Source organism: Lotus japonicus, chromosome 2 (assembly GCF_012489685.1).
Source record: "Lotus japonicus ecotype B-129 chromosome 2, LjGifu_v1.2".
NCBI classification, from domain to species: domain Eukaryota; kingdom Viridiplantae; phylum Streptophyta; class Magnoliopsida; order Fabales; family Fabaceae; genus Lotus; species Lotus japonicus.
The window spans coordinates 63007327-63078575 of record NC_080042.1 but is presented as its reverse complement, the minus strand read 5'-3'; the positions used below and the strand labels follow the sequence as shown (position 1 = coordinate 63078575).

General features: G+C 37.3%; 5 protein-coding genes across 6 annotated transcripts; 3 read left to right on the top strand and 2 right to left on the bottom strand.

Annotated features, from left to right (window-relative positions):
• Positions 1-5479: 5479 nt before the first annotated feature.
• On the top strand, positions 5480-7954 carry LOC130738783 (uncharacterized). Its single transcript, XM_057590936.1, has 5 exons — positions 5480-5639; positions 5747-5796; positions 6361-6487; positions 6961-7065; positions 7174-7954. The coding sequence occupies exons 1-5, from the start codon at positions 5525-5527 to the stop codon at positions 7794-7796; spliced, it is 1020 nt and encodes a 339-aa protein (XP_057446919.1). The 5' UTR covers positions 5480-5524; the 3' UTR covers positions 7797-7954.
• Positions 7955-10305: 2351 nt separating this feature from the next.
• On the top strand, positions 10306-12621 carry LOC130738782 (uncharacterized). Its single transcript, XM_057590934.1, has 5 exons — positions 10306-10491; positions 10599-10648; positions 11065-11191; positions 11688-11792; positions 11875-12621. The coding sequence occupies exons 1-5, from the start codon at positions 10377-10379 to the stop codon at positions 12495-12497; spliced, it is 1020 nt and encodes a 339-aa protein (XP_057446917.1). The 5' UTR covers positions 10306-10376; the 3' UTR covers positions 12498-12621.
• Positions 12622-22996: 10375 nt separating this feature from the next.
• LOC130738781 (uncharacterized) lies at positions 22997-27172 on the bottom strand. Of its 2 annotated transcripts, none has more exons than XM_057590933.1 (11): positions 27015-27172; positions 26837-26929; positions 26578-26642; positions 25912-25966; positions 24740-24826; positions 24543-24627; positions 24364-24459; positions 23909-24097; positions 23751-23835; positions 23360-23469; positions 22997-23236 (listed from the first exon to the last, which is right to left on the bottom strand). In XM_057590933.1, the coding sequence occupies exons 1-11, from the start codon at positions 27063-27065 to the stop codon at positions 23211-23213; spliced, it is 942 nt and encodes a 313-aa protein (XP_057446916.1). In that variant the 5' UTR covers positions 27066-27172; the 3' UTR covers positions 22997-23210. The 2 variants fall into 2 exon arrangements, with proteins under 2 accessions (XP_057446916.1, XP_057446915.1); XM_057590932.1 differs by having other exon boundaries at positions 23370-23469.
• A 2836-nt stretch (positions 27173-30008) lies between these two features.
• LOC130738779 (uncharacterized) lies at positions 30009-51831 on the bottom strand. Its single transcript, XM_057590931.1, has 43 exons — positions 51681-51831; positions 51448-51586; positions 50018-50093; positions 48897-48977; positions 48733-48813; positions 47474-47550; positions 47287-47341; positions 47143-47191; positions 46744-46881; positions 46371-46449; positions 44508-44586; positions 44365-44414; positions 44062-44256; positions 43273-43348; positions 42212-42292; positions 42054-42134; positions 40594-40670; positions 40456-40510; positions 40296-40344; positions 39953-40090; positions 39502-39583; positions 39314-39392; positions 38382-38428; positions 37834-38045; positions 37396-37483; positions 36826-36945; positions 36613-36731; positions 36456-36528; positions 36235-36354; positions 36030-36098; positions 35758-35928; positions 35628-35675; positions 35235-35376; positions 34939-35036; positions 34249-34393; positions 34051-34139; positions 33872-33982; positions 32674-32748; positions 31983-32048; positions 31641-31829; positions 31441-31551; positions 30545-30625; positions 30009-30323 (listed from the first exon to the last, which is right to left on the bottom strand). Exons 2-43 carry the CDS (start codon positions 51547-51549, stop codon positions 30144-30146), a joined length of 4134 nt encoding a protein of 1377 aa, XP_057446914.1. The 5' UTR covers positions 51550-51586; positions 51681-51831; the 3' UTR covers positions 30009-30143.
• An 11836-nt stretch (positions 51832-63667) lies between these two features.
• On the top strand, positions 63668-68671 carry LOC130738778 (DExH-box ATP-dependent RNA helicase DExH7, chloroplastic-like). The gene has a single exon (XM_057590930.1). The coding sequence runs from the start codon at positions 63758-63760 to the stop codon at positions 68324-68326; it is 4569 nt and encodes a 1522-aa protein (XP_057446913.1). The 5' UTR covers positions 63668-63757; the 3' UTR covers positions 68327-68671.
• Positions 68672-71249: the final 2578 nt, after the last annotated feature.

The window sequence follows — 71249 nt, the reverse complement described above, 5'->3', positions numbered from 1 at the left end:
TGCATCAAATAGATTTAACAAGTATCAATCACACTCAGCGACTAAGTTAGTATGCGTGTTGCATGAAATGCAATGCTGGTTGACAAGATGCATTCCGGAAAGATGGGCATCAACGAGTCAGCCCTAACACCAGCCACGGTGGGACCATTTCTGCTCGCGTGTCTCTTACACCACACAAAGCGTAGTCAGATCAGCAGTGAACCCGAAGGTCTGCCATTTCCGTCTGCTACTAAGAATCACCGTAGTGTTCTTATATGGAAATCCGGGTCTTATGACCATTTTGGAATCCATCGAGGTCCGGTATCCCGCCGTGTATTAACCTCAAAATGAGTGCATGAATGCAAAGTGATTAGCCAAACAACGTCTCCGACCTCACTCGACACGTCGCCACGTGTTCTAGCTAACTTATTGTCTCTAAAAGAATACCCTAAGGTGAATGTCGATTCTGCGACAAAATACAATTAATCATAAAAAGAGTGCAAACACTCATGATAACTCTTCGAATCATCGATGCTTTCACGAAGTCTCACGCTTCAGTGAAGTCTTATACAATCACGAAGTCTCACGCTTCAGTGAAGTTTTATGCTTTCACGAGGTTTCACGCCTTAGTGAATTTACACACTTGCACGAAGTCTCACGCTTCAGTGAAGTTCCATGCTATTCACGAGGTCTCACGCCTCAGTGAAGATCCATGCTTTTCACGAGGTCTCACGCCTCAGTGAAGATTCACGCTTTCACAAGGTCTCACGCCTTAGTGAAGCTTCTCGGCTCATCCCTTGGATGGCTAAACAAACTGCTTCAAGAGCAAAGGAGTATCAACATACTCAGAACTTACAATTTCCCTAAAACTTGGATTCGACGACACTTCTCATTTTTCAAAACTAAAATTCAATCCTAAGCTTGCATCCGAGATTGTTATCATTATTTAAAGGTTTAGAGGTTGTTTAATGTCTTATGAATTTTCCTTGTAAAAATAGTTTCCATTTAGTCTTATCGTATTTTCCTATGAGTTTCAAAGATCCCATAATCCCAAGTAATTCCCAGAGAATGTCTCGATCCACTAAAACATAACGAGGCCCGAACTCCGTTCGTCCCGTCAAACTTTCTCAAAATCTCATAAAAATTTGGCATGACCTGCCCGTTATCCTCACTCTCCAGTACCACAGATTTACGTGCAATAACATAGTTAAATCAGCACAGTCCAACAATCATAGCTCATATATAAACACATCCTAGATTAACCACGTAGCACTTAGCATATAGAGAAGATATCACACATCCTAGATTAACCATTTAGCACATAGCATGTGATTCAAACTCAAAAACAGTCAATGGATGAATAATCTACATTGTCAGCCGAAGCCTCAGAAAACATTTTCCCAATCAAACACAAACAAGTGCATAAACAGTAAATCAAGTCGAATGCGTCGACACCTAAAGCATTAGCTAATAGTTCAGTGAGTAGCCCTCACCTGTAGCTCCTCCAGGGTTCTCTTCACACGCTCCTTCACAATCAACTCCTTGTTCTTCGGGAAATTCCTCAAAAGAACCTTTAGAGCAAAACCACAGAAATCAATCACAATGAGTCAGAAACTCAGCAAACAATAGATACTAGGGTTACACGAAGTAGCTTATACTCCGAGGTACGATAATCTAACGAAATCGGACAAGTTTTCGAAAAAGAGATTTTCCCCCTCCCCTAAGGTAGCTCACGGCCACTAGGCACAATTAGGTGGGCCGATTTTTCTTCGATCAATCTTGGTTCCTAGGTTATCATTAGCCGTAACTAAGACGAATCTAAGCTTAGAAAAATTATCGGATCGAAAACTGTCGCAGGGGTATTTTGGTCAATATTTTTAGCTCAGAATTTCAAAATTGAAATTTCGAAAAACAAATTTGATGGGGACGTCAACAACGACATTTATGACGACTAATCCTACTAGCACTAAGCTAAGTCGATAGTTTTCAGCTTAAAGGTTGCAACTTTGCTTAAAAATGGGTATTTCTCATAGAAATTGATTCCGGCGACATTCGGCAAAATGTAATCCGCTAGAAGTACTCTTGGGCACGTAGGGAAGATGTCTAGACACTAAAATCAAGCTATTTGGACAGTTTTACAAAAAGCTCCAAACTTTGAGCACAGAAAGACATAGAAGAAGTCGACAGAAACGACGATCAGAAGTGAGGGATAGTAACTATACCTCGTAATCTTCAAGTAGCAACGAACTGTGAAGCAATCGGGCAAGAAACGGGGAAAAATCAATTCCTCCTCCTCCTCCTCTTGAGAGCTCGCGGGTTTGGAAAGAAAATGGGGTGGGTTTTTGCCAAAATTTTCATTTCTTGGCTATTTATAGGTTTTGGAAAATGCGGAAAAATGAAAATTTCGCGATTCCGATTTTTCCTGCGCATTCCTCGTAGAATTCTAAGATAGGTTTTGGTGACAGAATTCCAAAACTCAAAAGAGGTTTCTTGGAATTAAGGTAAACGATTCAAATTCGGTGTAAATCTATTTTACCCGAAAAACTACTTTTTGCAGTGAATGTCGGAAGAGAACACTTCATTCTGAAGAAAGATTGGAAACATCAAGAGAAATGGGTGTACGCGTGTGGAATCTTCATTTGAAGTTCTGAATAGAAAAAGTCTTCATCGTCGGTTGATTTTAGGTTTCTTGAACTATCAGGGTTTTGGTTTCGGCAAACTTCCGAGTATTGGAATTTGACGTTCGTACATTCCAGGGTTTCGTATCGAAACGCTTGTCTATAGACGATCAAGAGAAGTTCTAACATTTCTCTGAAGATTTTTGGAATTAGTTTCCCTCGTGTCTTAAAGTGTAAATTAGCTATTTACTAGTGCCTTTGCCCTAGGTTTAGGCGAATATTAGTCGTGCTATAACTTTTATCGATTTTGATACAATCCTTAGACTTTTCCTGAACCTTCTCCTTCATAAATTTATTTCATCCAATAAACTCTTGTTCAGGTTTCCCTTCACGATACATCAAACCTAATCGTGAATAGGAATTTATTCACTTATTCTAAACTTAAAAACTTGGGTCTTACAAACGACTTATTAAATAATGACAAGTCTTTAATGCCAAGTCCGCCCACCTCCTTTGGTTTACAAACGGACTTCCAACTCACCCAAGCAATCTTTCTTGATTCTTGGTCTCCCCCCACAAGAAATCTCTCATGATGCTAGTGCAAGTCTTTTCCACACTACTCGGTAATCTGAGAAAAGATAAATAAAACAATGCCAACGCCGACAGGACACTTTGGACAAGGCAAATACGACCACCAAAAGAAATCGTTTTCAGTTTCCAAGAAGACAGCTTTGACTTAAACTTTTGAAAACTTTTGAACAACTGGCTCCCAAGTTTTCTGCAAATCTGGCCTCCCTCCAATCGGTAGGCCCAAATAGATAAATGGGATACTCATCCTCTTACAATGCAGAAGCGAAGAAAAACTTTGAGACTCCCTCACACAAGTTGCAATTGTCCCCAGTTTACTTTTATTGAAATTAACTTTCAACCCAGAAATCAGCTCAAAACATCGGAGTACACATTTGATTGTTACCATATTCTGCATGCTTGCCTCTCCCAAGAAGATGGTATCATCTGCAAATTGAAGGAGTGAAACCTCCAAAGAACTGTCCCCTCCAACCTTGAATCCACTAAACTTGTTCAGCTTCACTGCATTCATGAATAGCCCAAAAAGACCCTCAGCTACAATAAGAAAGAGGAAAGGGGCGAGTGGGTCGCCTTGCCGGAGCCCCTTCTCCATATGGAACTCCTCACACGGGCTACAATTAACTAGGACCGAAACAGTTGCTGATTCTAGACACCTTTTTATCCACCCAATCCACCTCTCCCCAAAATTCATCCTCCTCATCATATAAATCAGAAACTCCCACTGAACAGAGTCATAAGCCTTCTCATAATCCACTTTAAACAAGATAGTCGGTTTCTTTCTCCACTTAGCTTCATGCACAATTTCATTGACCACCACCACACTATCCAACATATTTCTCCCCCCAAGAAAAGCAAACTGATGAGCATTAATAACCTTTCCAAGAACTGTTTTTAAACGCCCAGCCAACAGTTTGGAAATCACCTTATAAATACAGCCAATCAAAGAAATAGGTCGGAACTCATTGAGGCTTTGAGGAGAATTTACCTTAGGGATAAGGACAATGAACGAAGCATTACTTCCTCTTGGCCACACACCCCTTGCCCATAATTCTTTAACTGTTCTGATAAAATTATTCTTCATAACTCCCCAAAACCTCTGGATAAATTTGAAGTTGAACCCATCAGGTCTTGGACTTTTGTCACCTCCACAAGCCCACACTGCTTCTTTTACCTCATCTTCTGAAAAAGGAGCAACCAGATCAGAATTATCCCTCTCTGAAATGGACTTAAACTGTACCCCATCCAGATTTGGCCTTGACCACCGATCAGACTTGAATTTATTCTCATAGAAATTCTTCACCTCCTCCTTAACACTAGCTGGATTTTCCTCCTAAGAGTCGTCAATTAATAGCCCCACAAGAGAGTTTGCACGCCTCTTCCAATTGATTGTTGCATGAAAGAAGCTCGTATTTTGGTCTCCTTCCGCAATCCACTTTGCTCTAGCTTTCTGACACAATAAAGAGTCCTGGAGTCAGGCCAGTAACATAAAAGTTAGATAAAGTAAGACATACTCAATCACACAAGTGTTTATTTATTTGATAAGTTTATTAAAACAAACTTCAAATGTTTTTTAGCACATGCATACAATTGATTTCTCTCACACATTAAAAATTTATTTTGATTTTAATTAAAATTAAAAAAAAATATAACTACTTGGTCATCTAAAGTATAATCTCCCCAAATGATAGCTTAAGTGGTAAGAGCAAGAGATCATATGAGTTTGGTAGCGGAGGTTCAAGGTTCAATCTTTGACGAGTGTAATTTATCTTTATGAAGTAAAAATAATAATAATGCGATTGGATTTCAGTTAAAACTTTTTTTATATTGGGTGCATATCCACTAACTTCCCAATAGCTCATAAATGTAAAATAGAAAAAACTCAAATAAATTTTAGGGTTAATCCTCAAATCGGTTCATGTGTAGGTTTCGCCGTCACAACTAAGTCCCTCGCCGGAATTTTTTTGCAAAAAAGTCATCTATTATGTAAAACATATGGAACAGGTCCTCACCGGAGCCCGGAGCTCCGGCGAGGGATGATTTGACACTATTTTTTTCTCCTTTGGCCACCAGTCTCCACGGGGAAATGGGCCCCACGTGACTAATCTGGCTCGGGATACGGTAGTGATGTCCACACTCTAACTGTGTTAATGAAGCTTATGTGAAATAAAATAAAAATTACACATCACAAAATTAAAAAAACTTTAAATAATTTAATAAGAAAAGAACAAAATGACTTTAAATAGTTTTCGAAAAAAACAAATTATAAGCTTGTCTACTTTAGATAAATCCTATGAAATAAACAATCACAGTCACAAATTCACATTCCTCTTCTCTCTTCAATGACGGATCAGAACCAGAAAGCAGAGCTCTTTGAGCTCAACAATGGCGCCATGCAGGTCCTCATCACCAATCTCGGTTGCACAATCACCTCATTGTCCGTACCCGCCAAAGATGGTGGGTTCGTTTTCATTTTCAAATTCTCAATTTTCATTCTCATTGTTTTTCACGAATTATTAATCTAATCATGTGATGTTGTCTTTGTCTCCTTCTTCTTCTTCAAGGGGTGTTGTCCGACGTTGTTCTCGGTCTCGACTCTGTTGAATCATACCAGGTGAGAATTTAGTAAGAGAAAAAACCCCATTCCAAATTTCGATGTAAATCGCAATGGGTATTTTAGTTATTACTTGGATTATCTTATGTGACTAATGGGCATTATGTTTCCATTGTCAAAATTCTATCTTTCTAGATTGAACAATTGCAGCCATTTTGAGCTCTGAGAAATTAGACTTACACAATGTCTCTATTGAGATTTGAGAGGACTTGTCTATGTGATGTGTATGTATGTGTCTCAAATGAGTGTGTACATGTGTGTGTGTGTGAATGTATTGCATGAGGGTGATAGGAGTTAATCTCAATTTACATGAAAAGTCAAGATTAGTTATAACTTATAAGTAAAATCAATCTTTGACCTTTTATGTAAGACTAAATTATAACTTATAAGTAAAATCAATCTTTGACCTTTTATGTAAGACTAAATGGTGAAGATGTATTCCTTTTGCATCTTTCATGGTCTTCTCTGATGCACTGCTTATGAATGTATATGTGTGCAGTTTTTGCTTTTTAATTTTATTTGGATGATTGATATTCTAAATTATGAGTTTCTTGTTGCAAGCAGAAAGGTCTTTCTCCTTATTTCGGCTGCATTGTGGGTCGGGTTGCGAACAGAATTAAGGATGGCAAGTTTACACTTGATGGGGTTGAGTATTCTCTGCCTATCAACAACCCACCAAACAGTCTCCATGGTATCAATTCTATGTTATCATAGTCTTTGTTGTGTTTTGTCCTGGTTTTCCTGGGAGGTTGAAATTGCAAATTCTGTGTTGTGGAGATAAATACATCCTTTTAGATCTTGTGGTCCATTTATACTGACAAAAGAAAAAGGTTTTCCATTTAAAGTGATAGATAATGAAATGTTTACATTCAAATATATGTGTTTGATTAGGTTTATATAGTGAAGATTATGAGCTGTGATTCTAATATTTATTTCTTCCATTCCATCAAAAGCTGGTTTTGAAACAAAAGGCAAAGCTATTACCAATTTGTGATGGACTTAGCCAATACAAGTCAGTCTGTTATTCTCAAGAATGACATACCATGTAACAACTAGGGATACTTTCGATGGCAATTGTTTTCTGAAGAAAGCGAATCACACTTTTACAACGATATATGATTTTCATATGCTGTTTTCCTGATCCTCTGCCCCTCCCAAATTTAGGTGGAAACGTTGGGTTTGATAAGAAGATATGGGAGGTGATTGAATATAGAAAAGGTGAAACCCCATCAATCACTTTCAAGTATCAAAGTCACGATGGAGAGGAAGGTACCGTGTTTATTCTCTCTTCCTCCCTCAGTTTTTAAATTTTAAGCATTGCAGTCATTATGCTCGTCATATTTCCCTTGATCTGATTTTTCTTTTCTATCATACAAGGTTATCCTGGGGAAATCACTGTAACCGCAACATACACGCTCACCTCAAACACAACTCTGAGGCTTGACATGGAAGGAGTGCCAAAGGACAAGCCCACCATAATTAACTTAGCTCAGCACACCTACTGGAACTTAGCCGGCCACAGCTCAGGGAATATACTTGACCATTCGATCCAAATTTGGGCCAATCACATCACTCCGGTGGATCAGAATACCGTGCCGACCGGTGAAATCATGCCGGTGAAGGGTACCCCTTTTGATTTCACATCTCAGAAGAGAATCGGTGACACAATTAGTCAGGTCGGAATGGGATATGACCACAACTATGTGCTTGATTCTGGGGAAGAGAAAGAAGGTTTGAGGCATGCTGCAAAAGTGAAGGAGCCATCGAGCTCGAGGGTGCTGAACTTGTGGACAAATGTCCCTGGTATGCAATTTTACACCGCAAACTATGTTGATGGTGTTGCTGGAAAAGCAGGTGCTGTGTATGGAAAGCATGCAGGGTTATGTCTTGAGACACAGGGATTCCCCAATGCCATAAACCAGCCAGATTTCCCATCTATTGTGGTTCGACCTGGTGAGAAGTATCAGCATTCCATGTTGTATGAGTTTTCAGTTGAGTGAAGCAATGCTGTTAAAGCAGCATTGGAGTAAGGTAGACTTGCATGTGAATATGTTATGATTTAGAACCTGGACTTTGGCGTCTCCTAGAATAAATTTTGTTCGAATAAATGCCAGAGCTATTCCCTGTTTCAGTTTAAAGAGCACATTATTAGCTGTTTTATCCCTCTTTCTAACCCATGGTTTTAACTATAAATTTGACTTATTTTAGTTTTACAATCGATTCTTGCTAAATGCGAAATTGTTTCATACAACTGCATCTATACCGTATCAAATATAATCCTAAAAGGTATAGTAAATCCTTAAACATTATTGAATATAGAGACAAACTTTTTAAATATAATCCTAGACTTCGATTCTTACCGCCCATTTTGTAATAAAATGTGGAATTTTAGCACATTGCAGGTCGACCTGTGCATTATTCACGTTGATCTTTATCAAATAGCTTAAACTTTTGGGATAGTTGGTTGTTTCACATGGTTTCAGACCCTCTATGACCAAGTGGACCAGAATTGAATCATTGCCGCCCACAATTTTTTTCTAATAAAGTTAAAGCTAATGGTAGGTGGACTTATGCATTCTCCACGCTTCAAGCTCAAACAAGCTCTTGCGTGAGGGGCGTGTTAGAAATAATAATATAAAATCTTTCATATAGTCTTACACAATAGCTTATGTTTTTGGAGTAATTGTTTATTTGATACCTTTTACCCCTATCTCTCATGGCGATCCACCTCTTCATCTCGTCATGGTCGAGCCAGAGCGTTCATAGTATTTGTTTCTTTCAAGTGGGCCACCCTTTTTTATGGTTTCAAGAGTGTTTCCCCCTCACCCTTTTTGTGGAGCGCCATGCCTTTGCCAACCTCGCGCTCAAACTCCTTGACGCGATGATGTTTAGAGCCATAGTGCTTTGAGGTAGATTGGAAGTGGGGGTGGAGTTGCGAGCATAAAGGTTGTTGCTAGGACGGTGTTCGATAAATCCCTAATAGAGACATGAGTATTTTGAGAATGAGAAGTTTTGGGGAGAAAAGATTCTAAGTTTGTTCATCTCCTTTCTCGATTTCATGGGTATCTCTCTTGTAATTTAGGGTTTCTTAGTTTTCGGTTTATGAAGCTTTATGGCTTATTTCAATCTCCCTTGTCGCAAAGAAGGCAAGGAGAGATTGATTTGTTGGGGGTTTATTGTTGATGAGGTCTATTGTGTTGTTATTGATGCCAATGACGAATCTTCCTTATAGGGTATGGGGCAATTGTCCCCATAAACTTTTTTTAATATTTCCTTAATAGTATGTGTTGTTTGTATTATTTTCCTTATAATTTTTTTTTTATTTTCTTACTACTATATCTATTATTTTCCCCAACTACTTATTTATATGTATGTGTGACTGTGTGTATATATTGCCCCACAATTTTTGAATATGTCCCTTGGTTGGGTTGAATTTGTGTTTTGGCTATTCTTCTTGTTTTTGAGGTTTGATTACATGAGGTTTTTAGAAGATTAAGAGGTTTATATTGTGGGTAAGATGATAAAGATGATTTTTTTTTGGTAGATAGATGATAAAGATGATGAAGAAGAAGATTGTTGGGTTTCTACTTTTTTATAATTCTTTAATTAATTTTTTAAGCTAAAACCGTTAAAAATTGGACGTAAAATCAAATGTGTTAATGAAGGTAGATGTGTGGGATGAAAAATGCAATTTTTAAATGTTAGAGACCAAAAATACGCATATGGTACAAGTGGAGTGCAATTAAGTCAAAAGATAAACCAATTGTTTCTCAAAAGTGGTCTGATAGAACCAAGTCGGTTGATTGTTGGTTTGGATCATCGACAGAGAAATGCTCTCTATTATTTGAAATGTTACATGAGTATAGATATAGATAAATAGTTAATTGAATTATGAAATTACCCTCCTGACCGGTAAGACTTCTTAATTATAGACATTATTTCATACATCCGAAATAGAAAGTATACCCTATAGGAGATGATCCATGAATCTTTCCCTTACCTATAGATATAGATAAATAGTTAGTCTATACATTATTTTATTTTTTATATGTTAAAATTGAGCATATAAATTTTTGTATAACATACATTTTTTGTAAACAATAATATAAAACTTACACGGATTTGTCTCTCACCGCTTAGTACGTTGACCGTGAGGATAAAAGAGTAGTCTTACGACTATCGGCTATCAATCGTGAAAATACCTTTGTTAACATTGAAAAATGTATTCATATTGAAATTGGAATAGTTTAGCTTACCTACGTAGCTTATAAACTAGCTAGCTGCAAAATTATAAAGAACCTAACACATGAGAAACTAATAAAAATCTTACTTGGATGATTGTTTTTATATTTAGTATTACTTTATTTACAAATTAATATTTATATAATATTAATTTTAAATAATCATGACTTTAGATTTTTTATTTATTTCAAATTGTTCATCATCTTAAAAAATATAATAATTTATTTTAATTTTCCATTGCAGCAATATTAATATTATGGTCCATCATCTCATGGCTCAAAACAAGAAGCTCTGATTCACAATCACAGTCACAAATTCACATTCCTCTTCACTCTTCAATGGCGGATCAGAACCAGAAAGCAGAGATCTTCGAGCTCAACAATGGCGCCATGCAGGTCCTCATCACCAATCTCGGTTGCACAATCACCTCATTGTCCGTACCCGCCAAAGATGGTGGGTTCGTTTTCATTTTCAAATTCTCAATTTTCATTCTCATTCTCATTGTTTTTCACGAATTATTAATCTAATCATGTGCTGTTGTCTTTGTCTCCTTCGTCAAGGGGTGTTGTCTGACGTTGTTCTTGGCCTCGACTCTGTTGAATCCTACCAGGTGAGAATTTAGTAAGAGAAAAAACCCCATTCCAAATTTCGATGTAAATCGTAATGGGTTTTTTAGTTATTACTTGGATTATCTTATGTGACTAATGGGCATTATGTTTCCATTGTCAAAATTCTACCTTTCAAGTTTTAGCCATTGCAACCATTTGGAGCTATGTGCAATCAGAATTATTCATGCTCTGTGTATGCAATGCATGCATCTAAATGAGTGTCATAGGAGTTAGTTAATATCAATTTACATGAATTTTTAAATAAAATCAATCTTGGCTTTTTTGTGTTGATGAATTCCTTTTGCATCTTTCATAGTCTTATTATATTATATGATGCACTCTTTATGTATGGGTATGTAGTTTTTAATTTTATTTGGATGATTGATACTTTAAATTGTGTGTCTCTTGTTGCAAGCAGAAAGGTCTTGCTCCTTATTTTGGCTGCATTGTGGGTCGGGTGGCGAACAGAATTAAGGATGGCAAGTTTACACTTGATGGGGTTGAGTACTCTCTGCCTGTCAATAGACCACCAAACAGTCTCCATGGTATCAATTCTATGTCTTAATAGTCTTTGTTCGTCCTGTGTTTTGTTCTGGTATTCTGGGAGGTTGAAATTGGAAATTCTATGTTTAGATCTTCTGATCCATTTATGCTGACAAGAGAAAATGTTTTGCCATCTAATCTGCTAGATAATGAAATTTTATTATTCAAATGTATGCATTTGATTAGGGACTTAGGGTCATCTTGTGAAGATTATGAACTGTGATTTTAAAAGTCCATTAAAAATTGTTTTTGAAACGGAAGGCAAAGCTAACAGCGATCTGTCATGGACTTAGCCAGTACAATTTTATCTGTTATTCTCAAGAATGACAAACCATGTAACAATTAGGGATAGACATTGTGCTCTTTTGACTAATTTTATGATTCTGAAATGGAATTTAAATCACAATTGTTTTCTGAAGAAAGCAAAAATCACACTGTTACAATGATATATGATTTTCATTTGCTGTTTTCCTGATCCTCTGTCTCTTCCAAATTTAGGTGGCAATGTTGGGTTTGATAAGAGGATATGGGAGGTAACTGAATATAGGAAAGGTGAAACCCCATCAATCACTTTTAAGTATCACAGTCATGATGGAGAGGAAGGTAGTGCTTATTCTCTCTTCCTCCAGTTTTTAACTCACTCTTCATAGTTCCCTTTAACTGATTTTTCTTTCTATCATACGAGGCTATCCGGGGGAAATCACTGTAACCGCAACATATACGCTCACCTCAAACACAACTCTGAGGCTTGACATGGAAGGAGTGCCGAAGGACAAGCCCACCATAATTAACTTAGCTCAGCACACCTACTGGAACTTAGCCGGCCACAGCTCAGGGAATATACTTGACCATTCAATTCAAATTTTGGCTAATCATGTCACTCCAGTGGATCAGAATACGGTACCAACTGGTGAAATTATGCCGGTGAAGGGCACCCCTTTTGATTTCACATCTCAAAAGAGAATCGGCGACACAATTAGTCAGGTTGGAATGGGATATGACCACAACTATGTACTTGATTGCGGGGAAGAGAAAGAAGGTTTGAGGCATGTTGCAAAAGTGAGGGAGCCATCGAGCTCGAGGGTGCTGAACTTGTGGACAAATGTCCCTGGTATGCAATTTTACACAGCAAACTATGTTGATGGCGTTGCTGGAAAAGAAGGTGCTGTGTATGGAAAGCATGCTGGGTTATGTCTGGAGACACAGGGATTCCCCAATGCCATAAACCAGCCAAATTTTCCATCTATTGTGATTCGACCTGGTGAGAAGTATCAGCATACCATGTTGTATGAGTTTTCAGTTGAGTGAAGCAATGCTGTTAAAGAAGTATTGGAATAAGGTAGACTTGCATATTATGATCTAGAACCTGGACATTGGTTTCTCCTGGATCAACTTTTGTTCGAATAAATGCAAGAGTTATTCCCTGTCTCAATTTTAAGAGCAATTTATGAGCTGTTTTATCACACTTCTAAATTAGTCGTATTATATTGCACACTAAATCCTGTTTCTAAGTTTCAGTTAAAAACATCCATATTTAATTACACTCCTACATCCATTTTTTGAGCAGTTAGATTGTCCAATTTTGCTCTATTTTAAACTCTAATTCTCATTTGTGTAAGTAAAATATTTACAAATTGAATCAATTATGACTTTCTTCCCCTTAAAATTCACCATCTAAAATATTAAACTTCACTTAGAATGAAAACAACAATTTTTTTATTTCACTGAGTTCGGTCGGCTAAATAAATCACTAATCCATATTAAAAAATATGGATTTGGAAGTCCTAACACAATTTTACTCATTTACCCAGACTTAGGACTGGCTATGCAAGTACAGGTGGAGTTTCACTCAAAATAAATATAAAAAAAAAAACCTCTTTCCGTATGTTATCAAATCCTTCTAATTTTTTTCATTTTTAAAATTTTAAGATTATTAAATCCATAAAAAAATTAAAAATACAACGAAAAATTAATTAGCTAAAAAAATGTAAGAGACCAAAGTTTATAATATTAATTATAATCCTAAACATATACTAACATTGTATACATTAATACTATAAATAGAGTTAAAAATTTACGATAATATTTGGTAGACAGGTTAGCATATCATTAAAATATGAGATTTCTCCGATATTTGATGAATATTAAAAGTGAAAGAAAAAAATAAGAACTACAAAGTGATATTTCTTTAAGTGGAATTAAAAAGAATGAAACAAAAATATAGAATAGAATATTTCATTTTGGTAAGCAATGCTGAAGAACTAAAATGTTTCAATGCCTGTTGTTTCATTGTTTAGCTCAAAGTGTTTGACAAATATAAATCAAGTGTCAAACTAAACAAAACAAAACATTCTAAGAATCCATCTGTTACACCTATTTTTAGAGAACCAAAGTGTACTGTTCAAGGTGTCTTTTGTTTTGTTCCGTTCCTTATTAAAAACATGACAAACACAGAACAGAGTGTACCAAACGCCACCTTAGTATAATCATATTTTAAGTTTTTGCCCTTTTTCTATACTTTGTTTCAACATTTTTAAATATGACCATTACTATAAGACCGGGTACAATGGTTTGTTTAATTTACCCTCTCTTGTAACACCCCATTTTCTGTTATTAGGTTATTTATTATTTTATTTTAATTAGTATTATGGTATATGGTAATTAAGTGATTTTGTTAGATAATTAAGTGATTATGTGATATAGATAAATAAGGTTTTAGGGTTTAGTGTGAGTAATTGAGAGTGGGGCCCATTGTATGGCTATTTAAGGGTTAGGAGTGAAATAGAAAGAAAGAAAAGAAAAAAAATAAGGATTAGAAGAGAAGCAGAACAAGAAACACGTGAAAGCAGAGAAGGAGAGGAGAAAAGAGGAGAAAACTTAGAACTGATCTACAAGAGGTAAGGGTTTGAATTTATGTTTTATGGATTGGTATGATAGTGGATAATGATAGAAAGCATGATTTAGGAACCCTAGGTTGCAAAAATTCCCAAATTGAAATAGTTAGGGTTTGGTTTTTAGATGATTTTGGGGGTAGATGATAGGCTTGCATGATGCGCAGAAATTTACGTTCTCTTGTACCCTTTTTCGTGCTATGTTAATGGCCGAATTTGAAGAAGTAGTCTTCATAAAAGTTGTAGGTTTTTCTGTTACGAAACTTTTTCCACTGGTTTCACGTCATTTCGACGTCTGTAGCTCGAGTTATGTGTATTTTAGTGAGTATAGGTTAAGCTGTCCAGTTTCTTACGAACTGCGGTTAGTGTACGATTTTTCCTGATTTTTGTACTTTGAATTGTGACTTGAAAATTTATAGAGGTTTACAAAACGTGTATACGGAACCATGATAAAAATATTAGATTTTTCTTAGTATATTTGATAATTTACATCTGTTTAATAGTTCATTAGATGTGTGGTGCGCGCACATGGCGAGTTGCGCAGGAAGATGTCGCAAGATGTCGCGACATGGCGAGTTGCGTAGGGAGATGTCGTGAGATGTCGCGACATGGCGAGTTATTCAGCGACATGGCGAGTGGCGTAGGGAGATGTCGTGAGATGTCGCGACATGGCGAGTTGTGCAGTGAGATGTCGCGAGATGACGAGCATGAGCATGTCGCGAGTTTTTGGGAAAATTTAGAGAGAAATCCAGTCTTTAGGAAATAGTTGCAGAACCTGTTATATATGAATTATATTTAATTTACATCTATTTTTAATAATCATTATATGATGTTGTTTCTGAATTGATGTTATGTTTGAGATGCTAAGTTGTTGTGATTGCAAGTTGTATAATTGATAACATGTAATATGTGTTTTGTGCAACTGGTGATGAATATGCTAAAATAATTAGGACTTGGAGATGGTCTGAATATGCATATGTTAGTTGAGTTTTGCACAATACACTACATAGTTGTCAAGAGGCAATGTTTGCTAGTTCTCGTGGAGGCTAGTGACTTGTCCCAAAACTGGAGTGGTTTTGAAGCCTAGAGCGAGGGCTTTATTGGTGGTTATCTGTCTGGAGTGGACGCGGTGATACCGCTAAGGATAACAACTTTGGTACCAAAGGCATTTGCACGGGTCTCACTTGAGTCATATGTGTTATGGTGATATTTTTTGGAGAGATTTGATGTGGTGGTAATTAGAGACTATTATATATGTTCTAATTGAGCTATAATTTATGGAGTATTTGCCATAACTGTGAACTTGATTAATTATGTTAAAATTACATAATTTATTATTTGTTAGTGAATGTGAGTAATTTATGTGGAGCATAGATAAGCTTTTACATTATTTATTATTATGCTTATCCATATGATATGAGTTCTCACCCTTCTGTTGGAATGATGTTCTATGCGACATCGCTCAGGTACCGAAGATAGTGGAGCTTCTCGCGAGGGTTAGTTGGAGGAGCTAGTCTTTCATTTACGGTTTAGTTAGGGGAGTCATGCTCTGTTATGTAACACCGGGAAACGTTTAGTTTTGTACCTTGATGTTAAGAGTTACCTATGAACTCTCTTTATGTTAAATTTTGGAGTTGAAATAAATCCGCTGTGCTATGCATATGATGTTGCGACATTAAAGTTGGAAAATTTATATATTTATTATGAGCATGACAGGTGTTTTGATTTATGTTTCTGGAGAATAAGTGTGACACCCTCTGTGTTATGCATTTTACTCTGATTTATGATATATTATTATGCGGGGTTTAGAGGGTGTTACATCTCTCAACACCACTTTTTCTCTTCCCAACCCTCCACATCATCTTCTCTCTCCAATTCAACATTCATTCAACTTTTACCCACTCCAATGATTTTCCATTCAATACCCTACCCCACCACTTTTTTATTTCATATTTTTATTTAATTTTATATTCTTGTTTTTATTATTTACATAAAATTACAATTATTGTTTTAAATTAAATTAAAACAATAAACACTTAACAATTTATTTATTTTTTAAAATATAGACAATAATTTATTTTATTTTCTTAACTTAAAATGGAAGACAACAAACTAAGCACACAATAATTTATTTTATTTTCTTAACTTAAAATGCAAGACAACAAACTAAGCACACAACACACAAATAATGTAATTAGTACGATGGTGAGAAAGATAATAAGAAGGTGAAAAACTTAGTTTTTTTTTCTGTGTCCAAATCAAACGAACCAAGTCTCTATTTATAGAGGAAAAAAAGTTATGAATTTTGGTTAAAAAAAATTTTCCAATTTTTTTTTTCAACGAGATAATTCAGTTTAAAAGATTTAAAAACAAAAAATTCGTCCAACCAATAAGGTGCTGCCACGCGTCCCAACCCAATCTCCAGCCGTTTCTCTCTCTCCCTCCACTGCAACTGACGCGCCATGTCGACGCGTGTGGTGCACGCGTCTGGGCGTGACCACTCGCGTGCTGCCACGTGGCTCCGAGCAGCTCTCTCAACAATGTTTAACCCTCTCAACACTTCTCTCCTCCACCTCATCTTCAACAAAACCTCAACAACCACTACAAACCCTCAACAAACTTCAACATCCATCTAAACATACCATTGCAAATGGTTTAAACAAAGGTCCATCACATTTGCTAGATAGCTGGATGCACTCCTAGGATTTTAACTTTACATTTGATTCTTGTTAGACCATTTACACTGGTTTGTTTAAATTACACACTCTCAACACCATTTTTTCTCTTCCCAACACTCCACATTATCTTCTCTCTCCAATTCAACACTCTCTCAACAATTACTCACTCCAATGGTTTTCATTCAACACCCTACCCCACCACTCACCCTACCACACCACTTTTTTATTTCATATTTTTATTTAATTTTATATTTTTGTTTTTATTATTTACATAAAATTACAATTATTGTTTTAAATTAAATTAAAACAATAAACACTTAACAATTTAATTTTTTTTAAATATAGACAATAATTTATTTTATTTCTTTAACTTAAAAATGGAAGACAACAAACTAAGCACACAATAATTTATAGAGAAAAGATAATAAGATGGTGAGAGAGATAATAAGATGGTGAAAAAATTGGTTTTTTTTTTTCTGTGTCCAAATCATACGAACCAAGTCTCTATTTATAGAAGGAAAAAAGTTATGAATTTTGGTTAAAAAAAATTTCAAATTTTTTTTTTTTCAACAAGATAATTCAGTTTAAAATTTTTAAAAACAAAAAATCCCCACTCAAATTCTCTCTCCTCTCCACCATTCAGAAGCCGCCACGTGGCACCAAACACCCTTCTCAACTTTGTTGAACACTCTCAACATCTCACTCCTCAACAAACCCTCAACAACCACTATAAACCCTCAACAACTCTCAACATCTCTCTCAACTCACCATTGAATATGGTGTTAATAAACGAAAATTATTTGGTACAAGTGCAAGAAAGGGTCCCAAGATATGGCAGGTGTATTCTAGAAGGGGGAAGAGAATGGTGACTAATAGTTAGTTAGGGAGAAGGTGACGTGTCATGAGAGAGAGAGAGCTATTGACATCAGGTTAGCTATAAGGAGTGAGGAAAGGATTGAGAGGAATCATTCTGTTAGAATCAAGTTAGTGAGAGGAGCAGATTGCATTGTGCATTTCTGTTAAGGAGCCTAGCTCTGGGCAGTTGAAGAGGATTCCATTCTCTTTTTCTGTAAATCATTCTCCATTTCCATTGATAATATAAAGCTCTATTTGTTCTAAATTCCTATATACTGTTACTTCATTTTCTGGTATCTAACAATTTGGTCCGACCTGCCGGATACCAAATCGAGAGAGAACCAGTGGATGCCACCGAAAAAGAATCAGCCAGGAACAGTCAAGGTCATGGAAGCAAAGATCGCAACCTTGGAGGAAGAACTTACCGGGATGAAATCGACTCTGATGGCCATGGAGCAAGGACAAGCGGCGCTCCTTGCGTTGTTGGAACGCAACCTGGGGAAAACAACCATCGCCGACGATGGGAACACCGGCGATGGAAGCAGTTCAGGAGCAAGAGCTGGCGACGGATCGGAGAAGGAGATACCAAAGGATGGATCATCGCGTTTGCAGGGAGATGCTCTGGCGGAGTTCCGGCACTCGATGAAAAAGGTGGAACTTCCGATGTTCGACGGCGACGATCCGGCGGGATGGATCTCGCGTGCAGAGGTCTATTTCCGGGTACAAAACACCGCCCCGGAAGTGAAGACCAGTCTTGCACAGCTTAGTATGGATGGTCCCACCATCCATTTCTTCAACTCACTGAGCAACGAAGAAGAAGGCCTCACCTGGGATCGGTTGAAGGAGGCACTCCTTGAACGCTACGGCGAATATGGCGACGACGACATTTACGAACAGCTCACGGAGCTCCGGCAGCGAGGATCGGTGGAGGAATACATATCCTCTTTCGAGTATCTCACGGCCCAAATACCCAGATTGCCTGACAAGCAATTCCTTGGGTACTTTCTACATGGTTTGAAGAGAGAAATCAGAGGACGAGTGAGGAGTTTAGTAACGATTGGAGATCCAAATCGCTTGAAGGTTCTGCAGATAGCTCGAGCTGTGGAGAGGGAGACGATGGGTGATTCTGGATCGGGTTATGTTCGACAACCCCAGATCCGGGTATGGGTCGACCCGAACCAACAATCAGGGGTCCAGTAAAGGATCCGACTGGGTTTTTGTTAAGCAGGGGAAGGAAGGGACCACAGGCCCAAGCAACAACAACAAAGGAACCAATAATGGGCCCAGAGTGGATAAACCGGCCCAGATGGATAGAAAAAGAGGAAATCCACGCGACAGAGGCTTTACTCATTTATCCTACAATGAGCTGATGGATCGGAGGCAAAAGGGGCTTGTTTCAAGTGTGGAGGGGCCTACCACCCAATGCATCAATGCCCTGATAGACAATTAAGAGTTCTGCTGATGGAGGAAGATGACGACAAAGATGCTGAGGGAAAATTGATAGCTATTGAGGTAGAAGATGAAGAGGATGAGAATGAGGGAGAGATGAGCATGATAAGTCTGTGTCAGATGGGCCAGGAAGAAGGACACAAACTGCAAACCATCAAATTGCGAGGAACAATTCAAGGGGTTCCCATTTTGATCTTGGTGGATAGTGGAGCGACTCATAATTTCATTTCCCGGACGCTGGTGCACAAGCTAAGTTGGCAAGTGGTGGACACACCTCCCATGCGCATTACATTGGGGGATGGTTTTTGCTCAAGAACCCGTGGTAAATGCACCAAGCTGCAGGTAAAAGTAGAGGACATTCCCTTTGTGACTGATGCACAATTGTTTGAGATGGGAGTTGTGGATCTTGTATTAGGAATTGAATGGTTGAGAACTCTGGGAGACATGATTGTGAACTGGGCAAGGAAAACGATGAGTTTCTGGCATAACCATGAGTGGGTCACTTTAAGGGGTTTGGATGAGGGGTTAGAGTCCATGGAAACTCTACAAAGTGTCATTGGCAAATCCCACCCTCATTTGAGGAAGTGGGGGAAGGAAAGTCAGAACCAAGGAATGTATTCTGCACTTGAGGCTGAGAAGCTGCAGGAACTTGAAGGGTTGCTGGAAGAATATGGAGACATTTTCCAGAAACCAATGGGACTTCCGCCAAGGAGAGACAAGGAGCATGTAATTACTCTGAGGGAAGGAGAAGGAGCAGTTAATGTCAGACCCTATAGGTATCCCCACCATCACAAGAATGAAATAGAAAAGCAAGTCCAAGAGATGCTGGAAACAGGAATAATTAGACACAGTACGAGTTCATTTTCAAGTCCTGTGATCTTGGTAAAGAAGAATGATGATTCTTGGAGGATGTGTGTTGATTATAGAGCCCTCAACAAGGCTACTGTCCCAGACAAATTCCCAATTCTAGTGATAGAGGAATTGTTGGATGAGTTGCATGGAGGAAAATATTTCTCAAAGCTGGACTTGAAGTCAGGCTACCACCAAGTAAGGGTGAGAGAGGAAGATATCCATAAAACAGCCTTCAGGACTCATGAGGGTCACTATGAATTTTTAGTGATGCCTTTTGGACTCATGAATGCACCATCAACATTCCAAAGTTTAATGAATGAGGTATTTCGTCCATTTATGCGAAAATTTGTTCTAGTGTTTTTTGATGACACCTTGGTATATAGTAGGGATTGGCAAACCCATCAAGAGCATCTCAGAACTGTCCTTTCCACTTTGAGAACTCAAGGTTTGGTGGCTAATAAGAAGAAATGTCTGTTTGGGAAGCAATCTGTAGAATACTTGGGACACTTGATTTCTGGAGATGGAGTAGCAGTAGATCCCAACAAGGTAAGCAGTGTTATGGCTTGGCCTGTCCCAAAGAATGTAAAAGGGGTTAGGGGGTTTTTGGGCCTCACCGGGTATTACAGAAAATTTATTAGAGATTATGGCAAGATAGCCAGACCTCTCACTGACCTCACAAAAAAAGAAGCTTTCAAGTGGAATGAACAAGCTCAAGTTGCCTTTGATGCTCTTAAGGAGAAATTGACTACTTCACCAGTCTTGGCTTTACCAAATTTTGCTAAAGAATTTGTAATTGAATGTGATGCATCTGGAGGAGGGTTGGGAGCAATTTTGATGCAAGATAAAAGGCCTATAGCTTACTTCAGCAAGGCACTGGGAGTTAGGAATCTCACAAAGTCAGCTTATGAAAAAGAATTGATGGCAGTGGTTCTAGTAATACAACACTGGAGACCTTATTTGTTGGGAAGGAGATTCAAGGTAACCACTGATCAGAAAAGTCTCAAAGATTTGTTGCAACAAAAAATAATTACAGTAGAACAACAAAACTGGGCAGCAAAGCTTTTGGGATTTGATTTTGACATTTGTTATAAGCCTGGGAAGTTGAATAGGGGAGCTGATGCCCTTTCTCGAATCAATGAGTCAGGGGAATTCAAACAAATTGTCACCAGTGTGAGATGGGACAGTAAACAAGATTTGTTATCAGAAATTGCACAAGATCCTGAGATACAGCAAATTATCAAGGATATTCAGGAGGGAAAAGAAGTGAAGTCAGGGTACACCTTGGAGCAAGGAATTTTATTGTATGGTGGGAGATTGGTCATTCCTCGAGGGTCTTCTTTGATCCCTGAGTTATTGGCTGAATTCCATGAAACACCCCAAGGAGGCCATTCAGGATTTTATAGAACTTACAGAAGAATTGCAGCCAATGTGTATTGGGTAGGCATGAAGGGTTCAGTTCAGGACTTTGTCAAGAAATGTGATATTTGCCAAAGGCAAAAATACATGGCTAGCTCCCCAGCTGGACTTTTGCAACCCTTGCCAATTCTTAATCAAATTTGGGAAGATATTTCCATGGATTTCATAACAGGATTACCCAAATCCAAAGGTTATGAAGCTGTGTTGGTGGTAGTCGACAGGTTGTCCAAGTTCTCTAATTTTGTACCTCTCAAGCACCCCTATACAACAAAGGTGATAGCTGACATATTTGTGAGAGAGGTGGTGAGGCTTCATGGTGTGCCCTTATCCATTGTGAGTGACAGGGATCCTTTGTTCATGAGTAACTTTTGGAAGGAGCTCTTTAAAATGCAAGGAACCAAGTTAAAGATGAGCACTGCCTACCATCCAGAGTCTGATGGACAAACTGAGGTAGTAAATAGGTGTCTTGAAACCTATTTGAGGTGCTTCATTGCTGATCAGCCAAAATCTTGGGCACATTGGGTTCCTTGGGCTGAGTATTGGTATAATACGAGTTATCATGTATCCACAGGGCAAACACCATTCGAAATAGTGTATGGGAGACCACCACCAGTTATTACTCGCTGGGTACAAGGAGAAGTCAAGGTTGAAGCAGTGCAAAGGGAGCTTGTGGAGCGTGATGAAGCAATAAGACAACTCAGGCAACACCTTTTGAGGGCTCAAGACCGAATGAAGCACTTTGCGGACAAAAAGAGATGTGACCGCAGCTTTGAAATAGGTGAATGGGTCTTTGTTAAGCTCAGGGCCCACCGTCAGAACTCTGTGGTAGCAAGAATTAATGCCAAACTTGCTGCACGATACTATGGTCCTTACCCGGTGGTCGCAAGAGTTGGAGCTGTAGCATATCAGTTGCAATTGCCTACTGGTTCTCGAGTACACCCAGTTTTTCATGTGTCCTTACTAAAGAAGGCAGTAGGCAACTACCACAAGGCGGAAGATTTGCCAGACTTAGAAGGCGAAAAGGGGGTTGTGATTGAACCTGAAGCCATTTTGGCCAAGCGTACAGTGACAGTACAAGGGGAACAGATACAACAGCTTTTAGTTCAGTGGAAGGGACAAGGCTTGGATGAAGCTACATGGGAAGACCTGATTACCATTAAGAGTCAGTTTCCATCTTTTAACCTTGAGGACAAGGCTCAGGCAAATGGACGGGGTATTGTTAGGCCCAATGGTATGCAAGAAAGCCATATTGAACCTTTAGCCCATCAGAACCCAAAGGGTCCCAAGATATGGCAGGTGTATTCTAGAAGGGGGAAGAGAATGGTGACTAATAGTTAGTTAGGGAGAAGGTGACGTGTCATGAGAGAGAGAGAGCTATTGACATCAGGTTAGCTATAAGGAGTGAGGAAAGGATTGAGAGGAATCATTCTGTTAGAATCAAGTTAGTGAGAGGAGCAGATTGCATTGTGCATTTCTGTTAAGGAGCCTAGCTCTGGGCAGTTGAAGAGGATTCCATTCTCTTTTTCTGTAAATCATTCTCCATTTCCATTGATAATATAAAGCTCTATTTGTTCTAAATTCCTATATACTGTTACTTCATTTTCTGGTATCTAACACTTGAGCTGATACAAACATGTCATCAGTGGTTAAATGTTGTTCTGGATCATGAACGGGAAAATGCTCTATAATATTAATATCTGAAATGTTGCATGAATATAGACACAGAATGTTTCCAATGTTGATGGAAATGAAAAACCAAATAGCCAATATACTCAAAACCTATCCTAAATGTTGCATGGGTAAAGCCATAGTTATCCTCCTCTTGAAGTCAAGTCATATTTTGACAAAACCATACATCATCTTACTTTGACCGAACTAACTCAAGCGGTAATGTTTCCATTGCCAGCTGAAATTTCAGGAAAAAATTGTTAGACCAGAAATCAACCTTTGCTTGCTAAAAACCAAAACATCCTTCCAAGTGAAGATTAATAAAAGATGTTAAATCTAAATTCCATTTAGAGAAATGGACCTGCACCTACCCAGAGTCTGGGAGTTCTGGAGTCAGACTTTCTGGGCAATTTTGCTAGCTCTGACTGAAAGCTTATAACAATGGCAACTTTGAACTCAATTGAGAAGGGACTGCATGAAAATAATAATACAAATATATAATATACAACAAACTGAGTCATATCCATGAGTTTTTACAAGCATAAAGTATTTCATGGGAAGATATATATGAAATGGAAAATGCCAAACTCAAAAAGCAGCATATATAAAAGATCACACATCATAGAGTGGTCGTAGTATTTTTTTTTATGAAGCTCTGCACATCTTGTCTTGTGTGCATGCGGTATTTATTGGATACCCCATTACTCTTGTGAAATACACTGGATGAGAATGATCATGAGCTGGAAACATACCCGGCATAGATTGTTGGACAGGTCAAAAGGCGGGGAAGTATTACATAGATAGGCAGAGTCAAATTACGGCAAACATCTCCATCTGCTATCTGTTAAAAAAAGAAAATAATTAAAAGCTTGATTTAAATTAACATGTTCTTATACAAATCTAGCATCACTTGCCTGGGTTGTTTGAATCAGAGAGGTCTCATTAACAATTTTCTCCCCAAAAAGAACGGACTCAACACGAAACAACTGAAGTTCAATTGACTGAATTGGAACTGCAGATGCTTCTACCGTTAGCTCACCATTAATAGGACTAGACAAAGAACACTGAGTACATATTTTTCCTGTCACCCGGAATCCACCTATCCAACATTGCCTTTGCATTAGCCACATGACCTTTTTCCTTTGATGTTTACAATAAACTAGAGGGCAGAGGCCCGCACTTAATAGAATTCAAATATTCAAGTGCACAACTGATGAAATTTTACCATGATGGTTATTAACATGTGACACGACAAAGTTAGTATTGCCACAGAAGATGCGTGTGACAACTTGTGAGATTTTAAGGCATGAAACAATTTCACAAATTCTCTTTTCATTTGTACTCTTCGAAGGTAAATCCACTCACCAGATTTTATTTCAGGAAGTAGAGGATGTCTCTGAGTGTCCTGGGTAATGTAAAAGATGACTGTCTCTGGAGAAACTGGTCTTTGTAGAAGATCAGCTGAAAGCACAAACAAGAGATACTGGTAATTTGATCAATGACAAATCTATAAACATCAAGAATAAGAAAGAGACAATTTATACCTTTATCACTTTCCATAATGAACTCCGTCGTTGCTGATAATGATTTATGCAAGTATCCACGAGATATATCTGCAGTCAACAAATACTATAGAGGCTATCCATCACCAACAGTATAAATTTTGTGAAAACTTAACAAGAAAAAAATGAAGAAAAATAGGTTTATAAAATGATTTATGCATTTTCTAAGAACATTTTACCTGGATATTAATGTCTGACCCATGGAAAGTCTCATAAAATCTTTCTAAATTCTCATCCCGCTGTTTAAGATTCATTGAAAATGGTATCTGCCATAAAGATTTCAGAACATACAATGAACACAAGAAAATATGTTGTTGAACCAGAAATTAAAAATGGTATCTTTGCTTTGCCCACAAGCATAGTTATTTCAAAAATAAAAATATCATTCAGTAAAGCCTGAGTCTAGAAAGGAACTTAGATATAGCATACAGAAACAATTTTTCATATGCTATTTAAAACTCTGAGACAGAGATCCCGATTAGTTTAGTGCATGGTTGCATATTTATAGCAAAACTATGAAATCATATCCAAAGTGTCCCAGAGTTTAGACCACATGATTGATGATAGCCAACCAATATGTACACATGTAAAACTATGCAAATATGCAATACATAAAATGTACAGACTAAAGGTAAGAAGAATGAACCGGCCAGTTTCTAAAGAACGAAACAAGTCCAAAAAGTATCAAAATCGGTATCATACTTTGCATGCTTAGTCACAGACTAGTTATATATTATGGCTTAACCTCTGTCCTTCAAATGCAAATTTCATTGCTTTCACCATGACGGGTATAGACTAGAAAAGACATAGATTATGGATAAAATCGCATAACATAAAAGTTACATAATACAACATATGAAACAATTATTGAGAATCAATTAAAAGCTTATGTTTCAGTTGGATGCTTGGCATTGAAGGTAATTTCACCATAGCTAACTGGATCCTCTATAATAATCATACACCAGTTAAGGCTATCTGTTTATTTGCTTAACTTGAGTTCTATCCAATGACTAAAGCTATCTCACTTCAACTCCTCTGGTAAAAAGAAATATTTTATCTTTCTGGTCATAAATTATTCTATAATCTTTTTCATTATTTCAACAACCAAGTTCCTTCTTTCAAAAAAAAAAACAACCAAGTTCCTTGTTTTTAAATCAACAGTATTTATTTGTTTTAAATCAAAAGTTCATGAAAGTTATGAAGTAACCAGTCTTTAAAACCTCGATCATGGCTTAAAGCAGACAGCATAGAATATAATTGGTATTAGTATTACAAGCATGCACCAAAGTGATTTGATCTCAATAAATACCAAATAATTCTACATGTCATTCATGCACTTTTGGGAGACTACCTCTGTTGTACCTGAACCAATTTTTCCGGAAGATTTAACCTCAACGGTCCTATTCCTGTTTACAAGCCAATAACAAGAATCATGTGAACTTTCTCAAATGTAAAAGAGAGAGCATTTACAAACAACAAGAAGGGGCAAGTTTCAGATTTCTTTTCTATAACACAAGTAATCCCCTTATGAGCCGAAGTTAGCAAATAGAACATCATGAATGAAGATGAGGGTGAAAAGCACAATTACCACTTTCACCATGAAAAGTATTTTAAATTATGCAGTGTACAATCATGAAAGTTCGCCCGCTGGCAGGTAAAAAGACATGCACAGCAAGTGGACGGTAGGCAGGGGGAACAGTTTAAGTCCAAGTGGAAATTAAGATTGATATGACAAAATGCAGAATCATCTACAAAACATGAAGTCATAACAATAACTACTATGCTTCACTCATGGAAAAAGACTACATAGTAGGCCAGCTGAATATGGTTGAAATCATTGTTATTTACTTAGAGACATCTATAGGTAAAATTTGACAAAATTGAATATTGTAACACTAGCAGAAGAAATTGGATCTCCAAAATTGCATAATCTTTGGTTGACCAAACATGGATGATTGATTAGTAATTTCCCATGAATGTACAGCAATCATTTTGAGAAGTTAATTTGTTCACTTACACAATTGGGATGGGCTTAATAACACCATAGAATGACTCAACAACTCCAGCTGATCCTCCACGAACCTTCCATAAACAAAACAAAAAAAGGCAGCAAAATCAGCAAAAAAAAAAAAAATCAAAATCCAAACTCACAAAACCTAACATGATTAAACTCAATCTGAATACCCTTTGGTTCAAATTAAACTGGGTCGAACAGATTTTTGCAAAAAGGTATCATTTTTAGCATAAAGTAGACGTCTTTACATGATTTTAAGCACCTGCAAGTTGACGGAACCTTTGAGAGTGAGGCGAATTCCATAGTGGGAAATTGAAGACTGAGTTTTGATGATGATTTTGCCTTCCAGAGCTTCCTGGAAATTCAAAGCACCAGAGAATGGTTTGAGGGGTGTCACTCCAGTATGCACAAAGAGAGAGAGAGAGAGATTAGGGTTTTACCGAAGGGCGATAGATACGATTGGAGCGAGAGAGTTTGAGCTCAACAGACATGGCAGCAACCACCGATAAGTAACTACCTGAGTTTTCAAGTTGCAATGTCTTATTCTTCCATTTCTGTTGTCTTCAACTTTGGAAACAAAAAAAGGGATTAAAAATAAAACTTTAGTTAAGGAGTAATATGCCATTTTGTAATACCTATTTTACATTTAGATTGAATGTGTTAATGCTAAAATTTCAAAATAAATTGGTTTAGGGAACAAACACATGTGTTAAGAGGAGATAAAAAAGGGTTTGAGAAGTTATTTTGAAGTTCAAGTCATGAAGTGGTATCAACGACTAAATTTGAAAAGTGTTTGTATAGAGAAGTTTCAAACTCGAATCCGAAAAATGTCAAACTTAAGTTTCAAGCCAACTCGAGTTCATACCCATGAAACTCACAGGCCAAGGGCTAGGGTTTGAGGAACTCTTAAGGCTTATCCAAGCACAAAGATGACCTTAATGTCAAAGTCCAAGTTTTTCAAATCAAGTCAAGGTAATAAGGCTCAAGATTTTGAGGGTCACTATTGCTGGATTCAAGTTGTTGCCAAATTATTTTGTTAATTAGGGGTGGGTATCTTGTAATTTTCCTTGGAATTTATCTTTGACTTTAGGTAAGGGTACTCTTTTTCCTTCACTAGGTTTTTCCAAGGGGGTTTTTCCTAGTAAGGTTTTAATGAGGCATTTTCCCTAAAGTCTTTTTCCTTGGAGAGGGTGGGTTTCTTAGGCCGAAGGTAACTTGTCACTGAAATTACTATGTATTTTGCTGTTTTTTCTCTCTTCTTTCTCTCTTATATTGGGTTGAAGTACCCATTATCCTTCACTTCAATATAATTCTTATTGCTTACCGAAAAAAAATAGGGCTCAAGATTGTTTGAGGTCACATCCTATTCAAAGGACATGCTCCCACATTCAGAGCATTAACCCACGATCAAAAGTACTCAAAAAGGCTAAGTGTGACACCCGGGGCTGACGAGGGCGGGGAGTGATCGCCGGTGCAGTGAGGCACGGACAAGGAGCGGCTCCTAGCAGGCTTCTAGGCGGAGGGTCACAGGAATGAGCCGATCTCACACCCGAACAAGAGGTATTCCGAGACTGTGTAGGGATGGACTATACAGTTGAGGAGAGCATAAAAGATTTGATTGGTACTACTCATGACAACAAGTTGCAACTTCTTTTCGGGAGCCCAACTGATAAGAACTTCATGGTTAAGTGTGCTTGCCTTGGAGCAATATCGTGATGGGTGACCTCCTGGGAAGTTTTCCCGGGAAGTGCGCGAGTGAGGACAAAGCGCACTGAAAAGACTCGTGTTGTTACCGTGAGGCCAGTCGTCAGATCAGGATGTTACAAGTGGTATCAGAGCTTCCGAGACTGTGTAGGGATGGACTATACAGTTGAGGAGGGCATAAAAGATTTGATTGGTACTACTCATGACAACAAGTTGCAACTTCTTTTCGGGAGCCCAACTGATAAGAACTTCATGGTTAAGTGTGCTTGCCTTGGAGCAATATCGTGATGGGTGACCTCCTGGGAAGTTTTCCCGGAAAGTGCGCGAGTGAGGACAAAGCGCACTGAAAAGACTATTTAAGAGTTTGAATGAGCCTAATATAAAACCAACAATTAGCTAGAGTACTATACAGTCCCTTACTCCCTTTTGCTAAATTAGTGGACAAAAGAAATCTTTTCTGATTTGTAGCAATAAGGTCCCAACGTGCATAATATTTTTATATATTATTACTTTAGGTAACCGTAATAAATTGCAAGGTTTTATTATGTAAATTATTTTTAGTTTATATAATTCTTATATGATGGTAATAATTTTAAATTTAGAATGTGAATGGCTAATTAGTGTTAATTTTTTATATTTTTTAATAAAGACCGAGTCAAACGGTTCAACCAGTGACCCAGTGGTTGAATCAGTGACCCATTGACCCAGTGCCCTGACCGAGTCAATGACCGGTCCGAGTCTGATAACACTGGTTGTAGGGAAGGATTACGTTGTTTTGATTTGGGTGGGGTATCATTTTAGATACTGTCTTAGTTTCCTTTCTTCTGCTGGGTGGGGTTTTGCTTTTTAGATTCTGTCTTAGCTGTTTTTATTTACTTTGGTTTGTCTTATTTCTTTTTTGTATTAAGGGTTGGAGTACCCCTTGTACTCCCTTTTAATGCATTATTTGGCTTATAAAAAAAAAAACTCAGATGAAGTTAGTTTGTTGCATCTCTGTTAAATGCAGTATTGGAACGCATCTTTGACTAAGTGTGTAACTCAAATTGGTTAATTTCGATTGCAGTTTGTTATTTATGTGGTTGGATATCTTGCATTTGCAGCTGACAACTACCTCAAAGTCATTTTGGATGCTGATCATCAATTGCTGACTCTATTACTGATTTAACTGTCATCATGGATACTGATCAATTGCCTTGGTCAAAGAGGGCATTGTTCCTCAATTTATCCTTACTTTGAAGGAACCCTCATTGTCATTAAGTTGCTTCTTGTATGCTATCAACATCAATTATTGGCCTAAATGAACAATGACTATGTTGAACACTAATAAGTCGGCCTTCATAATGGTAGAATGATGTTGTTACCACAAAAAAACAAAACAAACTATGAGCTTGTCATAGTTTCATAGTGGTTAAATTGATGATTGTTCAGAGCACTTATATTTGAACCATTGTGAAAGCAACGGCATTGAGTCTTGTATCATGAATGGATTCTGAGGTCAAGGAATTTGTAGCAGAAAATTCAATGTAGATGAGAGGAATGTGAATTTAGAAGCCAAGGTATGGAAGCATGATAACGGCTAAAGGTTAATGGTGGAGGAGGGGTGAAGTCCGTTTCACTCAGATGAAGTTAATTTGTTGCTTCTCTGTTAAATGTTATTGGAAGTTTGGAACGCATGATAACAGTTTTGCAAGCATAAGCATGCTCATTATCTATGTTATTGAAACTTCGAGTGATAACGTTTCTTTATTGCACATGAAGTAAGTTTCGGTTATTTTGATTTTAAGATGTGAACATTATTTACAGATAGACAACCAATGAAAGTCATCAATGATTCAATCCTAGAGAGTAATTAAACTTGTAGAAAATCATGCCCTTCCGGATGAACCAAAGAGACGCATCTTTTCTGCAGCCACAGCTTGCATGGCTTCCTTTGCAGAAGCCATAACTTGAACTAGATCTTTCTTGGGAGTAATGAGGGAGTCCATGTATGCCTTCCTTACTTCAGTGTTGACATTGAACTTTCTAACACCAAGATTTATGCATTCCTGTCAGAAATGAATCAAGAAGCTCAAAATAGGTTATATAGCACTATAAACTGGAAAAACTACCAGAGTTCATTTCATTGTCATTCACAAATAAATGTTATTAAGTGTAACCTCCAAAATCTGTGATGTATTGCAACTGCATCCTGAGCTTGATGCTCATAACATGTAAAATTACTTTGACAAACATAAAATTAACTTCCAAAACCTGTGTAAAACTGTACCTTAACAAGTTCTTCGCCCAAACCTGATGCGCCATGTAGCACTAGAAAAACTCCTTTCTTCTGGCTCAAATCATGCAGCTCCTAAACATTGTAGAATGTCAAAATCACACTAAGGATATGGATAAGGCTCCTATAAAGTTAGCTTGTCTCTGAAATGAGCAAGTGAGATTATATCTATCTCTTGATTTAATGTAAAAACACCCTTTACTTTGTCATTTTACAAATGTGTTTACATTAGATGAGCTTCTTCCCCAGAAATGGGTAAAATGACTATCCATTTGGAAACATTAGGTACCCGCCCTTCCCCAACTTATTTTAAGAAAAAAATAAGGAAGACTTGACCTAGATAATAAAGCTGCTTCAACAAAAACCAATTATATTGAAAGGCAATTCAGTATCACGAAACCTGTAAGGATGTTATTCCACAAATACAGATTCAAATGCACATTGGACTACCCATATTGAAGAGAAGATCAATTTATAGAACATATGAGTAATCAAGTTCATCTCATACACACTTCAGAAATGGGAAACACAATTTGTTATATCTGTCATTTTCTTTGTTTAACTAGGGGCACTTCTGCTTAAGGGTTAAATAAGGAACTATAGGCATTTTCTTCTTTTAGCAAGGAAGGAATTTTATTACATAAAAAAGAGAAACACATCTAGGGAGGAACAGGAAAGATTCCTCCCAAATGTAAGAACTAAAATAAAGAAGAGCCGAAGAGGCTGAAAAATGCAAATAAGGTGTCCAAAATTTCATCATGCTAGCATGGTTTTTGCGATTTCCCAACAATTTTAGCATAAAATTTCAGCTAGATCTTCAGATCTTGAACTTTTTTTATATAACTATATGAATAAATGATTAAAGAATATAAGTAGTGATTTAATATCACCTTAAGCAAATCAAGTCTGAGTTTTGGACCACTTGCTGGGTACTTTCCATGCACATTACCGATACACACTGCCAAAGCATCTATGCCAGTTTCATCAATGAATTTTTGTGCCTGGAAATTAATGAGACCAACATTAATAAAATTAGCAATGACAAGTATAGCAGGCATGTTTGAGTTTTTATTATAGATGGGATAGCAACCATATTAACATCTGTTAGCTTGGCTTCATATTCTTCGACTGTCAAATCATCTTCTGTCCCTGACAATCTTCCTAGCTCGGCTTCTACCAACATATCTTTTGAGTGAGCCAATAATGATATAAACTTTGTATATGCAGCATTTTCATTGAAAGAAAGATTTGAACCATCGACCATCACCGAACTGAATCCCTGAAATCGTAGCATTTACATATACAGTTTTAATTTAAAGTATGGAGATAATAAATAAAAAACTAACCACAAATGCAAATTGCATCATCTTTGGAACGGAGATAGAAATTTTTCTAAAGTATAATTACTATGCAAGTAGATACAAAAAATTACCAGCTCAAGAGCTTCCACAAGATCTTGCTTTGAAGTTCCATGATCAAAGTGAACAGTAATGGGAACCTGCTACATATTTGCATGTATAAGCAGTAAAATTTAACGATACTCAAACTAGTGTTTACCTAAGCCTAAATAAAGACATGTGTTTCTACTTTCAAACACATGTACTATTTACCAGATACTTAGAAATATACCTGCTGTATTAGCCTAAAAATAAACACAGGAATTTGAATATGTTCTGCATTAGAGATGTTTTTATCATGCTTGTTTATACCTTCTCCAAAAAAATTAAATAGACGTGGATGAAAACTTTCAGCTCTAGGGATCCATAAAGGAACTCTTCTTAAAATCTCAAAAGGTGCTGAGTTGGAATCCCATTCTAACTAAAGATTCTAGTGGTTTTCAGAAATGACTCTTCCCTTTAATTTAAACACGGAATTAATTTAATGATAAAAGGTATGGTTTTCTGAAACTAGTTTTTTTGACCCATCATCAAAATCCAAATAAAAATTATATAAAAAATACAAAGTCAATTTTGATATTTTCAAGATAAAAAGTTCAATATTGAATTTCAGAGATAAACTTTTTTTTCTGTTCTATCAAGCATACCCTTTCCCGATCATGACAATACTTTGCATTCATACTTTTATTCTGATTTCCGTTTACTTCAAAAAGAAATTCCACTTACACTGGCTTGCTCTGCAGCAGAAATGCAACAAGCAACCAAGGGAACTCCTCCTTGCTTCAAGGCGGCGGGATGGATCTGAAAGAATGCAGGTAATTCAGAAGTAGTTTAGAGGAACCGAGTTTTAATAATCGAAAATGAATTTTGACTCATCTAAATAAGCCATATTTAACATGATGAACATGTTAGAAATTCAAGTGCAAGTTTTAAGTCTCAGCTTAAAACTGGGCAAAACAAAAAAATAAAATAAAGAGAACAGACGCATATGCTTAATATCTTAAGGTTCTAAGTGAATATATTATGTCATGTTCGCTCTTATGATCTTTTTAACCCCTCGCATTTGGGCTCCCCCAAACCATACATATGGAGCCATGTTGTGGGACACTGGGACCTTTTGGCTTTTTATAGAGATCCCCCCATGTTCCATTGCACTGTAAGTTTGAAGTCCTTGGTTGGTTAGAAATGGGCTAAATGAAGATCATACAAAGAGATAAAAACCCCATATATCTATGGGTGTTGCTTTTTGCACACCCCTAAAATATTATATACACAACCCGTTTCTTTTTTTTAAACAACTCCAAAAATACCCTTGAAATAGAAATTCCCTGTGGGTATCAAGGATTAAACTGTAGCCCATTTATAGATGCTCTGACACCATTTTATATTGTCCAGTATCTCGACTGTTTAAGCTGTTAGCTAAAACTAGTTTTATACCTAATAGAGTTTGTGCTTAATGTTATATGTTTCTCAGGAAAGTATTATCATGTTAATAAGAAACATATAACATTAAGCACAAACTTCAGGAAATTAATATTTGATTAGGATTTTGTGATTTCCATATGATTTTATTATCCTTAGGTTATAAATACGCTATAGCTCATTATGAGCCTTACATTATTCAGCCTTTTTTTAGATAATTATACAACATTGATATATTCTTTTCCTCAAAAGAGTAAGTGAAACACTGAAACCCTAGTCAGAAGAGTACTCAAGGTTAACTGTTCTGGTAAAAGAAGCTCTGTAGTTATTATGTTCTACATTATCCTTATTAACAGGCTTAGAACTCTTGATTTACAATTAGTTTTCTCTGCCTTTTCTCACTTTCCCCCAACTTTTTAGTGCTATCACGTTATTTTACTTGTGTTCTTAATAATGAAAAGGAATACATACATATCAGTAGATTCAACTGATTGCTTCTCACCTGTAGTATGGCAGGACTCTGCTCTTCCTCTGCAGCAGAAACAACAGCCTCAACCCCTTCCAAATTATAGACATTAAATGCTCCAACAGCATATCCACCCTTTTCTGCATTCTTTATGCAAAACAAAAAATGTATTCAAGGAAATTCAGCTGCAAAACATTGAACTTGACTAAACTTACTTTAAGAATATCTTTTGTTGATGAAAGTCTGATAGGACAAGTCCAAGACTTCACCACTTCTGCCAATGCTTTGCTGTCGCCAACATTACCTACCAAAGGCAGATTATCTTTTATAGGTAAAGATGAAATATATTGAAGAATGAAGAAAGATACAGACTTCAAGGCAGAAGACACTCAGATTTAGTCAGAAACTTTTACCAGGGAAGACAATGTAAGGAACTCCAGGATGTCTACTTTCAGGGCCTAATTGCCACAAGGGAATACCAGCAAGTGCTTGTCCGACAATCTTGGCGCATCTTGCACCAAGGGCTTTAGTAGCAAGGTCTGATGATGTAATACCACCCTAGAAAAGGTACTATTTGTCAGTGTTTGACTAAATCTTGGGACATAGCCAAAAAGGAATTGTATGTAGTCGGGTTTTATGGCCCCAAACTATGAATCTGATTAAGATAAACATGCATGAAATTATTTTATATACGTTTAAACTTATTAAAAGGAGGCAAGATGGATGAGAAAGTGTTTTATACATGAGGAGTAACAAATTAAACTGTAAAGTGTTTTGAATAAGTTTCTTGCATTCTTATGCACGAACAGTGAACACTCAGGTCAACTTGTTCTTGTGTCCCCATAAAAAACTTCATGAATTTATTGATCAACAACATATTTCTCACTTGATGGTGCATAGCTAACAACACGATCTTGATTTGAAGAGCGCCTTGGTGATCGACCCAAAAAGGTGTAAATATTGTGACTATGCTGGTATTTGTAAATAAAATAGTGCCCATATAAACTAGTGGCAATTTTTCAAAAAAATGTAAGGTCAATAGGACAAAGGAGGTATCATATTTTCCATATCATAATGCAAGTTCACTGAGTCATTTAGAGTACCTTTGCAATTATATAGCGAGGTTTTGTTGTTATTCTTTTCATTATTTCCACCAGCGCAGAACTCACTTTAAAGTTAATATCCAAACTCTCAGAGGCAGCTGCAAAGTTGAAAATAAACCAGAAGATAAGAATGAAGAACATAAAATTATCTCCCCATTTAAATGCACTACTGTATTTTGAATGGTCATAAGAAGGACATTGGTTAGAGCTGACCTTGAAAGCTAAAACAATTCTAATATCAAAGTCTAACCAAGCAAGATGTAGAGAGAGAATGAACAAAAGAGAGAAAAACAAACTTTTTCCAGTTATGAGATTTCGACTAGTCACTATAAGAGTGTCTTTATGAGCTTTAAGATATACATCTGCCAATTCAGCTGTTCTACTGATTTCCTCCTCCTGCTCCTCAATAGATCTCATTGCAACTTTTTCAACAGATACCTATAACAATGAAATCCTAATCAGACCAGCAGATGAAATTTGAAAGAAAAATTACTATATTGCATTAGGCATATGTTTAGTTAAAGATAGCTAGAGTGATTATTTTGGTAAACAGTTGTTAGTTAGTTGATGTAAGACAGTTATAATCTGTAACGGATTCTGAATTCTGATAGAAGCTTCACAACCTACATAAGGCTAGGATAAAAAATTAACAAAGAAAATGATGAAGAGAAATTTTGGATGGTGATCACCTCAATGCTTCTTAAGAACTGACCACATTGTAGTTTAAGCTCTTCAACCTGGGTTTATAAGCATGAGACAAGATGAGAAAATGAGTATGCTTGGGAGATTTGATTTCAATCACTTAATTTCATTCTTTACCTGCTTTGTTGTTTTTGGAACATATGATCCCACAACTATCAAACCACCATTTCTTTCTCTAACTATTCCTATATCCTTTGGCAATACTGGAGGCTTGGAGATGATTCCAATCCGGGCAGAAACAAAACTAGCAGCAGCGCGACACAAGAAACGTTTTCCCATCAATTCTGCCTGTTAACAAGATAAAACAGTGCAAGGAGAACATTTACGTCAGTAACATAACAAGCAAAATGGGCAAAAAAAAGGGCACAAAAGAGAAGAAAGAAGTTTACCCTGATCATTCCAAGTGCAAATACAGCCATGTCTCTTTCACTAGCTGCGTTAACTACACATATTGATCCCTGTTTAATACAATAGGCAAGATCGAAGTAAGTGGATCGAATAGAACTACTTATTCATTCATGATATCTTACCTATAAAAAGTAATGCCACGTGTTCTTAGACACGAAAGAGCATTAACTATATCTAATTATATACCTTCTGCAAACTGCATAGATGTTGACAAACTGCATCTGGCCCCCCTTTCCTCAAAAGGTGGATTGAAATAGATACAACACTACTTGCAAGAATTCGGCCATTTGTCTTCTCCTCTACCCACTATATTTTGTGAAGAGCATCTCAGAAAATAATTAGTCTTATGAGTAATATGTAAATATAAATTACATTGATAAAGTAAAAAAGGGGATAAAAAAAATTACATCACGTAGATTTGAAGATTTATAGCCAAAGGCAGCATCTTTGGCAAACTCTGTGTCCCCAGCAGGAACAAGCCTGCAGACAAAAAGTTGAAGAAGCAGGATTATAACTTTGTACATTCATAATTCCTTATAGCTAGATCATGAATGGAAAACATACGTATCAGAATCAGAAACAAAATGTATATCTTCAATAGTGTAACGGCCTCCTTGAAGAAAAAAGGGACAAATTATCCATGCATCCATTTCACCCAATACTGAAATGACAGCATCTGGTTCCTGTGCACAACAGTCATGTCATTTTGCAATTGAAACATGAGTCTCAATATCATTGAGTAAAATATACTTATTATATTAAACATGTCATCCTTGCCTCTGGAAAATGACCACGCAAAGTTGAATCTCCCCTCAAAACTACTGTGTAATCAATGCTGTCAACAGATTTTGCTGCACTGTCTAGATTTTTGCAAATCTCTTTTATCAATATACTAGCCTGTCAGATACCAAATGTAAATAATTAACTTCATTGAACTCAATATTACTGATCTTTGAAATATCCAATTGCTTGAAATCTGGTTGGGAGAAAGGTTATATCCATCTGGTTGCTTTTGAAGTACTTTATGGGATGGCACATAGATATCGAGCTGCAACTATTACAGCTCAAGACGTTATTCAGCTCAAATCTTGCATGTCAATAATTAAGACACATTTTCTTTCTACATTAGTAGCATGCTTTTCCATTTACAGAGCAATAATAGGACCCAGTGTGGCGCTTTGTAAACCATATGCATGCCCTATTTTATCTTAGAATAAAATTCTATATTTTTTACCCATGATCGTAAATGGATTTCCTAGAAAAAATAGATCATATTAGCAATATTTTTTCCTTTTTAAACTAAATAAAAATTTCATTATTGGTGCATGTGGGTTATAAGATCTTTACCTTCTCAGAACTCAGTGACCTGGAGTTTGTCAAAATGAAAAAGCATTTTGGACTTTTTCTAAATTGCTCTACCAGTGAATCAATAGTCCTGCAGAAGAACATGTCCAATTGATAACAAATTCAGATTTTTCTTCCAGAAGATCTTAAAGTTAATAGAGAAAGTGACTATAAAATAGCTCAAATAGAAATACCAGAGGTTTGGTAGATTTGAAAAATAGGTGAAAAACTGAAAAATCTTTTACTCAAGTGTACAAAGGTATTGACATAATATACACGAATCCGTTAGCTACTTTCCTAAATTAAATGAGGTACTATAGGTGTGAAATAATAATAATTCCAAAACGGAATTTGGTTTGCCAGTATTTTATGAGATATTATTGACAGTAGCATTAATTCTGCCAAGCACTCACAAATGGCAAGAAAATTATTTACACTTACCATTCAGTTAAAACTTCAATATCATGAACAGTTTGTGTTCCTGTTGGATCATCATCTAGAACAACCAAAGTTTTTGAATTGCTTTCTATTTCCCTTTGTATATCAAGAACGTGATCTTGGGGCCACTCAGGTGGAAGAGAATGCAACACAACATCTTTCTTAAGAGCCCGCAGTTTTCCTTCAACTCTAACACCAGTTAGTGTCTCATAAACCTGTAAAAAAGTTTCCAGATCCTTCTGAACTACTTCAGTCAAGATTTCTACCATACTATTACACAAATTTAGATCATATGTAAATAGATTTGCAGAGTCTTAAGATAGGGGGGGGGGGTAGTAGATAACATTAGGATGTTTCTTATTCTTTTGACAAACCAGAATATGGTGAACAGATCGACCAAAGAGTCATACTTCAATGAATTGCTGAGGATGGCAGTGCATAAAATTGATATTTTAAAAACCTAAATGGCATTCTCATTTGATTCCATGATATCAAAAATAACAAAATATAATATTCTAGAGGTTCTGTCAACCAACATTAGTTGCTCATACCTTTACCACACCAGCATCATCTTTCCGTCCCCAACCAGCAGCTGAACCTGTACAACAATATTACAGGTTTGAACAAGCATTTCTCCTTGCAATTTTAAGAAAGTCCATATTTACATCATTTATGATAGGGCAATATGCCTTTGTTTGATTCATGTAGCGACCTTCAACAAATTGAAAAAAACTTTGATAGTTGCTGAAAACGATATAGCTAACTTCTATCAGTTACATGTTTTCCTTTTTGGTCACTACAACTACATGAGCATTTAACTTGAGGTCTCCAGCAAGCTATTCAAGATGTTAGACATGAACTTAAATAGGGAAATTATGCGTTGTATAGTAGTCCTATAATTTCCATTCTCCAGATGTCAGCGTGATATGGATGTTTTAAGATCCCATATCAATAAAAAATATGGCAAGAGTAGAGTTATAAAGGCTTAGAAATCCTCACTTCATGAGCTAGATTTTGGAGTAAGGATAAGCAAGTCTGCCCAAATTCAAGACAAACTAATTACCAATAGCTCATTCCTAGTGGCTTAGTAATTACACATCAGAGTAGAGGTATCCTTCAGCATATTGAGATGCATCATGCATCATATGCAGAAAGGCCTCCACATGGTGTCTAACCGTTTGAGATACCAGATCTAATTTTTAGTAACATGAGGGTCATTTCAAAATAAGACCATGAATAATGCATGCACCACCCTTCGTCTATCAGATGGACGAGCCCATTTTTAATCCTCTTTTCCTTCTTCCCTGTAACTTATTAATGTGATTAGAAATAAGACTTACTCCTATCCCTTGCCCCCACCCCAAAATAGAACCGTAGCTTTATCCCCCCCCCCCCCATCAATTAAATTCCAATAGGAATGACCAAGTTGAGTGAAGAACATAAGAATGTATATTGCATAAAAAATAAAAGTAATACACAGCACCTGACAGATACAGTTGGTGAGCAATAGTCGATAGGTGCAGTGGAACTTTCAAAGAAGATGATTCACGAGTAACAATTCCCTATATATGAAAATAGACATTAAAAAATAAAATTAAGATGTTACTCAACTGAAGTGTCCCCTGATGCCCTTGCTAAACATAAAGAGGAAAAGAATAGATTCATTCTGACCAGGTCCTTAACAAAGATATCAAGTGCTGAATAAGGTGTGTAATCATTGTTTAGCATGTGTGGGACACGATTTTCAAACATCCTGCAATATAAGACATCTCTTAACATAAGAATTAAGAAGTACCTATTCTATTAAAACCTATGATTGTGTTTCTGCATAAAAGAAGAATGTAATGAAGAGAGAAAAAAGACAAAGGACAACTAGAGAAAGAGAAGGAAATGAACAGCAATCGGTGACTGAATGTCCTTTGAAATAGCCAAGAGGAGAGCTCTAAAACAAAGCCATAAACATATTCATAACTTCAAAAATTGATTATTAGGAATGTAAACACCTACTGAAAAAAAAACTACCAAGAAGAAACTCGTAAGTGATTTTTCCTGCTTCTTATTTTCCTTATTTGGCCAGGGGAAGGGGAGAGGAGTAAGTGATAACTTCATGGAAGAGACATACCAGGATGTTCCACCACTAACTGTAATAAAATCAAACAGCAGTCTAGTATTCAAACCCAATCGTGCTGCAAATGCCATTGCCTCAGCAGCTGATGCAATATGAACTCCGGCAAGCAGTTGGTTAACCATCTTTACACCACTAGAGAACAAAATAGACCAAAATATGTTATTGTACTTGTCCATTAATTTGAAATATTGTTATCACATTCAATCAACTTGACTTTCACCTTCAATCAGAATTTATATTGCATTACTTGTTTCATACATATGGAAAGAAGTATTAGTACTATTAGTGAAAGGATAAACATGGATAAATAATTGTTGACTTATAAATTAAACAATACCTCCCAGAACCACAGCCACCTTTGATAACATAAAGCTTTTCGCTCAAGGCTGATTATAAATAAAGAATTTAACATGAAACAACTAGAAAGTTATTTCTGAAATCTCTGTAAACACAGAATTAAAAATAATATGATTCACTTCTATGCAAAGGTAATTTACCTGATAACACTAAACCAGCACTCTTAAGAGCATCATCAGTTCCTGAAGCCATTATCTGAGAAACATACATGACTTAAGTTGTTCAGTTTACAAAATTTAAAGAACCGTTTAAATAAAAGCCAAAGATGTATTTCACACCGTAAGATCTCCCATTGAGGCCCTCATAACACCTCCAGAAACAGGGGCATCCACAAACTTTAAATTCTTTCCTTCATCTGCGTTATTTTTATGTCAATGGTTACACAACTGCATCCTTCACTAAAGGCATAAAAGCATGGTGTAGAATAAGTTCTGAAAAAGCATTCAAGATGAATAAATAATATTCCTTACAAACATCATCAATGTAAATATGATCCAGGTTCAAATAAGGGAATCCATAGATAGCTTTAATATATCAACTATAACATGTTCAAATCCTAGTCATCGAAAAATTCTAAAATTAAAGTGGATTATGCACATTTAAACTAATATTATAACACTTGTTCTTATGAATTGGAGATAATTGATGGGGAAACACACACAAACTGCCTTAAGCATTACAGTTAAAATCCTAGCCAAGTACGTAAAACCGTGTGTTGAGATATCTATTAGGATATAGTTTGTTAAGATAATTCTATTAGGATATAGTTCAATAGGATTAGATTTTCTAAGATGTTATTTTTTGATGATAAATTAGGATACGATAAGATTTTATTGTATAGAATTTTTTCTTTAGACTTAATAGTTGACTAGGAAACATCTATCGATAATCTAGTCTATAAATATTGTACTTCAGAGTCAATCATCATCAACCAGTTATCAGACAATTATTCAAAATAGTTCCAGTTTCAAAGACCGTGTTAAGATATAGACACTACATACAACTGCAGTAAAAGAGATGAGAAGTGTCTAATGTCCAGCCAGAGTTTAAATCTGAGTAGTAATAAAACAAACTTCTGTATGTTGTCATACCCATAGAGGGATGATGAAAGCAGCCTATTTCCATTCATTTTTAACTCACATGGCTCTTCACAGTAGGCATAAGTGGAAGTTGACATATTTTGGTTATTGGAAATTCAAGCCTACTGGAAGTATTCAGACTAAAATCATAACAAAGAAAGTATATTGTCAAACAACCAATTATCCCAAAAGCTTGAGCTTTTGGGTAAGGGCCACATGAATGGTTTTATATTATATTCTAACGTACATCCATAATTTTTTCAAGCATAACATATTTGCTTAAGATTTTGAAGGAAAAATATACTTTGATGACTATCAAATTGCATTTACTTATCTACTTTGTATGACACTACTAACACATAAGATAACTTTCATCTCAAATAGATTTTCTAAAACGCCACATCCTGTCATGTTACTTAGCCAGAAACTTTTACCCAATGAATTATGCTAGTTTTCAAATAGGCTAATCAACCTTCTCAACTAGTTTTCCACTACTTGCATGAGAAACGAATAACACATTAAAATTCTAAACACAGTATGACAGTAGCAAATTCACAATCCTGAAATTCAGTTTGCACTTGCATAAAAGAGGAAAGGAAGAAAGAAATTCTGAAATGTAATACAGATTAAATAACCATATCACTGGAGTGGTAACATACTATGCAATCTGCGCTCTAGCTGACTCACATATGCTGGAGAAACAGTAGAAGAAAGAACAATTGATGCTCCAGGAGGAAGAACTACATAATGCCGAAAGAAGGATCAGTGCAGTTAAAATATATATAATAACATGGGTAATTAAGATACTAATGCACACCTGAAACTGCACCATGTTCTCCATATAAAGCGTTCTCTGCTTGAGCTTCGTTGGCAACCATGATTATCAGAACATCAACATCTGGAAGCAATAATATGTGAATAGTGTTAGCGATACGGATTATGTTAAGAGTTAGGGTTAGAAGTAGAGTCAATGGGTCAAACCCATATGTACTTTAAGTACGTACTTTGTATTACAAGTTGTTCTACTATAAACCTAATATTATATATATGAAGGAAACTGCCCCTAGCAGTATATCCCATTACAATATCTCATTCTCTCTCTCTATCCTCCATGTCTCTCTCTTAGTTTTTGTCTTTTTTACATGGTATTGAGAGCCTAGGTTCGAAACATGCCTAGGTCTGCCGTCTCTCTAAAAAAAAAGTGAAACAGAAATATTTTCTTCCAACCACTTGAGAAAGGGCCGACCAAGGTTTTAATTGTCAAACTGTGAAAAGTTACTACAATTTATTTTTGGAAGACTGATAATTTGAATCGCATCTATGCTTTGTTGTAGCAGATATTTCGCCCGAAACAGGATAAGCGTAAGTTGATGGATTATTTCTTGGAATTCAAGAAATATATTGAGGAGATGACTTCTCTTCGGACTTGCAAGAGAAAAGAGGAGCCCAGCAGAAGAAATTGATAGCATTGAGCTCGTTATCTAGCCTTGATTAGGAGCATGAGGTGGTCAGGTCTCAGATTTTGTCGAGCACGCCGGTGGATACTCTCACCGATGTTTTCTCCTGGGTCATGCAGTCGTCCTCTTCTGAGAAACCCAAACCTGCTCCAGATGTTGATACTTTCGATCGCACTGCTTTAGCGGCCCATTAAGGCTTTCGTGGCGAAAATGGTGGAGGCTGAGGAAGTCGTGGTGGTGCTAGAGGTCGTGGTGGACATTCCGGCCATACAATGCTAGAGTTTTGGAGAATTGGGTCATTACAGGAACCGATGTCCCAATTCTCAACAGCACCAGCAACATTTCCAGAAGTCTCTCTCTCTCTCTCTAATAGGTATGTATAATCTTTTTGGGCATATAGTATATAGTAGTATCAATTTACCTTTACTCACTTCTGCAGGAGAATTTCCAACCAAGCCACCAGCATTTGCAAATCGAACTAGAGTTGGTTCATACACCTAGATGTAAAAAAAAATTAAGGATTTATAAAGATTCTCATAGCGGTCATTTCAAATTTCAACCATGATATTCAATAAATAGTTTGATCTGAACTGTACATCCAGATTCCAGACCATACGTAGATGGCGAACCATTTGCATGCATAAAAGAATATCAGAAATATCAACATAAACGAAATAGAAAACAAAAGTAAATAGACAAAGAGCGGATGCAGATACACTTGTTCAAACCTGATGTATATGAAATTAACCTTAATTCATGTTGTATCATCTTAATTTATGGGGAGACTGCACCTAGGTGTGTATCCCATTACAGTATCCCTCTATTCTCTCTCTCTCTCTCTCTCTCTCTCTCTCTCTCACACACACACACACACACACACAGAGCCATTTCTCTTTCTGCAATTAAGAATCAAGATAAAATACTAGTTCGTTATTTTAATTCAAATCCCTAACAAGCATATAAAAATGAAATAAACTGCAAATATAACTCATGCATAAGCTTCTAAGTGCATACTTATAATTGGATCTGACTTTTAATTTTCTAGTTCCTGATAGAAAACAGAATTTTCCAGTGGAAACCAATGCTATTGATAATAAGGACAAATTTGACAGTTTCCAACTCACTATTATGATGATACTATTATACAAAATCAAAGAAAATTTTCCGTTTGTTTAATGCAATAACTTAAGATTTAAAGGGAAGAAATTACATCATAACCAACAACACAGAAATTTGATTTCACCAAATGAGTTGCCATGCCAAATCCCATAGCTCCAAGGCCAATAAAACCAATGCGTCTCACAGTCTTAGAATCAGTAGTGAATTCAGATGCCAGTTGTTCAGGGTTATATGCATCTGCAGTTGCAGCATCTGAAATTTTCACCCCATAAACCTTTTCCCAAACCTGATATGAAAATGATGAAGAAAAAAACGAATGTTAAGAAAAAGACAGTACAGCTTCTGAAAACAACTTCTAATTGAATCTGCTCAAATAGATGTATATGAAATAAACCTTAATTAATGCTGGATCATCATCATCATTATAACAAACATGTGAAACCCCTGAAAATGAATTTTCTTAACTGCATGAGCTGCAAATGGTTTTTTTTTTTAACTTGACAGAAAATGTGCTATATAGTAAACTGAATTCTGTACCGTGAATAAGTTGTTGATGAGTAGCAGCCAACAGTGGAAGTGGAAAAGTTAGTGACTTGGCCATATCCAAAATGATTTCCTACAATAAAGCAAATTCTGTTTCCATCGTGAAATGTTTGGAAATGAACAACAACAACAACAACAACAACAACAACAACAACAACAACAACAGCAACAGCAACAAGAACTGAAAGCAGCGCTTTGTACACATTCAAAGTTGCTGTAAGGCAAACAAAACGTCAATTTTGAAAATAAGAGTCAGATTGATACAGTGTTGTGATTCTCTTCCAACTAAAAAGTAATCCGTGATTAGACCAACATAGAAGAGAATTTTGAGGCACTAAGTTTATATTAAAAAATAAAATAAATTTCACAGTAATTGTCAACAATCTACCCAAGAGTTAAACTATTACATGGAGGCCTAGGAATTGTTCACACATTACATCATTAGCACATCCTCCATACATTAAAAGCATGTATAAAGCACAGACAATTACTGAAACTTTGTGTTAAAACTATAATTGAATTAGAAGAATGGACACAGTTAGGAAAGGATTGAACTCCTTGCCACTTGGTCATTAAGGCTCTAATTCCATCTCAATCAGTCATCTCAAAAGATTAAGCTGTAAGGTGGAGGCTCAAGAATGGTAAACATCTCTAACAGTAAAAATCAGTAATTCAACTCCAAAACCCTTTGTGTACGTTAAACTATGCTTAAAGATTGTTTATTGTTGAGATATTTGTTAGGAACATAGGATATAGTTTGTTGAGACATTATGAGAAGATAAGGATAATTGTGGGACATGTTATGCAATGAAAAGATTAGTTATGGAAGGTATTATCATGTTATCGTATACTAGATAGGATTAACTTTGTAGATAATGTTTGAGATAGACTAGGAAACCTATTTTGAGACTTGAGATGGACTAGACACTTATCAATATATTGTACTTCTTAGTCATGTGTAATACATATCAATCAGAAACTAATATTCTTTTCAGCTATATTACTTTTAACTTGGTATCAGAGCTCCCAATCTCAGGGGGAATTGCTTCTGCGACTTATCCCTAGTCACCTTCATTGTGGACCTGGAACTTTTGTCACCTTCATTGCGACCTATCGAGGGCTGCCTTCATTAAGGTCTTGGAACTTTTGTCACTTGCATTGTGACCTATCGAGTGTCCAGGCCAGCTCACTGACGTTGACTGTCAGCTGCTTTCACTGCAGCCTACGAATTTTTGTCACCTTCGGTGCGACTTGGAAGTATGGAATTCTAATGTGGGGCGGTTTATAAGGTCTTGGGCTCTCAAACTACAACAACTAACTTTTGTGGTATGGTTCTCCCAAGGTTCTTATCATATTTAAGAGTTCAACAAGTAAAAAGAATAAGGAAATCGTTCACGTTTTAGTGCCCTGTTAATTTTGGGATCTTCTAATTTTGGTGCCAATTTTGGTTTTAAGTTTAATTTGAAGTTCTTACAATTTGAATCTTGAACAATCTCAATCCAGTCAAACTTTCAATTGCTCAAGCAAAATTTGAACTAATGAGCTCGTACTTAACAATCCAATCCCTATTGACAATACTTTTTGTTACTACGATAGAGATTTGGTATCACTTAAGCTATTAGGTGAAAGCATAAGAATTGTTTCATATCTAACAGAGTTTCCATTTGAAAATTTTTGTCCTTGTGAGGTCAGCAAAAGAGAAATTAAGTCTACATCTGAAGTCTCCAAAAGTAGTGCAAAAGGGTTGTCAAATCAAATAATAGCTTACTATTTCAATGTTGATATAACCATTGGACAAGCAAAAATACAGTGATAATATATGAATATTTAATTGCTTCTGTTCTATATTGATCTTACCAACTCCTTAGCAAAACTGTTTAGAATTTGATGTTTAACCTCTCCCTTTAACAACAGAGGAATATTGTTCTTGAATATCCTGCAAAATGAATGAAACGGTCAGCACCTTCCAAAAAGAATGAGTCAGGATCAATAAGAAAATATCTATACTAAATTGAAGACAGCACATTTTAATAGTCAGCATTCAGTAGGTGCAAAAACCAGAACATTTGGGTTTATAGATGACAAAGATCATTTGGGATCAAAGCAGGCCTCCTTTTTCAATATTTTTTGTTATATTTAAGTCTGCCTCCCTGCTTTCTGAAGAGTATGTATGTGTGAAAGGATTTTTTTTATTGTACAGTTAGCGGTTTCATACTAATTAAGAACGTACCACGAATTTCCAGCAGCATTGGAAATTATATCATAGATTATCCATGGATGAATTCCAGCTTTTGCACCAAGAGAGACTGCCTCCACTGAAGCAATGAAATGAATTCCTTCCAGCATCTCAGCAACCATTTTAACCTTGCTGCAATAAAAAAGGTGATAAAATGAATAAATTTAATACACCAATAAAACACAGCAGCCTATAATAGTAACTTTTCTCTGTTGAGATAGACAATATAAAGAAGCTTAGGATTATTATCTAAGTGAATCATGAAGTGTGTAATTTTGCAATTCATGGAGGGGGAAATGTAACCTACAAGGCATGGTCAAATAGAACTGTTGCATTTAAAGAATTTTATATGAAGATAAAATTAGGTTTAGCAAGAGCCAAACGGAAGTGAACCTGCCGCCACCAACTTCACCCTCAAAAGTGAAAAGCTTTTCACACATAGCTGTCAACAAAAAAAAACACTTAATTAATAAAAAATCAGAGACACTTTTCTTCATGACATGAGTACTGTATAACTAAGCAGATTCGAAACTTTACCTGAAAGAATAGGCTGTACTCTTGCAATGGCATCTGATCTTCCAGATGATGCAATCTAAGTTGTTCAAGCAGCAATAGTCAATGCAAGATATACTAGCTAAGTAGTTAATAGAAAGCAGGAATTTTATTCTTAGTTTACAACTTAGCAAGAAATTATAAATATAATAACAATAAGACAATAACTTACAGTGACTTTTCCAACCAAAGCATCAGACCTCCCATAAGAGACATAAGCGTCAACGACATAAGCTATCTCATGAATTTCTACAAGATAAATAAACATAAGAGACTATTACTTTTGAGCAGTAATGCCCTATCACTAACTTCCCTAAAATACAAAAGTTTGAAGACATTATCCCAGAATATATGTCCCTTAAGTTTGCAAGTGATATTGTTAATATAGATGACAGAAAATACTAGTAACTACAATTGTAATTGGCACTTGTACCTCGAGCAAGAGGGGAGGGAATAATACCCCCCGGAAAAAAAAAAAAAAACTTACTTTGTCCTTTTGGTATTAAGTGAAGATTAAATAGCAAAAATAGAACATAAGTTCCAACTAACCAGATGGTCCCCTTACTATGACTAACTCAAATCAGAGGAAATTTCTCGGCATTCTGAACATTATAGCTGTCCAAGGAAACCATAATGAAAACACAAAAGATTTTTTTTTTCTTTTGAAAACACAAAAGATAAAAAATACAAGACAAGCATCACATAGAACAATACCACCAGCTAAAGCAGTGGGCCGTTGGAAAATTGAAGGAAAAATATTTGGACAACCATGAATGAAATAAATTAATTCTGAAAAAGTAATATTTTCTAAGGAATTTTAATTTGGGCCAGTAAAGTTGCTAATGGTGCATTTCATGTTACAAAAAATCCAAATTTTCTAAGAAAAAAAAAACTTGTCCAGTTTTTACATATTCTGCATAATCATAATTACTTAGATGCCAGTACAATGTAGAAAGGAAAATAGGCAACAGTCTTGTATAACTCAGCAAATTTATATTAGATAATATAGTGCATGGGCTAAGGAAAACCATATATCTATATTGTCATCCAGGTATTTACCCTGCCCTAAAACATGTTATACATACATTTGAAACCAGAAACCACCATTTAAGGTTTATTCAAATTGGGAAAGGTAGAGATTCCAAGAAAATGAGGAGTGGGAGAGCTAGAGAAAACAGGGAGAGGAATCTGAGATGTGATCTCAACCAGTATTCTATTATGTAGAAGCTATCTCTAAACTGATACATCATATTGATGAAAAAAAACAGGCGATAGCTTCATATCCTCATATGACCGACTAACGCGACAACTAAAAGGATCAAGGGGTCAATCCTATCATCTGAATTTGGGATAATAAGCCAGATTTGTTAACTCCTTCTACAAAGAAATCAATCATCTTATCAAGCCAAAAATATAGAAGGCATCTTTTACCTTCAAGATCCTTCTCCAGTTTTTGTAAAACTGATGGTGATATGGTTGAACGAAGAATAAGGACTGTATCTGGCTTTAGACCTGCATATTCAAAAAATTATTTTTACATGAACCAAGCTCCTTGAATATAAATTATGTATAATGTCAAAAGGCTCTATAGAGACCTTTCAAAGCACCCTCGTCACCAAAAATCAGATCATTAATTTGATCCACATGAGATATTAGGACAACTAAAGCTGCTACACCTGCACATGAGAAAAATGTGTACATATATAAGCATTAGGGAGTCCATGTAACTGTAAATTGTACAGCACATGGCTTAGATGACACCAATAGAACAGAAACAATCTCCCAATCATTGTTTTTGGAGAGGACAACACCTGTTATTATTAATTTAGAGAGAAAACTAACTCTACCTGAATTATGAAAACTGTCGATTCAAGATAGAGATTCAGTTACATGAGGGTCTATATATATAGACCTACAGAATACATGAAGAGTCTCTTAGAAGACTCCTAATGAGAACTACTAGATCTACTCTAATAGTTATAATAGTAATAATTAATCTAAGAATTATCTTTCTCTAAATGAAGTTTGGTTTGTGAACTGCAAATTCAAGTGAAATAATGAAATGTTGAGCTACAAGTAACTTGAAATATGGCAAAGCAGACCATTTTCAATACAAGATGTTCACCATAACTTTGTTATCTTACAGTATGACTTCATGTATTCTGTCACAATTTCAGAAGTATGACTTCTTTGATGCATGCCAGATATAGAGTGAGCCTGCTTTAGCTTTGCAGTTCAACAAAACTTGAGAGGCAAATTTTCCATAAGATTCTTTTTATGAAACCATATTAAGTAGTAGTTGTATTTTAAAGCATTCAATTCGAATTCAATGTACATATTTAGTTTCAAGTCAAACAGTAAGATATAAGCATCTTGTCCACTGATAAATAGGAAATTCTCCAACCTGTCCATGCATCCAAGCTTCAGCTTTTGTTGGTTATGGCCACAAGTTAATTATTATTATTTTTTCTACAGTATAAATGTTTTAGCCTATGATTGATAACAGGTGCTTCCCCAATCCTTCGAAAAATAGTTATCAATATCAAAATTCAGCTCATATCCAACAAATAAGTCTAAGTACACAAATTTTAAACTTGAATACACCAATTTTAACTCAATTTAAATGGGGTACTGCAACAAACCAGAGCAATGATTATCAGGCCGTGTAAACATTAGTTTATGAAATGGTGAACCATATAGCTAAAATATCAATCACCTCTCCCTGCTTCCAAAGGGCTTGCGCACCTAGTTCCTCCAAGCTTCACGAGTTCTTCTAAGATGGGATCACCTATCTACCAATTGAACATATTATAAGTAAATACAAAATTGCTGCAAATAAAAAAGTATAAAATTATAGAAGAGGCGGAATCAAAGGGGAGGGGAGGAAATAATTATGAGATGCCTAATCTATTTTATTTTTGTCCTTGCATGTATTAACCTGATTTTGATACGGTCGCGGATCCTCCCGACAAAATGACTTTTTCAGGAATCGATCTTATCACCTCACCCTTACAGATCTAACTTGTTTACCACTAGACCAACACCTTGTTGATGAGTTGCCTAATCTATTGACCCAAGAGGTAAATATCCCTAATTTTGATAGTCGTTCTTATATTTAGACTTTTTTTTTGGTACATCGGAAAGATAAATTGCACCCACCAGGGATTGATCCCTGGACCTCCCTCACCCCAACCTATATGTCTTCTAGCTCTTATTTACATGTTAATAACTATATATTTTTTGTTGCACTTAGGAAATAAGCTAATATCTATTTAATATTTATTTATTTTAAAATGATTATTCAAATAAAATATTTGAATTTATATCAAAGCATATATAATCTTAAAAATTGTGATATTGATTTTTAGAATTTAATTCTTAATTTAATATTTTTATTAAAATGAATGAGATAATATAATAATTTAAATTATGAATAAATTAAATAAATAAAATTGATAATGTGGAGGGCTTAAAGCCCTAAATAAAATAAAATTTTATTTTAAAAATTAAGAAACACTTTTTTGAAATTTCTTATAAAATTTTGAATGATCCTTAATTTAAAATAAAAGAGTAGTAAGATAATCAAACTATCTATTAAAAGAGTAGTAAGAAAATCCCTTAAGGAATCAAACTATCTATTATTAACAGTACTACACATTCTTGATAATGACAAAACTTAATTAAAATGAAATAAATGAACTATAAATAATAATATAAAGTTATAAACTAGATTTACTCGTCCCTAAATAATAGTTCAAGTGGTAAAAGCTATGGGACATATGAGTTGGGGTGAGGGTCAATCTTTGGAGGTGCAATTTCTCTAAAAAAAAATCAATTTACACGTATTAATCATTTTGAAACAAATTTTCTTTTTTTTTTTTTGAAACGAAATTAATCAAATATAAGAAATGAAATGAAATATAAAGTGAGATAAGTTGGGTTGTTAAACATTTCTATTTCTATTTGTTAAAAGGTACTATATTTAATGGAAAAACTGGAAATGCATTTTGATGAAAAGATAATAACAACACCAGAGTCCCTGTCAGCAAATAAAGGAAAACATGCAGCACACGACACGGGTAACTGTAGCTGGCATTATTCTAATTCTAATTCTAATTCTAATTCTAATCAAGAAAAAAATGGAACCTCGAAAGCTTGAACAGCGTAGCCATGGCGAACGAGCAACGACGCCATCTGCAATCCCAATTCATCCAAACCAACGAAACCGACGACTTTCCGAGACTCCATTGCAGCAATTTCAACACTGAATCAACAACTCACAACTCTGCAATTTATACAAACACAGAATCAGAAGATCAAAAATTGAGGAAGATGGGGAAAGGGTATAGAGTTAAGAAGGGAAAGAGGGAAGAAATTACGCTTTCTGATTGTTTCTCTGCAAATACTTCTTGTCTTTTCCCCTTCAATATAAATATATATGAATCATCACAAACTCGCGTCGTGTGTCACACTCAAGTTATTGCACGCTGTCTCTTTTCAAATAAAAATTTTTATTTTATGTCAAAAAAAAAAATTGCACGATATTTTCCAACTTTAAAATGATTTTCGAAAATAATTACGAGATACGTAGAAAAAGATGATAAATAAGTTATTATATTCAATATTTCATGTGTGAGAGAGACGGTCTATAGTCTATACATTCTTGAGTATAAGTCACTCCTTATAAGGAATATCAATACAATTGTGTGAAGTTTTATCTCACTACATTCATTAACTTAACCGATATTTTATCCAATTAGAATTGTAAAGTCGCAAAGGTAACTCTTGAGTTTTGTGATAAACTTATCAACACTAGTACTTTTAGTGACCAATTTCATCGATCACTTTACATTTTTAATCAAATATATTTTTAGTTACTTATATTTATCTGTTTGTAATTCAAACATGTAATTGCTCTTTTAAAAAATACATACTAAAGTAGGTTATAATCCATTGCTAACTATTTAAGCGGAAAACATTTGCATTTTATTAGGACTATTTTGTTAAGTAATATTATTTTCAAGCATAAAACTCAAGTTGAGAAGAAAATTAACTATGTATAATTTGAATCAACCATTTTTTTATGAAAAGTGGTAGAGTTTGGAGAGGCACCACCACTCCTGCTAAATATTTGCTGATGGCATACTGAGGATTTTCAACAATTAGAAATTATCTTCTCTATTACTTATATGGAGATCAGTAGATGTCCACTCCAGTGACGTGTTAGTGTTAGTACGCCAAGAGATCTCGTTAAATAGAAATGTCAACTAAGTTGATATTTTTGTTTGCACGAATCCACCTCCTTAGAAGTTAGCTCAAACCCGAATCCCTTTATAAGTATGCCATTGCCAACTCATGTTGACGAATCAACCACATGTGATATCATATATCCCTTTATTTGACTACAATAATAGTAATTTCCTTAGACACATTAATCATCGTTGATTGACAATGAAATATGATGAAATGATCCTATCTTTTATGATGCTGAGTCTTTCTTTTTTTCATTTTTTGAACGTATGATGCTGAGTCATATCCAAGTCATGCATACTCACGAAATCAGTTTCTATTTGTCTATCTACTGATCCAAAATATAGAAACTCATCAATTAGGATTGAGACAGTTGGTGGTAAAAACATTAGATAATTTATATATGATATTAATAAGAGTTCATACATTAACTATCACTGTACAAAAAATAAGACAGAAATTTTATTCTACTCCATCTACTGTTTTACTTGTTATATATTCATAAATCTACATTTTTTTTATATCTATTATATTCAGAGTACCTGAACTAGTCCAATAAAATAACATATTCGAGCAAGTTAATTCTATGTGTGTGACCCTATAAAGATATCTCTTACATATTTAAGGTGCAATATTTAAATATATTTCTTACTAGTGCATATACTAACAGTTGTCGTGGTTGAAGATAAAAGGGAACAAAATTGATTTGAGAGACATTGATGGGTTGATATTGGCTAGTGATGGTTGCGGTTCAGGTTGTTGGAGACTAGGTTCTATTGGTCAATAATTGCTTCCCGCCGGTTCTTAGTGAATTCTATGTAGGGGAGAATGGGGCGGTGGTGGGAAGGGTGCAACAGTAAGAAAAGATAAGTGTATATCCTACATGGAAGCCAACATGTAATATTCTACCTGTTCCACTAAAGAACCGAGGTTCTAAACTCATGTTAAACCCAAACTTTTACATACTGTTTGGTTCAAATGAGGGGAGGGGAGGGGAGGGATTTTAATGGAGGGGAGGGGAGGGGAGGGGAAGAGAGGGGAGAGATTTTAATACTTATTGTGTTTGGTTCATAGAAAAGAGGGAAGGGAAAATAACTTTTTTTTATTTGGTTCATGAGGGGAGAGAAGATATTTTATAATTAAAATTACTTTTATACCTATCATCAACAAAACTGCAAGATTTATTACCAGTAATAATGTCAACTATTTCATCAATTTAAACAAAACATATGAAAAGAAAAAGAAAGAAAGGAACAGGGGACATGGAAACAGCAAGAAAAACGCAAAAGAACACCTACTGCTGCCCCACGAATCCAATCACAAAATGAGAACCAATCACCATCGTGGATAATTACACAACAAACCAGTGGAGCAATGAAGGAAAAAACAACCCACAGCAAACCAGGTGAAATATCAGACCCACAATCAAGTTCACACAGTAACAAAAACAAAACTAGTAATCAAACAAAAAGGGCTATATAGATAAAAACATGACCGATTGATCAATCAACTGCATGCAGTGCCGGCGGCGGAGAAAGAGATCGGAGAGGGGGCAGCAGTGTTTGGTTTGAAGAAGGAAGAAAATAACGTGAAATGAAGAAGGGAAACCTAGGATAAAAGATTGGAATTTTTAAATTTGAGTAGGGTTATTTTTGTCCGAAATTTATTTCCCCCCCTAATTCCCCCACTTTTGGAGGGATCAAAAAATTGAGATTGGAGGGATTTTGCTCCCCTCCATTCCCCTCCCCTCCCCTCCTAAAGTTTGAACCAAACAAAATCAAATTTTAAAAATCCCTCCCCTCCCCTCCCCTCCCCTCCATTCTCCTCCAACCAAACAATTAGGGATGGTGTGATAGATGTAAGACCTGGATTTTCAGAACAAGCTAATTTCCGACTCACGCGTAGAATCAGTGTAAGCGTGACAGGAGTTTGATATTTGAGAAAGATTAATGAAGAAAAAAGTTCAGGAATTGCTTGAGGAATGTTGCGTAGTCATTTTAGGAATTAGAGCGAGTCGTCTGCACACCCGCCTTATGGCAAGCGTGTCCAGAATAGGCTAATTTCGCTTTAGAGCAACGTTTTAAGTGAGATTTCGAATCCTTGGAAAATTTAAAGATTTTCTTTATTTTTCCTTCGACCAGCGTTTCATTTCGGAACTCTGGACTGTACGCACGATAGTATTCACTTTTCGGAAGTCCGACGACGCTAATTTCCTTGCTTCGAAACCCTAGATTCGAGCGATGGATGAAGACTTTTTCTATTCGGGACTTCTAACGAAGTTTCCGTCCGCGTTGCCAGATTTTTTTCGACATTTCCAATCTTTCTTCAGGAGGAAGTTTTGTCGTCTGAGCATCACAGCAAAAAGTAGTTTTACGGGACAGATTAACTTACACCGCCTTTGGGATTTTAGATATCGTTTTTCCCAAATCATAGATAATTGTTTTGAGTTCTGGAATTCTGACGCCAGAATCTCTCTTAGAATTCCTCGGTGGACGTGCTGCAAAAATCGGAATCGCGAAATTTTCATTTTCCCGCGATTTCACCTGCCTATAAATAGCTCGAAAAAGCAAAATCTCTTCATTCTCACCCATTCAAGGCCGCGAGCAAGGAGAGAGGAGGAGAGGAGAAATTTTCGCGAAAACTTGACCAATCTTCGTGCAGTTCGTCCCTACTTCTAGGTATTGAGGTAACTAGCATGAATCCTACCTCTGTTTACTGTTTCTGTTGCGTTTCTGAAGTCGTTTCTGTGCTCACAGTTTTGAGCTTTTTCTAAAATTGTCTGATTTCCTTGATTTCTTGGTTGGGTTATGTTCCTTATGTTCCCATGAGTCTAAAACCTCTGTCAGTAATCGCCGATTGCGATTCAGTTGTCCAAGATCTGAAAAATTGATTCAAAACCCCATTAGTCGCACATTTCGAAACTTTATTGTCGAAAAGCTGTAATCTGACTTCGTGCCTTTAGGATTTGTTGTCACGGTTGTCATGAGGACCAATGCTGTCAAATTTGTTTTCCGAACTGATAACTTTGAAGTTTTGAGCCTTTATTTTGGACCAAAATGCCCCTGGATAGTCGTATTTCGACCCGATTGTCCGAAAATTGTTCCGACAATTTCTTTGCCTTAGTTTTACCCTAAAACTACCTTGTGAATTGATTTAGATCGAAGAAAAAGTTCGAAAACCCTATTTTCCATAGTGGCCGAAACCTAATTGCTTGGGTACCGTGTCCAAAAATAATTTTTGGGTCTCTATGACCTGAGCCATTGCGTAGCTCTTTCAATTGTCGAAATTTTGGCGCCGGTTTCGTGTCATTCTGAGTTCTGTAGCTCGAGTTATGCTCGTTTTAGCGAACGAAGTCTCTGTTGTCAATTTGTGCCTAAATAGGAACTCTGAAGCTTTAGAGGCTTTCTTTACGATTTCGATTAGTATTAGTAGATCGTGTTGCTCCTAGTGAAGCTTGTGTTGATGATTGTGTTTTCTTTGTTCTAGGTTCGCAATTTCCATGCCCAACTTCTACTCACGAAGGTAAGGGTAACTCAGTTTTAGAGCGTCTTTGAGTCTTGCATGCTTTTATCGCACTGTCTGTGTTTGAGATGAAGATGTTTATATTGATTGGCAGATGATTATGATTATTATGCTGAATTTGGAAAATGTTTTCTGAGAGGCTTCGGCCGTTTACTGGTTTCTGTCGTTACTGCTTCCTAGTGGATGGAACATGTGGTTACTTTGGATTGGTCCTTGGGTGGGCTTTGTTATTGTCTGACTTGGCATATAGGGCTTGAGTCAAGTGGCGATGAGGAGGTGTGTCCTATCATTGTCCCATCTTGCGAGGTGCTAAGTGGCGATCAGGAGGTGTGTCCTATGATTGTCCCGTCTTGTGTGACGTTAAGTGGCGATTAGGAGGTGTGTCCTATGATTGTCCCGTCATGTATGACGTTATAAGTGGCGATGAGGAGGTGTGTCCTATCATTGTCCCGTCTTGAGAGACGATATTGATCGATCCATTTTGTTAGCAGCATATAGTTGCATTATAGGGAACTAACACCTGACCCTATGTTGTTGGATTTTCGTATTGGTTTATTGATATCTGATTTGATGTTACATTGTTGAGGTTATTATTATCTGAGTCCGATTTATGTTTAAGTTGTTGATATATGAGTTGAGTTATGTTGCTAGTTATTTACCATGCCAGGTAATTAAATTCGAACAGCATGATTTTTCTCTTTTATACATGGTAATTGCATGGAGTTAACCCTTTCTATTTGCTACTTGTTGTTTGGGCGCTTAACGCTATTAGGCGATGGAGATCCTTCCGCCGAGGCATAGCTACTCGAGTTGGAGATCGAGTTGTAAGCGGTGGAGTAGAGGTATGAGAAGCAGCTTTGCTTCTCTTCTTGTGGATTATGTTGGAGTCTCTTTTACTTTATGAGAACTCTGTTATTAAAGCCTTGCTTCCGCCACTGTTAAAGTGCGCATGTTTATTCTGAACCTTACTTATGGTATTGTAAACTATTATTACTGTATATCGGGAAACAAGTTATCTAAATAAAGTTATGGTATGTTTCCAACCTTTTAGCCGAAGTGTTTAGTTGTTTTACAGGAAAAAAATTCCCTTGGTTTTTAGGGATTGCAGATTGGTCCTTAGACTTTGTTAGGTTACTAATGTGACTCCTCAGTTGAGAAATTGGGGTGTTACAATAGAGCTAGGTAATTTCAGAAACAGAATTTTATTCAATTCATAAGAATGAAATACATCCAGAGTCTATGACTCCTCCAGAGAGTTATTCTCTCCTAAAACTATTCAACAGAAAACGTGAATGATGCAACATTCCCCTCTCTCTCCTAATATACCTCAATTCCTTCAATCAAGTATACAGCTCACTAACTAACTCCTCCTGATTTCACTTTCTTTCTCCTATTGTAAACCTGCCAACTTTTGGGCCTTCCCTCAGGCACTTCAATCATTGGATCAGTGTGAGCACTTGACCCCGAAGGCCCAAACGTGGGGGTTCTATCACTGCCCCCCTCTACAAAATCAGCCTTGTCCTCAAGGCTCAGATTAGGAAATTGACTCAGAAGCAAGGTCTCATCTTCCCACGTCGTGTCTTCCGTGCTTCTTCCTTTCCATTTAACTAACCACTGCTTAATCCAGTGGCCCTCACGTTGAGTTACCTGGGAGGCCAAAACTGCTTCTGGTTCTTCATCCCCTTCACCCTCTACTTCCAACCCTTCCGGCAAAGAAGGTTCAACTGTATAATCACCCACTGCTTTCTTTAACTGTGAGATATGAAACACCGGGTGAATTCTCGCTGTGTTTGGTAACTTCAGCTTGTAGGAAACAACCCCAACCTTAGCAACTATTGGAAATGGACCAAAGTATCGCGGAGCCAACTTCTGATTAATCCTTCTTGCTACTGTTTGTTGTCTATGTGGCCTCAATTTAATAAACACTCATTCCCCTACCTCAAAACTGACGTCCCTACGCTTCTGATCTGCATACTTTTTCATTTGTTGCTGAGCTTGCAGGAGATGATGTTTCAGTTGTCTCAAAGCCTCATCTCTATCAACCTACTCAACTGCTACTGCTTCCACCCTTGTCTCCCCTAGGGAAAATCTGATCAACGAAGGTGGTTTTCTCCCATAAAATTCTTCAAATGGGGTAGTGCCCGTAGACCCATGAAAAGGGGTGTTGTACCACAATTCTGCCCACGGAACCCAATAAGACCAGTTTTTTGGTTGCTTCGAAGCAAAACATCGCAAGTATGCCTCCAAGCATCGATTGACCACTTCCGTTTGACCATCAGTCTCCGGATGGTATGAGGAACTCATCTTTAAAGTAGTTCCTTGAAGACGAAACAGTTCTTTCCAAAACAAACTAATGAACAAAGGGTCTCTATCACTCACAATGGAGTGAGGAATGCCATGTAAGCGCACAATTTCCTTAGCAAATACCTCCACTACTTTCCTAGTTGTATAAGGATGCTTAAATGGAATAAAGTGTCCGTATTTAGACAATCTATCCACCACCACAAAGATTGCCTCATAGCCTTTTGATTTAGGTAGTCCCCTGATGAAATCTAAGGATATATCTTCCCAAATCAGATCTGGAATGGGGAGAGGCTGCAATAACCTGGCCGGAGAGGAAGCAGAATATTTCTGGCATTGGCACACATAACAGCGTCCCACAAACTCTTGCACTGAATTTTTCATGCCCAGCCAATACAAATTGCCGGCCAGCCTTCTATAAGTCCGTAAGAAACCAGAATGTCCTCCGGCCGGGGAAGAATGGAATCCGATCAACATAACTGGAATTAATTGAGACTTGGTTGCTAACACTAACCTTCCTTGGTACAACAGGATCCCTTGATGAAGACTAAATCCAGGTCTGGAGAGTGGGTCTCTCTGGAGGTCCTCCATAATTTTCTGCAGCTGTGGGTTAGCATCTACTTCAGTTTGCACTTGCTGTCTATTAAGCCAAACTGGAAAAGATGCAATTTCCCTCAATTCACCTTCCTCAAACATTGTTGATAGAGCATCTACGACCTTATTTTCCTGCCCCGGTTTATAGATGATCTCAAAATAATAGCCAAGAAGTTTTGCTATCCAATTTTGCTGGTCAGCAGTGGCAATTCTTTGTTGTAATAGGTGTTTAAGACTCTTTTGGTCAGAATACACCTTAAAACTCCTCCCCAATAGGTATGGTCTCCAATGTTGGACTGCTAGGACAAGAGCTATGAGCTCCTTTTCATATGCTGACTTGCTCAGATTACGTTGTGTGAGAGCCTTGCTAAAATAAGCCACAAGTCGTTTATTTTGCATCAAAACTGCTCTTACGCCTCGCCCCGAAGCGTCACACTCTATCTCAAAAGTTTGAGAGAAATCTGGCATCACTAGCAAGGGAGAGTGTGCCATTACCTGTTTCAGTTCTTCAAACGCCTGCAGAGCTTCGGTTCCCCACTTAAAACCCTCTTTTTTGGTAAGCTCTGTCAAGGGCTTTGCTATCTTTCCATATCCTGCAATGAATTTTCGGTAGTACCTCGTCAAGCCTAAAAAACCCCTCACCCCTTTGACATTATGGGGAATTGACCACTCCACTATGCTTCTGATTTTTGCTGGATCCACCGCCACTCCTTGGTTAGAGATGATGTGCCCTAAATAATCTACTTGCTGACTTCCAAAGACACATTTCTTCTGGTTTGCCACAAAACTATTCTCCTGCAGAATTTTCAGAACCACTGCTAAGTGTTCCAAATGTGCTCCCCAACTCTTACTATACCCTAGGATATCGTCAAAGAAGACAAGGACGAATTTCCGAAGGCAAGGTTTGAACACTTGATTCATGGTGGATTTAAAAGTAGTCGGGGCATTGGTTAACCCAAAAGGCATCACTAAATACTCATAATGCCCTTCGTGTGTTCGAAAAGCGGTCTTGTGCACATCCTCCGGTCTCACTCTAATTTGGTGGTATTCCGACTTTAAGTCCAATTTAGAGAAATAGATTGCTCCGTGCAGTTCATCCAACAGTTCCTCCACCACCGGAATGGGGTATTTGTCGGGGATAGTCACCTTGTTTAACTCCCTGTAATCCACACACATTCTCCATGTAGCCTCTTTCTTTTTAACCAATATCACCGGGCTAGAGAACACACTTGAACTGTGCCTAATTATCCCTTGTTGTAACATTTCACGAACCTGCCTTTCTATCTCATCTTTTTTATGATAAGGGTAGCGGTAAGGTCTCACACTAACTGGTCCAGCACCCGGGTACAGTTCAATCGAATGGGAAGTGTTCCTTGATGGTGGCAGTCCACTTGCCTCCTTAAAGATAACAGAAAATTCAGTAAGTACCTGCTGGATTTCTTCTTGTTGCTGCGTATTCAAAGTATAATTCTGCACTGAGTCTAACTCTCCTACACTGTCTTTGACAAAGCTGTGCAGAGAAGTTGTATGGCCTGAGCTTGCTGATTCCTTCTCCCCATATTTTCTCCCTGAAGTCTGGCCTTGTAATTCCACATACTCTCCTTGCCAAAAGAACCCAATTGTCATTTCTTTCCAATCAAAGGTGACCTTTCCAAACCTTTGCAGCCATGCCACACCTAAGATCATGTCAAGGTTTCCCAACTCCAAAACATATGCCTCAACTGGGGTCTTGAATTCTCCTAAGTGAACTTCAATATTCTCACACTTGCCCTCTGTGGTGACTCGGTGCCCATCACCAAGTCTAACGCCCATCCCCCTGCCATGCTCAATCGGAAGCTCTAGGATTGTAGCCACTCGAGGAGAAACAAAATTGTGGGTGGCGCCACTATCAATCAACACAACCACTGATACTCCTTTCACTTTTCCTTCCAATCGCAAGGTTTTGGGAGGTACTCTACTGGTGTTGTTGTCTTCAACTAGCCCAAATAACCCCATTGAACTCAGCTTTGATTCCTCTTCTTCCTCGTCCTCCCTGACTTCAATTGCAATAACTACTCCGTCCTCATTCACTATTTCATCATCCCCTAATATTACCAACCTGAGTTGTTTTTCAGCACACTCATGAAGGGGATGGTAGCGTTCGCCACACCTGAAGCACAACCCACGTGCTTTCCGACTCATCAATTCAGAGTAAGGCAAGTGTTTAACACCACGATTCCGGTCACCGTGGTGGCGGTCGCCGCTTTGCATGCGTCGGTTGTCGTTGCTGCTTGTGCGGTTGGCCTGTGGAAAAGTGGGAGTTGGATGTGTTTGGAATTGAGATGCTCCACCCTTGGTCTGGGTTGCAGCAGTTGGGCCAGAACCATAATGCCCTTTACTTAAGTTTGGGTCATGTCCAGACCCGGATCCTGACCCGAACACACCTTTCTCATACGATCCACCGTTCCAACCTCTACTTCCCTTCCACGCTTTCGATCCTCCGCTGCGTGGTGGCAGTGCGCCTTTCATTTCAGTTTCAACATCACGCGCAATGCGCATGGCCTGCAAACGACTGGTGGGGTTAAAGGTACAGACACGCAAGCGTAGTTCCGGTCGGAGGCCCCTAATAAAATACCCCAGGTACTGGTCCTCTAGTAGCCACTCTACCTGAGACGATATGAACTCAAATTCTGATAGGTAATCATCTATGCTGCCTGTTTGCGTAAGATCTTTGAGCTTCTCGAAGGGATTGACACTTTGGCGTCCACCGTAACGAGTTATCAAAGCTCGCTTCAGTCTAGTCCAAGTGAGATCATCCTCTGTTTCGCGGAGGAGGTTGAACCAATGAATGGTGGCTCCCTCCATACTCAGTTTGGCCAAACACACCTTCACTGCCTCCGATGTTCCCTGCACTTCAAAGTACGTCTCGGCACGAGTTATCCAGCCAACCGGGTCCGTGCCCTCAACTGGTGGCAACTCCACCTTCTTCACTGCCATCTTGTATTCAGAAGTGGTGTCCTCAGAAGAAACCCCCTCTGATCTCTCTTGTGTACGACCCTGAAGCAATTTTGCAAACTCCTCAATCACAGATTGTCGAAACTCTACCAGGGATTGGCGCATCGACTCTTCCATCGTCAACATCCGTGCCTCTAACGCGTCGACTCTGTCTGCCATCTTTGGTGGCATGGACAACAACAAGGCTAGCTTCCTGGACGAACCTGGATGAACAGTGTTCGCGGTGAAAAGTGTTCGCGAGTGAACAGTGCTCGGTGAACAGTGTCCGCAGGGTCTGTAGCGTCCGGCAGGTCGGACCAATGATAGAGCTAGGTAATTTCAAAAACAGAATTTTATTCAATTCATAAGAACGAAATACATCCAAAGTTTATGACTCCTCCAGAGAGTTATTCTCTCCTAAAACTATTCAACAGAAAACGTGAATGATGCAACATTCCCCTCTCTCTCCTAATATACCTCAATTCCTTTAATCAAGGATACAACTCACTAACTAACTCCTCTTGATTTCACTCTCTTTATCCTACTGTAAACCTGCCAACTTTTGGCCTTCCCTCAGGCACTTCAATCATTGGATCAGTGTGAGCACTTGACCCCGAAGGCCCAAACGTGGGGGTTCTATCATGGTGAGTGTTCTGCTTTAGAGCCGAGGGTCCTAAGCTCAGAAGTTAAACCCAAGCTTATGGACGATGGCGAGTAGTATTTTAGTGAAGTTGGATTTCTCATAGCTTCTTTGTCCCTCTTATAGACTCATTCCTTGACTCTTGGGTTGCTAGGGGATTATCTAACATTATGTGCATTTAATTCTTTAGCGGTTATAGATGACTATTCCTCATCGAATTTTTGTCCTTGGATCTTGATTTTGACCGTTACGACGCCTCTTAGTTGTTGGCCAAGTGATGACTCGGGGGGAACATAGTCCTCCAAGCCATTAAGCATGTGCACTTATTGGACTTTAAGGTCCAAATTCGTTGGGGGAGGGGTCATAACCCTCTAGACCTTTAAGCGTGTGTGCTAATTGGGCTTTAAGGTCCAAATTTGCTCGGGGATGGGGGACCACAACCCTCCAAACCCTTAAGTGTGTGTGCTTATTAGGCATTAACTAACTGTGTTCTATAATTTTTTTTGTAATGTTTGTGAGTGTTTTTCTATATCATTGGCCTCATGTTTAGGATTCACTTGATTTAGTCGTATAGATTTGTGATGATTTTAAATCTAGGGCTCGTTATCATCGGCCTCACCTGTAGAACGATTTTAAATCTAGGACTCGTCTTATGATGGCGATCGACTTACACTACAAGCTTTTGACGCATCTTACAAGGCGAGGCGCAAGTTAAAAATATGATAATAGAAGTATGACTCGTGTCATGGCGGCGATTCACCTATGCTGAGAGCTTGTGGCCCGCCTTACAAGGCAAATCAACTTACGTGTGAGTTTCCCTTGACATGAGGCGCGAGTTTTGAAACTATGATCATGGAAGCATGACTCATCTTATGACGACAATCGACTTACGCTACAATCTTTTGACCCATCTTACAAGATGAAGTGCGAGTTTTCCTCAGCCTGAGGCGCGAGTTTTGGAAGCATATGATCATGGAACTATGACTCGTCTAATGTCGGCGATCGGGTTATAAAAAATATTTTAACACTAACAATAGGAAATCTTATTAGTTATTACTATTGTCATTATTGAAGTTATTAATGAATGATCTTGTCTAGACAAACACAAGGAAACAAGGTCTTAAGGGGGAGGAGGAGTTGCTGAACTTTGATGGTGAGAGTGAGAAAGCACCAAAAATGGCGCCCAAAAAGAATCAGAAACAGACCCGAAAGCCCCAACCTTCTTCATCATCATCATCATCAACCGCTCCAAGGCTGCAAATCTCAGCCGAGAACGAGAACCGTCTCCGCCGTCTACTCCTCAACTCCGCCCCACACCCTCCTCCTTCGACGGCGGCGGACGACGACACCCAAACCCTAACCCTAACCAAATCCCAGAAGGCCAAGAAGCTCAAATCCATTTACGAGAAACTCTCCTGCGAAGGTTTCACCAACCACCATATCGAGCTCGCTCTCTCCGTTCTCAAAGACGCCGCCACCTTCGAATCTGCCCTCGATTGGCTTTGCCTCAATCTGCCCAGTGATGAACTTCCCCTCAAATTTTCCACCGGTGCTTCGTCGTTTGACAAAGGGGGTTCTGTTGGTGTTGTTGTTTTCCAAAATTCAACAACCACAGCTACTAAGGATGATGAAGCAGAAGCAGCAGCAGAAGCAGAAGAAGAAGCTGTAGAAACTCAGTTTTTGATCAAGAGAAGACAGTTGAATGATGGTGGTGGTGGTGGTTTAGATTCTTCATTTCAAAAGTCTCAAGCTGATTGGATTAAGCAATATGTGCAGCAACAGGAAGAGGAGGAAGAGGAATCTGAGAATTGGGAGGATGAATATGACTTCAATTGCGGTGCGAGAAGTAATAGGATCAAGCAACAACCTAGGTCTTATGATGTTATTGCTCAAGAGTATCGTGCTGCGAGGTTGGAAGCGGCGAGGGCCAAGGAAAAAGGGGATAAGAAGCAAAAGGAGCAGGCGGGGATTGTCATCCGGGAATTGAAACAGGAGATGTCTGCTCTAGGATTGTCATATGAAAATTTGGAGTTAGAATATAATGAGGAGCATGGTAAGATCAGTTCTGACCCTGCATCTGAGAGGGGTAATGAGCCTTTTGATTGTGTTGGAGATAATACCCCATGTGATGTGGGAGGTGATTCGGTCGTTGCTTTGCCTTCTGATGGAAAATTAGTTGATGAAGATGATGTGGAGGAGGAGGACCATAGCAAGGAGGAAAATCTACATGTTGAAAGGGATTCTGCTAAAGGAGAGGGTGGAGACATTGAGCTTGGTGGGTTCTTCATGGAGGATGTGCCATCCAATGAAATGTTGAAAGCGCAGAAGCAAGAGAAAATTAAGAGGTTATCGGAGACGAAGGATAGTAGGAAGGAGGAAGATCCACATGTTGAAAGGGATTCTGCAGAAGGAGAGGGTGGGGACATTGAGCTTGGTGGGCTCTTCATGGAAGATGAGGCATCCAATGAAAAGTTAGCTTCTGATATTTTGAAAGCACAGAAGCAAGAGAAAATTAAGAGGTTATCTGAGGAGAAGAAGAGTTTGGAGAAATTAGATGGCATTTGGAAGAAGGGGGACCCTCAAAAGAGTCCAAAGGCTATTCTTCATCAAATGTGCCAGAGATCAGGGTGGGATGCTCCGAAGTTCAATAAAGTTCTTGGCAGGGGAAAGAGTTTCTCCTATACTGTGAGCATTTTGCGTAAAGCTAGTGGGAGGGGCAAGAGCCGAAAAGCTGGGGGGCTGGTCACATTTCAGCTTCCAGATCAGAATGAGACCTTTGAATCTGCTGAGGATGCACAGAATAAAGTGGCAGCATATGCTTTGTTCCAGCTGTTTCCTGATACCCCGGTTCATCTTCCGATTACCGAGCCTTATGCTTCATTTGTTATTAAGTTGATGGAAGGGGAATCATCAACCAAGCTAGAAGACAGTGAGGAAGACCATAGGTCTCGTTTTGTGGATTCATTATTACTTGGCAATGGTTCTGGTGAAACTGCGTCTGTTGATGTTACAGATTGCAAGCCTCCTGAATCCTTTGTTAGACAAGATGAAAATAAAAATTCAACCCATTCTAGTCCTCAACCATTTTCTCAGAGAGAAATCCATATGAAGGAAATGGAGAGTGCTGAGTTGAGAAAAGCCCAAGGTAATAAAATGAGAAGCCAAAGATACCAGGATATGTCAAAATTTAGAGCTACACTTCCCATTGCTGCACTAAAGGGTGATATATTGCAATTACTAAAGGAAAATGATGTACTTGTCGTTTGTGGGGAAACAGGCTCTGGAAAGACAACTCAAGTTCCACAATTTATATTGGATGACATGATTGAGTCAGGACTTGGCGGACACTGTAACATTGTTTGCACACAGCCAAGGAGAATAGCGGCTATTTCTGTGGCTGAAAGAGTTGCAGACGAGAGGTGTGAACCTTCACCGGGTTTGCAAGGTTCCTTGGTTGGCTATCAAGTTCGTCTTGATAGTGCCAAGAATGAGAAAACAAAGCTTCTGTTCTGTACAACTGGCATCCTTCTGAGAAAATTGATGGGGGACCGAAACTTGACTGGCATTACTCATATCATAGTTGATGAAGTACATGAGAGGTCTTTATTGGGTGATTTTCTTCTAATTGTGTTAAAGGATCTAGTTGAGAAGCGGTCCACTGAAAGTTCTACGAAACTGAAGGTCATTCTAATGTCTGCGACAGTTGATGCAACTTTATTTTCAAGATACTTTGGCCATTGCCCTGTAGTTACTGCAGAAGGTAGGACTCATCCAGTGACAACATCCTTTCTTGAGGATATATATGATCAGATTAATTATCGACTTGCTTCAGATTCTCCAGCTTCTTTAGCATATGGAGGGTTTCCCAAAAGACAGAATTCACAGAAAGGTTCTGTGACAAATAGCAGGGGGAAGAAGAATCTAGTCTTATCTGGATGGGGTGACGAGTCTCTGCTTTCTGAAGAATCTTCTAACCCATATTTTGTTCCAAGTAATTATCAATCATACAGTGAACAAGCCCAACAAAATCTAAAAAGATTGAATGAAGATGTCATTGATTATGATCTTCTTGAAGATCTAATATGTTTCATTGATGAAACTCATGGTGAGGGTGCCATCCTTGTATTCTTGCCTGGAGTGTCTGAAATAAACAATTTATATGATAAGTTGGTGGCTTCATACCAATTTGGTGGGCAATCTTCTGATTGGGTCATTCCTTTGCATTCATCAGTTGCATCAACTGAACAGAAAAGGGTGTTTCTACGCCCTCCTGGAAATATACGTAAGGTTGTTATAGCCACAAATATAGCAGAGACCAGCATAACAATAGATGATGTGGTATATGTAATTGACTGTGGAAGGCATAAGGAGAATCGATATAATCCACAGAAGAAATTGTCTAGCATGGTTGAAGATTGGATTTCTCAAGCAAATGCAAGGCAGCGTCGGGGTAGAGCTGGACGGGTAAAGCCTGGAATTTGCTTTTGCTTGTATACTCGCCATAGATTTGAAAGACTCATGCGCCCTTATCAGGTTCCTGAGATGCTTCGTATGCCATTAGTCGAATTGTGTCTGCAGATTAAGTTACTATCACTTGGACATATAAAACCATTTTTGTCTGAGGCTTTAGAACCTCCCAAGAATGAAGCAATGGATACAGCAGTATCTTTATTGTATGAGGTAGGTGCTCTTGAAGGGGATGAAGTGTTGACGCCTCTTGGACATCATCTGGCAAAACTTCCTGTTGATGTATTGATTGGGAAGATGATGCTGTATGGTGCAATATTCGGTTGCTTGTCTCCTATTCTTTCGGTTTCTGCATTTCTCAGTTACAAGTCTCCATTTATTTATCCTAAGGATGAGAAGCAAAATGTTGAAAGAGCCAAATTAGCATTGTTAAATTATAAGATAGATGGATCTGGTGACACAAATGACATGGATCGTCAATCTGATCACTTATTAATGATGAAAGCTTATGAAAAATGGGAGAAAATTTTGAATCAGAAAGGAACTAAAGCCGCGCAGCAATTTTGCAATTCATATTTCTTGAGCAGCTCTGTGATGTTAACTATAAGGGAGATGAGGGTGCAGTTTGGAACTTTGCTAGCAGACATTGGTCTCATCTCTCTCCCGAAGGATTATCAGAAGGATGGAAAAAAGATAGCGAAACTTGACAGTGTTCTTTGTGATGCATCACAACCATTTAATATATATTCACATCATTCTTCAGTTCTGAAGGCTATACTATGTGCAGGTTTATACCCCAATGTAGCAGCTGGTGAGCAAGGCATTGTTGCAGCAACTCTCAGCAGCCTTAAGCGGTCTTCGAGCAATGCATATTCTGGTCGCACGCTCTGGTTTGATGGAAGAAGAGAAGTTCATGTCCACCCTTCTTCTATCAACAGTAACACAAAAGCATTCCAATACCCCTTTATTGTGTTCCTTGAAAAGGTTGAAACAAACAAGGTGTTTCTGCGAGATACTTCAGTGATTTCGCCATACTCTATTTTGCTCTTTGGAGGGTCAATTAATGTCCAGCATCAGACTGGACTGGTCGCCATTGATGGATGGTTGAAATTGACTGCACCTGCCCAAATAGCTGTCTTGTTCAAGGAGTTACGATTGAGACTCCATTCCATTCTGAAGGAGCTTATCAGAAAACCGGAGAACGCCATTGTCGTGAATAATGAGATCATTAAGTCTATTATCAATCTGCTTTTAGAAGAAGGCAATGTGCCTAAATGATTGAGCATCAACTCATGTGATCTAAAGCATTTATTTAAACTAAACTCTGCCAGTTATTCTGTTTGTGTAAAAGTAACTGAGATTTCTCCTCCCTGAAAAGGAAAAAACCCCTTTTGGACCTTGTTGCTTCTTCCAGTCATTTGACCATTGAATATGACAAGTGAAGTCAATTAACCAGTTCTGATCATGTTTGTGACTGTAGTTCAATGGTAAAGGAGTAGCATATTCAGTTTCTAGCTAGGTATAGGTTTTATTCAAGCATAGACCAGGTGAACATTGAGAAAGCTGCCTCCTTTTGTCGTGACTGTTGTGTTTGCAACATAATAACATATACACAATTACACATTTTAATTCTCATGAAATGCTAAATCACTTGCTGAAAGAAATCATTGGAAATGTTACTGTTTCTAATCTTTTCCTGGATTTGGAATGAAATATGAAATGGTTTTAAAATGAAATGAAGCTTATGTGACGTTTTCTCTTTGATCCTAAAGGCTAAATGCAAGTGTTTTTCATTCTCTCACAAGCATGGATCCCCGATTCTTTGTGAGAATGAGATTGTGAAGTTTGTGTTTATTGGGTAACAAGGATTGGATTGTATATGATAGTTTCATATTTTTGTTTTCTACATTTTCTGATGTATATGCTAAATTTCGTGCTTCTTGCATCTTCAGTTGAGTTTTGAGATATGTGAAACTATATTTGTGTTGGTGTAAATTGTAAAGTTACGGAAAATCAAACATAACAAGTAGCTCTTTTCTTCTAGGAATTGAGGTAGCTAAATGGTATATTGATGATGACATATTGAATCTTGTTTTTCTTTATCTATATTAGATTGTTTTTATTCAGTTTATGGTATGTTTAATTCTTATGATGTTTTAGGTTTCCTGTTTGTATGATCTTGGGTATTAAGGGGAAATACTGACATGTAAACTTTAATAACAGAACTTCATAAACAAACCTGAGGTTTTACTCACGAAAGTATTTTCAATTTTCTTGAGGAATTTCTTTTGAATTGTTACTGAGCTTAAGGAGTTTGATCTATTGCCAATAACATAGACCAACGCAAACCAAGAGCAGGGGACTGCACCTGAATAGAATAAGTCGTAGCCAATGGCAACACACCTCTTTGTCAAGATCACGGGTAATCTCACCAAAACCTGCCACACTATTACATTTTAGATCCTTAGATATTAGACAATACATATACATAAAAAATTATAAACACGAGCAAGGATTGAGATCAAGGAAGGATCTTTGTTAGACACTTGCTTAGAGAGGGGGGGAATTTCAAGCAAATTCAATAATTTGGAGGGTCAATTTTACAAGCAAAATGCCATCAACCGTACCAATATGATGAATTCTATTCAGCTCGTGCACATTGACAAACTTGTAAGATGTGCGGCAAAATTATATCAAATAAAAACTGTAGAATAATGAACAAAGTAAAAGAATGGGAACCAGTAATGATATGAGGAAGATATTTATTGATTGCTAAAAGTAAAAATCTAAACGACATATAATAAGGATTAAGATTACACCTAACGTGGATTTCAAAAAAAAAAAGTATTACACCTAACGTGAGTTAAAAAAAAAACAAAAGATTACACCTAACGTTGTTATAAAAAACAGATTACACCTAATGTGTTATCTGACTAATTTAGGCTTAATTGTTTTTCTTTTTTCCTTTTCTGAAAAGATTATTTGTTATATTTGTCATCTTGTTATCTGCCTTTGTTGGATTATTATATTAGAAGATAAGTTTGTTAGTATATTCAAATTCAGATATACATTTAGTTGTTGCCTGTAGGTAATAAACCTCTCCCTTAATCCTAAATTAAAAAATGGAACAGATCAACAAAGGGCCAAGGGGTGGAACATATTTTTTTGTCTATAATTCTTTAGGCACATATCTCACTTGAAGGGGTGGACTAGGGGTGGCAATTTGGGTTGGCGGAGTGGGCCTAGCCCAACCCGCCACTAATCCGCCGAAATTCGGGTTAGGTTGGGCTAGCCCACTTTTGACATTTAGGTTCAGAGCCTCAACCCAACTCATATTTTGGAGAAACGGCGGGTTGGCAGGCTAGTCCACTTAGAAAATGTAGTGAAATACAAAAAGATGTGCAACGAGTAATTTTAAGAAAATTTTCACTTTTCGTATGTTGGTACATTAAAACATTAGAATTAAACTTGTTATTTATCTTTAAAGGTTATGAGTTCAACTAGAAAGTCTCACCAATAGCAATACCAAAAAAGTATTTATCATGCGTTGTTATTAAAAGTTGTAATTGTAAGCTTAGCAGCAACTATCAAGGGTAAGTGTCAATAACCTACATCAAATCATTGGTAAATGTCATTTTTTCTTTGATATACACTCACTTGATATTACTGAACATCCCTAGATGTGTTTTACAATCATCAACAAGAGTTTACTTCAGCCAATAATAGTCGACCAACAATTACAAACGCTAATGTCGAGCAGTCATGAAAGTTTTAGACAAAACATAACCTACAAATAAGAGTCACAAATTATATAGGTGAATCCATAGGATGTCATTCTGAAATTCGCTTCATTGGTATTTCTGAAATTCTTAAGGCTGAGTTGTTAGCAGTGCTTTTCAGGTTGCACTGTTGTTGGGATCGTGGGTTTCGTCAGGTCGTGGTTTCATCGGACTCCATGATGGTGTTGTCGCTTCTACGTGATGGTGGGATGTGCTTCCATGTGTATGCGGTGATTATTGGTGCCGTTAGAGCTTTAGGGACTGGTGTGTTAAGCTTAAGCACATGATCTGCAAAGGGAATGTAGTCGCCGATTGCTTGGCTAAGGATGGTGCTCGACTACTCGAGGGTCTCATTGCTTGATCGTTAATGAGCAACCCTCGCTAGCCGCTCTCTCAACGTTAGCGGATGACTACCGTGACAC

What these genes read in the sequence shown, in the direction of transcription:
- LOC130738783 (XM_057590936.1), top strand. Translation starts at nt 5,525, where the DNA reads ATGACGGATCAGAACCAGAAAGCAGAGCTCTTTGAGCTCAACAATGGC. An exon ending in GTCCGTACCCGCCAAAGATG is followed by an intron (nt 5,640 to 5,746) that starts GTGGGTTCGTTT and finishes TTCTTCTTCAAG; the next exon opens with GGGTGTTGTCCGACGTTGTT. An exon ending in CCCACCAAACAGTCTCCATG is followed by an intron (nt 6,488 to 6,960) that starts GTATCAATTCTA and finishes TCCCAAATTTAG; the next exon opens with GTGGAAACGTTGGGTTTGAT.
- LOC130738782 (XM_057590934.1), top strand. Translation starts at nt 10,377, where the DNA reads ATGGCGGATCAGAACCAGAAAGCAGAGATCTTCGAGCTCAACAATGGC. An exon ending in GTCCGTACCCGCCAAAGATG is followed by an intron (nt 10,492 to 10,598) that starts GTGGGTTCGTTT and finishes TCCTTCGTCAAG; the next exon opens with GGGTGTTGTCTGACGTTGTT. An exon ending in CAGTCATGATGGAGAGGAAG is followed by an intron (nt 11,793 to 11,874) that starts GTAGTGCTTATT and finishes CTATCATACGAG; the next exon opens with GCTATCCGGGGGAAATCACT.
- LOC130738781 (XM_057590932.1), bottom strand. Translation starts at nt 27,065, where the DNA reads ATGTCTGTTGAGCTCAAACTCTCTCGCTCCAATCGTATCTATCGCCCT. An exon ending in ATTAAGCCCATCCCAATTGT is followed by an intron (nt 25,967 to 26,577) that starts GTAAGTGAACAA and finishes GCTTGTAAACAG; the next exon opens with GAATAGGACCGTTGAGGTTA. An exon ending in ACTTCCTGAAATAAAATCTG is followed by an intron (nt 24,098 to 24,363) that starts GTGAGTGGATTT and finishes AATGTTGGATAG; the next exon opens with GTGGATTCCGGGTGACAGGA.
- LOC130738779 (XM_057590931.1), bottom strand. Translation starts at nt 51,549, where the DNA reads ATGGAGTCTCGGAAAGTCGTCGGTTTCGTTGGTTTGGATGAATTGGGA. An exon ending in ATATCTTTGTTAAGGACCTG is followed by an intron (nt 39,393 to 39,501) that starts GTCAGAATGAAT and finishes TTTCATATATAG; the next exon opens with GGAATTGTTACTCGTGAATC. An exon ending in CTGCTGCAGAGCAAGCCAGT is followed by an intron (nt 32,049 to 32,673) that starts GTAAGTGGAATT and finishes AATATGTAGCAG; the next exon opens with GTTCCCATTACTGTTCACTT.
- LOC130738778 (XM_057590930.1), top strand. Translation starts at nt 63,758, where the DNA reads ATGGCGCCCAAAAAGAATCAGAAACAGACCCGAAAGCCCCAACCTTCT.